The sequence below is a fragment of the Nothoprocta perdicaria genome, unplaced genomic scaffold (genome assembly GCF_003342845.1).
Source record: "Nothoprocta perdicaria isolate Ctin4 unplaced genomic scaffold, notPer1 scaffold_37, whole genome shotgun sequence".
NCBI lineage: Eukaryota > Metazoa > Chordata > Aves > Tinamiformes > Tinamidae > Nothoprocta > Nothoprocta perdicaria.
Window position 1 is genome coordinate 3,149,149 of NW_020455610.1, and position 72,089 is coordinate 3,221,237.

Genomic DNA, 72,089 nt, shown 5'->3' on the forward strand with positions numbered 1-72,089 from the left:
TTAATTAGTTAATTAATCCTCCTGTTGGTATATTTTCCGAAGAAAAAGGTTTATTTCTGTTTTCAATCAAATTTGACCTGATGAGGTGATCTGCCTGATGAGTCTCTTCCAGAGCAAGTGACACACATGAAAGTTTCTTGCTGAAGCATGCAATAGCTGCAAGTGGATACAGCTTCTCAGAGTTTATATTTAAGCTRTATTCTAGGCTACTGAAGAGTCCTGTGATCTGGACTATGCGCGCCCTTGTAGAGGTATAGAGATCAGATTCTCCCTGGAACTATTTTCTTTGTGCCTAACACTCCATTTGGAGAAGGACAATTTCTGTAAGAGACAAGAAGAAACTCAAAATCCTTACATTCATTTTTTTTTSAATGCAAGTCACAGTGTCCTTTCCAGGGTTTTGTCATGACTTGAGCTTTAAGACAAGACATTTAATTTAGATGCTTCAAGGCAAGGTTGAGATGTAACTGGCTCAATAWATCATGGGAGATCAGCCTGTTGCAAAAGTACTGGAAGAAGTGACTCATCCTCTGCTAAGACTGAGATTATCTATCTAGCTCTATTCTCATTGCAGAACACAGAGCTTAGGTCAGTTCTCCAAACATAACTGGTGTCATCTGAGATCCTCTAGAGAATTCAAGATGTGCTGGGTAGTCTACATACAGGAACACCAGGCATGACACAAGTCTATGTGTACTGCTCTTTGGCTCCTGGAGGTGGGAGAGATATTGTAGGTGCTTATGCTTAGGCAGCGGAGTCAGGTCCATGTTTACTGTGGGAATGAACACGCTTTGAGGAGGAATATTGATCAGTGGACTAACATGGCACCTTTTGGTCAGCACGAGCAGCCTCTTGAAATGCTTCATGGATCCAGCAGATTGGTCAGCATATGCCAGAGACGTGGACAAGCTGAGATCTGGCAGAGTGGTTAGCACTGTGGTGACTGGGCCCCAGGTGACTTCCTTAGCAACTGTGATCCTAAAGATGATAGCAAACTTACTGTCACATGAGGTAGGAGAACGGCAAGTGTGATTTTAAGTGCATGATAATGTAGTTGGCCCCATGAGTCCACATTTTCCTCCACAATAGACAGAAAAACACAAGTTCCTAGGAGGTTCCAGAGAAATAGCTCAAATGGATTTTAGTCAGGTAAAAATGGAAAAAAAAAATAATTGGGGTAATAATGATCTCACTACAATCCTTTGTATGGAAATCMTTTGCCCAAGTCCCATGTAAGTTTGAGACTGAGTTTGAGACTCTGCTTGGGGCTCTCTAAAACTTAACGCCTCAGTACTGCTGAGTTGTAGAATTTGGCAGCCTGAAAGCGGCTTACTCAAGAACTTCATTCCACTTAACTGGCTGTAAAGGTCAATCTGATAATTTCACCACAGCTCAAGTCATGCAACCGCTGCTCAGGAATGCAAAGAAGAAAAGRGAACCACTGACTTCTCACTCTGCATCCCTCAAAACTCAGTGGGRTGAGTTCTCAGCGCATGGGCACATCTCCATTCCTAGTCAGGGTGCTCTGCCTGTGGTTGAGTCATGCAGTTCACGACCACTACAAGCAACTGTTCCTGGCTTGTCAATCATCAACCTTGCTCTCTAAGGCAGAAAGACAGCAGCATGAAGCTCAGCACAGGCATTAAGTTCAAATTATCCCACTGGACTTTTTAATTTTACTCATGTCTTAATAGGGATTCTGCTAGAAAGAATTAAAAAATACATCATAACCCTTCTGATAAAAGCCACTATTATACTTGCATCCTTGTTACTTCCCTGACTGCCTTTGATGCCTTTAGGAAAGTAACTGGGAGGGAATTTTGCAAGAAAGTTTCAGGGAACCCTTGAAGCACAGTTCTGTCCACAGCTATACAGAACTTTGCTGATGAATTTGTTTTACAGACTCACTTCAGAGGCCATGAACACAGCATAGTAACCTGGAAGGTAATGGAAAAGAGCACCTGATCTATCCTTGAACCAGAGACTGTTTCCATGGGATCATGCTAGCTGAGGAGTATTTAGCCACTGAATGGGAACAGAGTCTGAGGAAGAAGTTAATTCCAAACCAAAATAGCCTTTCCCTTTCCTGAGATGACTAAATGTAATGAGGACATGAATGAGCAGATTAATAGGTGGTGCTTATGACTGCGTCTGGAAAAATACCAAGTATTGGACAAGAAAGAAAGAACAGGTTAAGCTGCAGACTGTTTTCAAGATTACATGTGCATTTGCAGCAGGAAGACAAGCAGCAGTTGGGACTCTGTACATGTCTGTAATGTCTGCAACACTAGGAGCAGARAGACCTCCCACAACTGTCATTATGCAAGTGCTCTTAGTCTGTGTGACCCACTTGGAAGGCAGAGTCAAAACAAGTAGATCGAAGTGAATTAGGATAGAACATCTTCATAAGAATGTAAAAAAGAAACAGCAGAGCAGTTATGGAAATGTCTGTGAAAGTGAGCACCTTTGGAATCCAGTTTTTGTGGATGTATGTCTCATTTCTATGCAGAAGCTGATTCTAGACCTGGATACTTATGTAGAGGAGAGATTGTTTAGATTCAAGTCTGYCAGGTTCCTGTCTTTTCTGTGACAAGGAGTCAAATATTACTTCCGCACTTTGGTTTTGGTCAATGCTCCAGGTATCAATTAACTTCACAAGGACTTCTATGAGTCAATACTTGGCAATAAATGTAAAGGAAAGAATGCACATGATGAGATAAGATAGCAATGTCCTACTTGTAGAAACCAAGAAGAACAATTTCTGAAAGAAAATTTCCCTTGTTCATTGGCAGATAAACTCATTTAGCRTAAGTTTATCATGGTGGTAGGTTCTTTAGAGTTCGCCTGTTTCCTGTTTCATTTTGGGATTTGTTAATTCAGGCTGCTGAACATATCTCCCCCTGATTGGATTCCTTAGTAATACCTTCCAGGAAGACAATAAGTAACTGCTGCCACTCAATGCCAGGAGATTTCATGTTGTTGAATTATACCTATTGYTCTTTTTGCCTTTTAAGGTGACATCCCTTAAGTCATAGAAAAATCTTGGCTTTTGGTCTAGAACTGAGGAGAATGCCTTGAGAAACCTTGCTCTTGAGGGTAACCACCTAAAGCCTTAGACAACAAGCTTTCTTTTTTTCTTTCATAGAATAACCTAATGGTTAGTACAGTTGCTAAGGAAATGAGAGGCTTATATCATATTATGTCCCTTAGCTGAAATGTCTGTAAACCACAACTTCCCAAGAGAACGTATCAGACAGCAGAGGATGTGAGGGTATTCTTCAAAACTACAGAGAAAAGAAAAATCCTTTTCTTTCTTTGGGATAGTTAAGAATAGTGGAAGAGGATTTAATTTTTAAACATAAGGAGCAAGGTACCCACTTGTATGGCAGGATACTGAAGTCCAAGTCACAGAAGAGCTTCTACATCTTGTGCATTTTCAGCAAGTGCTTCAGTTTATCAGTCAGGATTTTTTGTTTGTTTTTGCTTGTGTGTGTGTTTGTTTGCTGGTTTGTTTTTAATTCTTAGAATATTTTAAACCTACAGAAACAATCTGAATTCACAGTTTATTCTTTGAGTTTTGCACTGATTTGCACTCAAAAGCCTGCAAAGTATTATTTCTCTGGCTTACTTCTTGCAGTGATAGTCTCATGGTTTCTTTTTCTTATGTCTCGGCTGGAAAATGAGGAGAACTCTGGTGGATCTCAGTCCCTATGGGAAGTCAAGCCACAGTCTCAGAGACTGAGCAGAGCTATGCCTCCTGCACATAAAATTCACTGTTATGGGGAAGAGCTCCCTAATGGCACACAACCTTGTAAAACCCTTTGTTTTCAATATGAAGCTATAAACTCTCTCCAAGACTCTTGAGTCCAAGAGAACAAAGAGACTGAGTTAATCCATCAGTAACATTGTCTGTCTTATACTACTTGTAATCATAATGAAGAAAATTGCTGCTTGATAATTAACTAGAGAAAAACCCAACACTGGTGATGTCTTGATGGCCTCTGCTAGGTGTTTCAGGATACTTTTCATAATCCACACAGTCATGAGCAATAGGAGTGTAACGCTGGTTACAATATTGCTTAATTAAAATGCAGTTTTATTTACAAACATTATATGCCCTCATTTCAATGAGCTTTAATTAAATAAAACKTCTAAAAAGTGCTGTGATTTTTTTCTTCTGAAAATATCACCAAAAAAAAGAGTGCTGCTTTTGAGAAGGATTTTTGCCTTCCACAATTCCCAGACCAGAAAAGTAAGTTTTTCTTTGTTAACATAGCAGTTCTTTGCTGCTTAGGAGTAGGTGAATAGTAGTGGAAAGAAGAAATTTTCTGTCTTCACTAAAATACCATTCCCCTTGTTTCCATTCAGTAGAAAAGAACACAAAAATTCCCAAATAGTAAGCTCGTCTCAGGACTTCATTTTCTGAGTGTTGTGTTCTTCATCTGTGTTTTAGGTTGGATTAGTTTTATGAAGAGAGACAGAAAAAGTTATTRCTTCTAGTATTTAGATATATGTAATATACAAAATTTCAGGGAATTTCAGCACCCTGAGGTTTTTCCAGATTCTGCTATTCTCTTGTTAATGTCATTAAGAAATATAAAGATATGGCATTGGGCACTTTATTTCTTAGGGGTGCATTTAAAATAATAAATTTGCACCCATAACAAATTAGTACATATATTGCCACTGCTTGCAGAAGCCTTTGAACTCATTTTGTTCATTGCTGTAGTGATGATATATTGTCTTTTTTGTACAGAGTAAAGAAATGGAATCCTTCCCATGTCTTTTCAGATGCATTTTTACTGTTTACCTGTGGCTGCTCCTTTCAGGAAAGATTCACTGCCAGGCAAGGCCACCAAGAATAATGCCATATTCCTTTTCATTGTGCCAAAGGTTATATTACAAGCAAAGAAAATGTTATAAATTATTCTAAATTTACGGCCAAATATAGCCGTGAATAAGGATATCACTGATTTTAGCAAGTTTCACCATAACTCCTTGTTTATAAGTAAGAGAATTGAGAGAAGTAAGTTCACTGATAAAAATTGTTCTTTTTGAGCTCAGAGAAAAGTCCCCTTTAAGGAGAAAAACGTAGCAGGGCAGAGGCATCTGTCACGTAGATGGGAATGGAACAGTCCTGCACTTCCTTCATTGGACATATTTCCCTGTCATATCACATTAATGAAACAGCTCTGCCCTACAGAGAGGAATAGGATATGGCACACGTATATTTTTGGTAGCTGCATAACCTGCATCTTCTGGGGGCTTTGGAGAAGCCAGGGAGATGCTTCTGCGCTGCACAGGGAGCGGGTGAGTAAACTGTCAACTCGGTGGCTACAGAGCTGGGTGGTTTAGATCCTGAATCTTCCCATCACAAACTGATGGCTGAGAAATGATTTAGTGTAAGTGAAAAACACCCTATAGAATAGCTGTTCTATTAGAATAGAATAGAATAGAATAGAATAGAATAGAATAGAATAGAATAGAATAGAATAGAATAGAAAATACTTTCAAGAATAGCTTCTTGAAAAGCTTGTCTTGAAAAACTTGGTTTTAAAAGCTTGTCGTAAACTATTTTCCTAGATCTAGGTTGCCTCAGAAATTACTAATACATCTATAGCTTAGGGATTACAGTTCTACGCTGTAGCTGTCTGCTTGAAAGGGTTTGACAATTTGTTGTGCAGAACTTGCACTGTATGTTAAACAGAGAGATTTTCTAAGCATTATTTTATTTGATATTAATATTTTTGAACTATTAACTTTTCAATATTACATGCAACAGATAACACTTTAAAAAGGCATTATTTCAAAAACAAAAATGGAAGTATTCGCATCTGATGTTAACATAAGGCTCATTGCAATACAGTGTAGTTCATTGAAAAAAAAGCTGTTGAATATTTGGAATTTCTTCATAAATGACTTTTTATAACTAATATACAGTCAAAATCTAACTCCCCAAATTTAACGTTTTAAATGGGCACTTAAGTAAAATTATAAATTTTGATTCAATATATGGCATTGATAGACATACTTGCTAAAAGAATAATCCTTTTTAAGGTTTTTACGTGAGAAAATGAGATATCAAATTCTCACAGAATTCCAAATACTAATCATTTGTACAATATAATCACAATGTAGTTGCTATTGATACAATTGATTTATTGTCTGCAGCTACCACAGAAGATTCTGATCACCTCTTTATTGTTTTGTACAAAGATCATGTTAAATCATTTTGTGGATGTCTCTTCATTAATTCTCAGTACATTTCTGGAAGAAATTCAAATGTGTATTTAATTAGATGATGAGATGATTATCTATAGTAGTCATCTGATTCAGGTAAATGAAGAGACAAGAGTAGTTTTTTCTTCATAAATGACCTTCAGCTTTACAATTTATTTATGTGCAATTTTACAATTTTATTTATTTCTGCATCTTCAGGAAACTCAAAGGGATTGTTTGTTTTTCCAATATCCATGGGAATGGAAAGGCATTAAATGTTAACTCATTATTCTTGATTGTCATGTTGGTGGATAACTGACAAAGAAGTACAAGAGGCATATGTGTAGAGTGGTAAACAAAAATGAACTGTTAATGAGTGCTAGGGCAGGAATTAATGCTTCTTCTAACTGAATGTGTGCAAGTTTCAAACTAGAATAATTTGTTTTTAAATATGCATTTCAAAATAATTAATGGTGAATTCTTGCTTTGTTCTCTGTTTTATTGTCCAAGTTTCATTATTATTATTTAATTGTTTTGTTTGTGTTCTGTATTGATTGTGTAAAAATTAAATGTAAAAATAGAGATATTTGGAATTTAGAATATGTGCTTAACATGAAGTAAGTACTTAACCAAAATGCTAAAATAYTTTGTGACCTAATTTTGGGAGGAAAGAGAATATTTTTACATTTTTATGTCAGGGTAGACATATATAATGAGTCTAATAACAAGTGAAATATTTGTTTGTCTGTGSTAATCCTACATGACAAAATTCTTGGTCAAAAATTCCTAGTCAAGTGAATCTTACCATTCTGGTCATGCTGGATGTTATAAATCACCAGGTCTCACTGAATCCGGTATTTTAGAAACCCGAAGAAAGGCATTGCTTAGTAATCTGGGCACTATGCCATGAATCAGGAATATCTTTATTTTGTCTTAGCAGACTTGAGTGCTATCTCAAATTAGCTAGTGTGGGAGCTATTATGAATCAAATGGGGGAAGCTGTCGACAGCATAATGTTCCTTTTCATTTTAGAGTGTAGCAGTATGCAAGAGTGGGAATACTATGTCCTATTACGGTCACTATGTTTTACTAAAAGTTCAGATGAATGAATGATGCATGAAAACAATAAGAATGGCAGGAGATTTAGAGAAGTTGGTCTATGATCCATCTATCATCTTTGTAAGGTCATGATGGCCTAAGAAGATCCCTGATGACTCAGAAAAGGCAGATGTTAAAGGCACCATTAAACAGGCAAGGAAGCTTGCAGGGAACTATAGGTCAATCARCTTTCCATCAGTATCTAAGAAGGCTGTGGAGAAAGACCACATAGAAGCTATTTCCAGCTGAATGAAGGTMAATAAAGTGGTTTGGAACAGCCTGCATGGATTAACTAAGGGCAAGGTGTGCTTGACTAGTTACCTTCTGTGATGAGTTTCCTGGCTTTGTGTATGGGATAGATGGAGCAGTGTACATCATCTACCTTAACCTAAGCAAGTCTTTTCACATGGCATTGTGGCATCTCATAGCACACTTYTAACCTAGCCAGCAGATATGGACTGAACGGACTGCAAACTGAGTGAAAAATCTGTCTGGAACACTAGGTTTAAAGCATAGCTTTGAATGACTTGAAGTCTAACTAACAGCTGGTTATGAGTGATATTGAGTGATATTCCTCAGGAGACAATACTCGGCTTAATACTATTTAACAGCTTAAACAACAACCTGGATGATGGGATAGAGTGTAAGTATGTGAATGACATGAAAATGAGAGGGACTGACTCAACAYTGGGGAATTACTAGCTACTTGGATCAACCTTGACATGAGTTTATAGGAACCTCATGATGCCTGGCAAAGACAAATGTAAAGTCTTACATCTGGGGCCTCAGGCAGTAATACAGGCTGCTGAGGTAAAAGTAGTGCAGAAAAGGACCTGGAGGTGCTGGTAGACACTAAATTGAGCATAAGTCAGAAATATGCATGGTTGGCATAAAGACCAAGGCACAACAACATTGTAACAAGACAATGGGTTAAGGGAAGTCTTTATTCCTCTCTACTTGGCACTTTGAAGCACATGCTTGGAGAGTCCAACTTCGAGTGTCCTGGTAGCAAGGAGAGTCCAGCAGAGAATCACTAAGATGATTAAGCAGCTGTTGTAAAGTCTGAGGGAAGAGAATTTTCTTCAGTCTGGAGAAGAGAAAGCGATAAGGGAAGCAAATTGCTGCCTTCAGTGACCAGCAGGAGCCGAAGGAGCCAGGTTATCTGAGACATTCACAGSAAAAGGACAAGAAGGAATGGCCACAAGTTACTAAGGAAAATTCTTCTCAGAAATAAAGAAGAAATATTTCAGAGTGAGAGTGGTTAAGTATATAAACAGGTTGCCAAGAGAGATCATGAAATTTCTATGGTTGGAAATTTTCCTGAGCAACCTAATCTRACTTTGAAGTTAGCTTTGAAGTTAACCTTTCTAGGGATAGATCTGTCAATATGTTCCCTTCTGGAGTAAGGCATCTAAGAAAGGGAATTCAGGAAAATCAGTGTGTGGCAACAGAAAATGAACAATAATAAATGTGTTATCAGCTTTCAGCACTAGGGAATTTATCCACCAGTGCCTAAACTTCAGATATGGACAATTTCCCATCACGGTGGGAACCTGTTTCAGGAGCTGTGTGTCTGCGCATCGTGTAGAGTACAGGTAGAAAGCAAGGTGTTGCATTCTCTTTCTCTACTCATCCGCTCAGTTGTTGCTACACTCAGCAAGGTTATAAAAGATACCATGAGAATTAATGCTGAGCCAGCATTTCTTTGGTGCTTTAAAGATAAAAGGCAATATARAATCCTAATTATCATTACTAATTAGCATCACACCAAACTTGACTCACGGACTGGTTTTTCAAGTCTTGAAAGAGTTGCCAGCAAGCTTCTGAAAAACTTGCAAAACTTTTTACAGAGAGAAGAAGAGAGTTGGAAAATATTTATGTAAAGCCAGTGCAGAACTTTGGGATTATCTACTCTGACTCTAATCAGGGTAAATGCAATGTCAGGAGAATCAGAGGCAGGCCTCTCATTTGYGACTACCAAAAAAATAACCATTAAACAAATGTAGTGTGGGCTTGTACAGTTCTGTGAAATCAAAAAACTTTCTTTCCAAGACCTACACATAGGGAACCTGCTCAATATGTATCATTGATTCCCTGGCTTCTGGCTTCTACCTCTGTTATTATACATGTTTACATTGCTGAGAATTTTCTTCAGCTATAAATATTGAACCGTTGCTTATGGAATACAAGTCATCTAGATATGGTTGTCTCTCTTCCATTATTTTTTTTTAATGCAGATGGGATAGTATTCATTCTACCTTAACTTTAGAGCTGTTTGTATCTGAACTGGGAGTCWTTGCTCCCCTTTTAGTACATCTAGATGTAGATAGTCCAGGATTTGGAATCTGGARATGACCACCAATTCAGATGACCATATGTGAATGTCCACCCCAGCGTGAGATTGAGTCCATTGACTGGACAAATTATGTCTCTRCTGAAGACAATAGAAGCCTTCAATTTTCTCTTATCTGCAGATGACCTACATATTACAGATACTAAAATTTAGGCAAGTTGAATCCCAMCTGGGAATGTTAGTTTTGCTAAGTGTCCCTATTGGCCTAATCAGTTACTATTGCACTGAACAAGCCGAATACACATGAGAAGATTCAATCTCTCCTCAAAAGTATAGTAAAAAGACCTTAATGTGAAATAGAGTTGTCAGTGGTGCCTCTCCTTGTGTAATGACAGAGTGCCAATGCTGTATTACCCTGTCACACACTAGTGTAGACATTGGAGTAACCRAGTTGATGGGTTTAACACCGTCCTTCCCTGAGGGGTTCAAATCTACATCTCCAGAGAGTCAGCTTAAACATCAGAGAGTTTATTTTGAGACCAAGTGTTTTCCATTGTGTTGTTGAAGGGGTGCCRGCTATTGCAACAGAAACTTCCAGTTTTATTGCTCCATAAGTGAATGCCTTCTTCCAGTGAGAACCAAGGAACCATCACGTTGTTTTTATAAGAAATACTATTCCATTCTGTGAGGAGCCTTGATGCCATCATTTATCACTTGGGCAGGTATTTTCAGCAATTGCATTTTCAGTGATGTAACACTGGTAGTCTGTCACTCTGACATATTTCCAAGCACAGGGATGGCCACAGCTGCCTTTTGTGCAGCACCTGAACTTAGCAYGTATTGCCTATGAGTCTGAGGCTGTCATGTACAAGGAAAGAGGGATGCTTAGTTTCTCATCACAGCCAGGTTTGAGCCAAATCATTTAGCTCTTTAAGGCAGTTGCACTTCTATACTGATATTTAAACTCAAAACACATGAGGAACCTGCAGAGTTTAGACAGCTATGCAGAAAATGAGGGAAAAAGGAGAAYCTCTGTTTTAAGTTTTTAAGTTTTTTGTTTGTTTATTTTAGTATATGTATTTTATTTAGACCTCTTCGCAAGATGTTATAATAACCACTAAAGATAACTCATGGCATTTGTCTGAAGGCAAAGCTTTAAACTGGAACTGTTTCTCATTCATAAGCTTGCACCTGTGCTTTCAGGGTAAATATATTCCGCAAGCACTTATTGATTTCTGAGATGCACAGGTCTGTCAGTTAACAAGCAGGCAGGCTTGTTAACTCATAAAAGCTTCCAAGATTTAATATAGTTCTCTAATCCTTGAGAGTGCAAAAGGACCAGCCTTAGCCTATTAATTATCACTGCAAACACATAATATATAAATCAAAAATATGGCATCAATCAGAATGTATTTTTTTAGAAAATTGAGTTATTAGGAAAAAAAATATTTTGGCACTGTTCCTGAAGGAGTATGTGGAAAAATCAGTATTACTGTAACATGTAGTCCACAAAAGAGCCTGCAGTGTTAAAGCTCTACAGGCTTTAGAAGCAACTACTATTAACAGCAAAGAAAGGCTATGGGCAATAAACAATCTTTCTAAATATACAGGTCCCAAAAGTGCAGCTTTTAGACATCTGTCTGAGAAGACTGAAATATAAAAATGCTGTATTAATGACCCTAAACTTCTGCTATGCTGAAAGGGAAGAATTTGGAGCTTCAAAATGAAAACTTGTATCTGGCTTTATGAAACAGTGTATCTGACTTCATGAACATGGTATTAGGTAGCAATAATATTTGGAAATTAGAAGCTCAGAGAAGTATCCAAATTCCTGTCTTTTCTCTGCAGTTTTGGTACTCTGCCCAGAGCTCCACAGAACTCAGTTCTTATGATAGAGATTTATAGTTTGAGTTTGCCCGTGTGTAGAAGGGCATATATCTTATTTTTTTTTTCTAAGCATCATGTAAAAGTCACAATCTGTTTAAAAGGAGAGTTATATGTTCAATTATTTCATTCCAATGTCTTTACAATTTGGGGTAATATCTAAGGCTAACTGGAACAGGAATGTTTAAGTGAAATGGATTTACCTGTATAGCTTCAGGAGTGTATTTTATTGTAAAATACTGAGTGACCCTTGGAAATGATCACCAAAATGAAAACYGAATGTCACAGTAACAGTTCTATTTGCATAGCTGTCATTCATGTTCTTGCATACAAGATGTTCATAGTTTCTTTTGCACTTTTTATTGAAATTTTAAGAGGCTAATCAAAGGAATACATGTATAGCATTTCAGATGAGTCCAGCAAACATTAAATTTACATCGCTTCGGAATGTCCAAATGTTAATCCAGTGCCATTCAGACAAAATCCTGATAAGCTTTTCTGAGAGCTGTCTGCATCTGCAGTATGTTCCAATCCTGGATGCTGTCAGAACTTAAATCAGGATGAAATAACTGTTGAGAAAGCTGATAAATAAACTACTTGCAAACACAAAACAATGATGTGCTGCAAAGAAGAGATGGGTGGCCTGATCTATGTTGTCAGTGGAGCTGTGAAAGCTCTTTATCAAGTGTGTGTTACCATTTAGAGGGAAAAATAACAGTGTAAAAAGACCGTTCATTAGTCACACATTTTGAAATAGAAAGTAGTGCACATCATGAATGGTTGCAGTCATCAGAAATGATCTCTTAGTTCATCTGGAAACGACAAGAGTGACTGACCTCACACTGAAACAAAGCATCTTTGAAGTCACATGGAAGCGAACAACTAAAGATTCAGTCAGATAATACCTATGTTTTTAAACCAGAAGACAAATCAGTTGAGATAAAGTAGCTAAGATGAATTTCCCCTTTAATCTGTTTTTCTCTTTACTGGTTGTAGAGGGAGACTGGATAAATCATTTATATTAGTTAAAGATAGGTGAGATTTGAGATAGGGATGAGGAATATTATCCCTACCATCTTACAAGGTCCTTAGTATACATAYAGTGTATTTTTATAAAGAGAAAACTATGATATCTTATGGGGCATTTAATCTGTTTTTCTTTTTWTTTTCAGTTTTATATTTGTGGAAAAAAATCTTGATTTGATTTTTTTTGATCAAGATAAATATAAATTATTCTATCCTGCATATATGTACTATATAGCTCTATCACCAGGCATATATGTCTTAAAGAATAATCGTCAGAGCTCTCTCTGCTGATATCAATGTCTCAGATCTCAGTGATTCAGTCCAAAACCTCTTGTTTCGGAAGAGTGACCTCAGTGTTCGGATGTAGGATGCTGAGCAGCATGGTGGCAAAAAAATGTTTATTTCAAAGCTACACTACTTGACGTAAAATATTTTTTAGATTTATTATAGTGTTGAAAAAGAAATGTAAGTGGATTTTTGAGTACAGCATACTGGTTGGGACATAGGAAGCTGGATACTAGGATTCCAGTTGCTGAATCATTTATTGCTGCTAAATAAATAGATATGAACTAGTCCTCGCTGTCCATATCTATCTAACAAAGTTCTTATGGATGGGAATAGTGTGTAGTAGGGAACATTTCTATTTTTTTCATATTTTCACATTGAAAGTAGGGGAATGAAGAGAGCGCTTGTTGTGAGCTGAACTCAGACATTTTAAGAAGGTACCATATCTTGAGATGTGTCAGCAGCAGTGTATTTTCTTAGCTTCTATTAATGTGAAGTAGGATAGGCTATCTTGAATAACCAATAACTGCAATTCAAGTATATTTTGACATAGCCCTGAATTATCAGCTGAAGATGTTAAATTCTTAAGTCATTGTAACTTCTGGAGGATTGCATCCTGCATCCTGCAGAAAATATAAGCAAAATTTTCATGCAGCATTACTTTCAAAGAAATTCAGAATCCCAGAATCCCAAAATGGTTGAGGTTGGAAGGGACCTCTAGARATCACCTAGTCCAAACYCCCTGCTCCAGCAGGGACACCCAGAGCACGGGGCACAGGGCGGCATCCAGGCGGGTTGGGAAGATCTCCAGAGAARGAGACTCCACAGCCTCCCTGGGCAGCCTGTKCCAGGGCTCTGGCACCCTCAYGGGAAAGTTCTTCCTCACATGGAGATGGAGCTTCCTGTGTTGCAACTTACACCCATTTCCCCTTGTCCTGTCACTGGCCACCACCGAGAAGAGCCTGGCCCCTTCTTCCCTACATTCCCCCTTCATGAACTTGTGCATGTTAATCAGATCCCCTCTCAGCCTTCTCGTCTCCAGAGAAAAACGTCCAACTCGCTCAGTCTCTCCGATTATGAGAGATGCTCCAGTCCCTTAACCATCTTTTTTGCTCCCCACTGGACCCTCTCTAGAAGCTCCACATYCCTCTTGTACTGAGATAATTATGGTTATTCAAAACACCTTCCTTCACCAAAAATTATCAAGTGGTGTTTTTTGTTGGTCATGCCTTGTACCGAACAAATCAAAACAAGAGAGCTATTAAGTTATTATCATTAAGAGAGTTATGTAATTTAGGAGGTTTCTTTTGCTGTTTTTTTTTTATTAATTTCATTTAGTGTGATATATTCATTAGAATGAAAGAATTCATTCCTTGGGAACACTGTGTGCTAAGGACAATACTCCTTTGGAATAAAGAATGAAGTTCTTCATAAGTCTCTCATAGACCACAAGGTGATAACAGTATGTATGATAACACAAATTAAAATTCTGGGTATTCTATGAGCAGTCTTCACATTCATAATAAAATGTGTTTGGTGATCATTGTGAAATTCAGCAGTATGATATTTGGGGGTTTTAACATCATCAACTCGAATCATCTTCTATCAGAAATATTGAAATTTCAGATAGAAAAAGAGGAAACAAAACTTTCTCAGAATTCCTTCATCAATCACAGTCGATTAAAGGCTGCCAGTTTAATTCCTACGTTTTGATTAAACCAAACAGTATAAATTAAAATGCATTGGTTATAAATAAAATATCTAGCTTAATTCTCATTTAATATATATCCAGATTATATTTTTATATCTCTTCCTGTTCTTCTCCTGCAATTCTATTTAATTTCTTTTTTCATTTCCTTTCCTCGTGTAGTATTTACTTTTTGCATTATTGTTCCTTCCTTGCTTTGTGAGCTTTTTTTTTTTTTTTTTTTCCTTTTTCTTTTTAGTCTATGTTGCTACTGCAAGCTTGTCTCGTTTCCCCATTTGGAATCTATTTTTGGCCATCCATGTATATCTTACCGCCAATCTCTCGATAGTAAATGAATTTCTTAGAGCACATTTTAGTGTCATTTACACTTTCTAATGCCCAGAGTTGTGATTAAAGTCCTGGCCCRATTGTTACTCTGTTCAGTGCCAACTCATAATGACCTGGTTATGGACACAACTAGAAATGCAAGCAATAATGCAGACGGCTAGGATACTGGGGAAGTACAGGATAGCTCTTCTTKCAGAGAATAATCAGCAGCACTAATAGGAAAAGCTGGAAGAAAATAAAAGCAAACTCAAATCAGTAGCTAAAATATACGTTTCTTATTCTGTCTCTGGTATAACAAGAAAAATTAGCATAAAATTGCACTTGCAAGAGAAGAATAACCACAATAGAGAAAAGAAATAGCAGGTATCACATTTAAGTTATTTTGTTACATTTATACAATTTCTAAAAGGATGCTTGAAGACTTGAGTATTTTATGGATTTAATCCACAGCTATAAAATAGCTTTGAAAAATTGTCAGCCTCAAACAATGTTCTACCTGCCTGAAAGAGTTTGCNAAAAAAAAAAAAAAAAAAAAAAAGCTCAATATGGTGTAAAAAAGGAAATCCCACCTTCTTTAAAATTTTGCAGTTGTGTGTGTTTCTACTAAGTACTATTCTTCAACATGCTACTTCTGACTGGATTACAACCTAACAAGTGAGTTTCATTATTTAGCGTATCTGCCTGAGAGTTCACACAGAAATCAGTGTTTCTTTTCTATTGCCTCTCCTTCCATTGGATTTATCTTATTCCTTATTTTTTTTCTAACATTCCAAGTAAGCATTGACATGTCTTGTGCATATATTGGCAAATCCAGTTTAAAAAATGTCAAGTTTTATATATGTACATGTTCCTAYACATTTTACTTTCTTAAACATATTCTGAGTAGAAATAGAATGCAATATTATCATAAATAAGACTTTAGATGTCTGTGTCCTACACCTTAAAAGCCTTGACTTATTTCAAAATTAATACTTTTGTTTTCTCATGGTTTGTAGGAAGTTGATATACAATTGTATTTTTGTTCTCTGTCACTGGTGACAGAAAAGTAAGGTTGTTGCTCAGGAACTTAAAGCTGCAGAAAACTTAAAACTCCCCTCCAAACCTGAACTAGATAAAAATAATTCTGAGTAATTTCAGTACCTGAGAGAATTTAACATCAGTATGTTCATACTTCTACTGCAAAGAGTCAGAATTAAATTTCCMGTTTCTAAATTACGTTATGTACAGTTTTAAAGCCCTTTCACAGGACCTAAAAGAACAGCAGCTAAGATGTTCCCTGGTTTGTTTCAATAATGCCACAGAAAATATTTGGACTTGTGGTATCTAATTATATAATAGAATTTCATCAGATCTGTGTTATAGAATTATAGAATAGAATCACAAAATCGTTATGGTTTGAGAAGACCTTCAAAATCATCGAGTTCAACCAAAAAGCCCTTCAGCACCATGCCTGCTAAACCATGTCCCTAAGTGCCTTATCACATCTTAGGAGAAGACATAAGATAATAAAATATATTACCTTTCTCTTTTATTTTTATTTCCACAGRGAAATACGACAATATGTTGCAATATTTATACCTAGAAGACAGATAAATTTAAATTACAGCAACAAATTACTCCGAAAATGTTTACACAAACTTCTAGGACTTAGTGCTATTTTCAAGGGAATTATGTAAAAGGTGAATATATAAAAGTTACTAGACTAGAAATTACTCTATTTAATTGTTATTATCACTTTCCCCAAAATGCCTAATTTTACTTTTCTCAACATTTCCTAACTTAAAAAGATATTAAGAAGTACTAGATGTACCTGATAGATTTTTGTTGTAGATACTTCTCATGTATGTAACCACAGAAGTTGTGACTGAACAGGCATGTTGCTGTGCATGTACTCAATCTGAGTAGAGACATATGAAAAAAAATTCCTTTTATATATTTTTTTAATTGTCATCATTCTTAAATTTTTATTTTATGTTCTTATTTTGTTCTTCTATCTTTTTCTATCTTTTTATTTTTGTGTCAATAATTCTTGGGGAAAAAAAGTCACAAAAATTTCAGGCTATTTTTGACTAACTGTGAAAAAGAATTATACTCTTGAAGTAGGAGGTTTTGAATTAGTCATTTACCATGARTCATCACAGGATACCAGAACAGAGAAGTTATATTCCATTTGGGATATTGGGTTCATTCAGATCCATATTTATGGAGAAGGCTCAGATACAATTAAGAGAACAAATGTGATTGAGAGTGGGATAGAGCATTGAGATAGGCAAAATCAGTCAAGTTAAGAGGGAAATAGTACTTCTATAAGGAAGAAGGGAGAAGAGAATGTGTAGGAACCATGGAAACATAATGGTGAGAAAAGATCTTAATTTATTTACCCAAGTCCTGGTCTTGATTTGCAAGAATTACATCCAGGATGAATGTGCCAGCTTGTAGATCATCTTAGAAAGCAGATGAACATTTATCCAACTTTGGGAGGCCTTGAGTAATGTACATGTGTACCAAAGGAACATTGAATGGTTAAGAACACAGAGAGCCAAAAGTGATAGAGACTGTGGTGAGAAATGGGTCACTACATAGAACACAAATGTCCTATGGGTCCCATAAGTCCCATAAGTACCATGGGTCATGGGCTCTAACAGGAGCAATCTTAGTTAGGCAAGTATCTACAAAGCTCTGGTWTCAAGAATGAAGCCACTGAAGGCTCAAGTGGAGTTCCCTGCAAACTTTCTAGTAAATGAGAAGATCCAGATAAATATACATAAATTAGATAAAAATACATGGCTGCGGATAACGCCAGCAGGGCGACTTTGGTTTCGTTGACTGTCAGTAAGGAGGACTGCAGAGCAGAGGTTCATTTCTTCCATAAAGGTTTTCCATCTGGTGCTACAGAAGACAGAGGAACATTCCCCACAACACGGAAAAGGAGAGTTTTAGATTTGCAAATGACAGCAGCATAAGATTACAGGTAGGCATTAAAGGCCTAAAACTGGAAAAGTGGAAGTTTATGTTGCTATAATGGTGACACAGAGAGAAAAAAAAGGGGGGGGGGGGGCGTTTTAGATGTGTGATGTATTAAATTAGATTTAGATAAGTAACATAAAGGATGAGTTTGATGTCATGTTATATAATCAAAATAATGACTTAGCTGGTATAATAGAAATTTAATTCATAGGACTAATATTAATATAAGAATGTAGAATTTAATTGTGAGTGAGAGAAAGAAGAGATGTTGCCTTTCACATCAAAAGTGTATAGAAAGGCAGTTAACCTTAAACCATGGGTGTTCATCAAGGCATGATGAACTTACTTGTCTAATAAAAAGAGACCACTGAGAATGTCTTCTGTTGGTCATTAAACCATAAATGACAGWTATGGAGTTTCTATGAGTAAACAACAATTTCTTTACTTAGTTTGTGACATTGATGTCAGCAGTTAGGTTCAGTGAGAAGTCTCAAACTCCTTAGTCATGAGCTTGCCAAGAAATAGAGCAAATGGGGTAGCGTGAGGTGAGGAAGGAACTGATTGAGAAAGTGAAAGTGGATGGAGAAGAGTTAACGTAGAGGAGGAGTTTGATAAACTCTTAGCTCTTAACATGGATAAAAACAGCTAAAATGAATAGATTTAGGGAGAACAGACTTCACTGAACTCAGAAAATTGAGAGTTAAGAACCCATGCAAAGTTAATTGAAAGGAGGAAAGACAAATGCAAACTAACCCAGTGTAAAGGAAGACTAAGTATACTTAGAAAGTATCCTAGATAATGAATTTGACTGGAATATAAACAGTTACATGAAACACCAGAATGAACTACTCAGAAATTAGTAAGGACAAATATAAAATAATAACATGAACTTGTAGGGTCAAAATCATAAAAGTATAAAATGAGAAACGGTTAAGAAACAAAATATTCTGTTGTCAGAGTACTCTTAGTTAGAAAAGGAAGAGAAACTTGCCCTAATTATAAAGAAAGTATAGGGAAAGATCCTGAGAACTCTGAAGTATTTAATGGCTTTTTTTCAGTCTTCACAAAATAATGTAGTTGATTAACACAGCACATATGGAGATAGAGGTAAGACTCCATGTAGTAGCAGAAGAGAAAAGGTGAGARATTCCTGAGACGTTTTCAAATCTGCTCAGCCAAGTAAAATTCACAGTATGAGATTCAGGAAGCTGAATGAGACCATCTCAAAGCCATTAGCATTTATATCTGAGAACTCATGCAGAATGGGTAATGTTCCAAAAGACTGTAAAAGGGCAAAAATAGCATTAATCCTTGAAAACCAGGGAGAAGGAGCTGAACCAGGAAACTGTATGCCATTTAGCCTAAGTTCAGTTCCCATGAAAGCACTCGAACAAATAATCAACCCCGTTGAAAGCAAGGTGAAAAGTAAAGGCCCTCTTGGATTTGTCTGTTACAAATCATGTCAAACCTAATTATTTCTCTTTATGACAGGATAAAGGCTGATGGATAAAGCAGAAACAGCAGATATAATTTATTTTGACCATTGAAAGGCTGCAGGCACCATTTCACATGACAGTTTCATACAAAAGCAAGGGATCTAGATGATACCACTGCAAAGCAGATGCACAACTAGGTGCAAAAATAGAGTTCAAAAAGGGTGATTTCAATGGCTTGCTGTTAAACTCTAGGGATATATCGGGAAGGGTTTCACAAAGGCCTGCCCTAGACTGGATGCTGCTTAGTGCTGTCATTAATGACTTGTATCATAGGACAGAAAGAAGATTTACCCTATTTGCACATAATATCAGTCTGGCATGAGCTATAAGCACTCTGGATGTCAGGATGTGAATTAAAAGTGACCTTGACTGACAAGAGAAGTGACCTGACATATTTGAATTGCRGTGTGAAAAGTGGAAGCTTTTGCACTTTGAAACAATCAGGTGCACAAATACAAGATAGAGAAGGTTGACTTGGGCCTCCTGTGAAGGAGCTGGCAGAGTACTGAGGATTTCAAACCAGGTGTTTCTTAAAACTGTAATGTATCTGTTTGTTATTTTTAAAGCAGTCATGCTTCATGACTTCATGAAGATATCTGAGGCTGGAGAAAGGTATCTTCTTGTGGACAGGCGTTTAGTCAGACAGACTTCCCCTTCTCTTCTCCTTGTTCCTGTTTTCTCTTTTAGCAGYGGATGATCCATCTCTGATTTTATCATTTCATGTGTTCCTTTCAGCTACCTTTTCTCCAAAAACATGAAGAAAAGTCTTTATTTTTGAATGGTCTTTCATCAGCAGTGCCTGTCAGAATTCAACTCCCCATTTATTTCCAACTGAAATTTGCCTTCTTTGCTCGATCCCTAGGCTGCTTAATTTAGAGTACCTTTAAAGTATGAGTGCAAATTTTAGCATGTTCTGCCTCCAAGATATTCCCTTATCAGAGCAGTAGCATAGTGAATTAGGCATGRCTGATCCTATCTTAAGGACACAGGAAAGGATTACACAGTTGCTTGAGGTCAGTTCCAGGCCCTTGTCCTTACAGTTAAGTTTAAAAAAAAAAGGTGTATGTACACGCACTCAAATACATATATACTCGTATATCTGTATGTATATGTATTTATTGCTCARTATATGTATTTCCTCAATTTATAAGCATACAAGTATTAAAATTCATGTATGTGTATACATATATATTATACATAAATTATGCATATGGTGATCAAAAAGGGGAAATTTTTTTTTCTCTAAACCTCTGAAGTGATCAAAAGCTAAAAAAAGAGATATTTAGCAAGGCCATGCAAACAAATGAAATTAAAGAAATCTAGCAATTGAGATCTATGAGACTGTAGAGGTAGTAGACATTCTTAAACTAGAGAGAATATTAGTAAAAACAAAGTGAACTGTAGAAAATATTGAGTCCTTAACAGATAGAGATTTAAGACAAGGACTCCAGCAAGATGTGTGTCCTGGGCACCTATGGAGTTACCCAGCTGTCAATAAGGGAATGAAGGAGTCTTTGTACKTACTATAGAAGAGCTTTCACAAAAGAAGACTGAGGGCCTGTGATCTCAGGTAAGCTGACTTAAATTAAAGTAGTTGATTTTTATCTATTTTTTAAAATTAAAATTCTGTCTTTATGAATGCTGTCATGTATTTAAGTGTGAGGCCTCTGCTACTGTATGTACTCCTTGACTTGATGTTCTAGTGATATTTCTGGATGGAAAATTAAGTCTATTGTGAATCACACTAAAGTCYGAAGGGTCTTAAATATTTAGTATGGATATGATTAGTTCTGTATACAGTGACATAAATAAGAAGGTGTCAAACACACAAATTATTCACATTTTTAAGGTAGGTATGAGGTATTCTCTCTTTCTTAATTAGATCACAAATTGTATTTATATATTTCAACTTGATTATAAATCTTCATTCAAGATACTGTGAAATAGCACTGAACCCTTTTCAGAAATGTTTGCCCTCTTTTAGTACTGGGAGATATAGTAGATTGTGTGGGAGATTCAGACAAACTATCACCTACACCAGTTAGGTGGCCTATACTTCCTTCAGTCTTTAGGAAGGATCTCTGCTGTCATAGCTGATAAAGGTCRGTGCATTGGATGGTGTAAATAACACTATTTCTTGATTTTATATTAAAAATTATTTGATCCGTCTGAGGTTATCAATATGGTTGTATACAGCATTTACATTAGTAACTGTAATTGAATGGCATGCCTGTAATCTGTTCTGTTTCATTAGTTTTCTTTTGTCTTAAATAAAAGCATTTTGTCTTAAATAAAATTTGATTGACAAATCTATCAGTGAACAAGACTTTTGCTTAAATAATGGCTTTGTAAGTGGGATCACAATCACAGCACAGTAATCTCTTAATTCTGCCATCTGCTTTTATGCCTATTTTCTGAGTAAATCATGAATAACATAATGAAGAAATCTCYTCTTTCTCCAAACTTTAACCATCTGGTCCTCTGTTTTCAAGGAAAATTGTTGTGCTAGAATTTTTTAAGTGCACAGAAAAATACTTTCTATGCAGCCTAGAACTACTTGTTAGTTTGGGCCATATAGTGGCTAGATTTTATAAATGCAGTCCGGACACTTCTCTCAATGCAGACAACTCTTTTCTCTTCCTTGGACTGAAAGAAGTGGTTGATTGTGTTATCCATATGAACAGCAGGCTGAATAGCAAAGATTAAGGGGCACATGCTTGTGCTCTTGCCAATGACAACAAATGARTACTTGGCATTTTGCCACCTTTTAGCATTACCAGCCTTTCTTTGATTCTCTCCTCTGCAGTTTTAAAATAAAAATTTTAACTTTTCTTAATAAATAGCAAATTTTGTAGAGTCTTTCAGTAATACCACATAATCAGGGTTTGCGAGTTACAGAAGTTGCATTATTTTCATTCCTTCAAGCAAATGATGTTTCTATGTGCAGATAGCAGTATGCATAAAAATATGCTGATGATTTTGACAGTTATGTCTCTATCAAGACTGTATTCCTTCAAATCCTCTCATGCATTACCAACAGAGTGATATCCGCAAGGGTTTCAAGAGACAGGATGTAGCAGGTGACAGTATTCTTGGCATGAAACGATTTAGATTTCCMTGGTATAATACAAGCTTTGTAAAATTTATTAGGGGAGAGGTACCTTGTTGATACCAAATTAACATTCCCTGATGATCCAAGTATATCATACTGTAAAAAGAGTTGATATTTCTGTTTACTATAAATAAAAATATTTGATTAATTATTGTTTACTTAAATAATTTTGTTGCATAAGAAATGGAAATTGTTATTTTAAATGATTTTATTAAGATATCCTTGATCATTATTGACAAYGGTGAGATTTATCCAAACTATTACTTTGCAGTTAAATTCCAGATGAACTGAGTCATTTTTTCAGTTGCTTATTTGTAAGTATTTGTAAGTTTATCATAACTTGCATATGTGTGTTGGTCAAGGTTAGCCAAGTTACTGCCAAATTTCCAGACTTGATATTAACAAATTTCTGTGATACTAGCACCTCAAATTCCTAAGTTGGCATTTTAGTTTCCTAATTAAATACCTGATACATTTATAATTTAGAAGCAAAAAGTAGWTGTTACCCAAAAATTAGGTTGCACACAAATACTTTTCTGTACTTGTGCAAAGTTTCAATAAAAAACTGGATCATGCTACTGAAATAAAACTAATTTCAGAGCSATGTGGGATCCCCTCATCCAACGAAGAAAGGAAAATGCAGCAAATGGTAACATATTAATGAATGTTGCTTGAGTTCATTTATTTTTAGCAGGAACTTGGTATAATATGCAGTTGAAAGCTGTTCGTATTTAATGGAAATCATTGTATTGGTCCCTATGGAGAAGTAAAAGAAAAAGAATGATTCCCAATGATACCTGATTTCTGCAGTCTGTTAACAATTGTCTTGGAGATTCCTCAAGACATCCTGGAAGCAAATGAATTACAGTCTCAATATTTTTCTCTGGAAAGGGAGTGGAAAGTAGTATTTGTAAGCAATTCCATTTCCTACCTTTGGAGTCCACATAATCTGTTGTGCATTTAGGGAAGAGAGCAAGCCCACAGCCTCATGTAATGAGCTCATTTGTCAGCAGTTACTTCAGTAGTTCAAAAGATGGATAAATAAAGACATGCCATCTCTGCATTCCTCTTGCTTTATTCAAGCTTGCATTTTAGAGGCCGCCTTGCTAAGCATCTTAGATGGAGCTGAGAGAATAATTGTGAGTGTAATGAAAGGTATAATTCTGATTCAACAGAAAGCAAAACACTTTTTTCACATTCAGCGTTTTATTACAAAAATTTTTAACATTATCTAAAGATTCTTATTAACTTTGAATTAATCAAAAATTATAAGAATGCAAGGCATGTGGGCTTCATGTAAAAAAGATGATTCTTTGATGTATCCACCTTGGGGTATTTGACTTCTGGAAACATTCTGAAGACATTTTTTCTTTTTGTTGTAAGCAACAAAACTTGGACTAAGAAGACATTTCTTCATAAACAGGTTGTTTCTCAAAGCTGCCTAAAGCAGCAACAAGCTTCCTGCTCCCAGCGACAAAATACTGAGTGAAGCAAGGGACATGTGAAGCAAGGTATATATGGCAGCTTTTAAAGGTTGGTGTAGGGACCTGAGAGGGCCCAGAACCTCCTGGARCAGCTTTGGACGATGGTAAAGACAAAGAAAGAGGGATGTTCCTAATGGTGTCTCACCAATACTGCACAATACCATCCAATGTAGAACTGYAAAGTCCAGCACAGCACCAGGTATGCTCATAAAACCAACTAAATCTTGCTTGCTCTCAGCACTTATGTAACCATACGTGGAAGTCAACAAACTGCAGTATAGTGTAGGCTGAAGTTTTAAGTAAACTTTTTAGATTCACAACACAAAGCTTTAGTGTTACAGCATAAACTGCAAACAGGCTGAAATGAATTTCACAAGTCATGGATYTGTGTGTTTGCTAAGTGTAGTAAACAGATGACTGTCACAGCTTGTCCATATCCATCTTCGTGAAGGGTGCAACAGTTTAAAAACACATCTGCCTATCACTCAAGGAAATGAATTGTCACCTTAATCTCATCTAGTTTGTCAGAATTTGCCCTGYAGGTTTTTTCCAAAGTCTTCTGGTATTAGCAACAAAATAAATGGCATGTACTAGATATTTTGGGGAAGTAACCAATATGATGCCTATACAACAAAATCACTTTGAAATTATTTGAATTATGCTGCAAAGTGGATGACATACACATAAATATTTTCCGTATTATTTTTATCTTTATCAAAGCTTGCATCCACATTTCTGTTGGAGTTCTGCTTCCTTTCTGTGGCAAAAGTTTGAGGCATGTAAGTGTCCAATTTAAGATATTTTGCTTCTGAGAATGCCAGTAGTTTTGAAACCAGCCTCATATGTTCTACACATAGCTAAAAAAAATACTTGGACTATGAAAACATTTTGAATTGCATAATTAAGGATAGTATAGTTATATTAGTAYGGTTAAATTCTTAAAAAAATGATCTATCATGCAGTTGTGGTTGGTACCATAACTGGCCATGAGTACCTTAATATGTATTTCCTATTTTCAGTGGGTTCCTTCTCATTTTCAGAGAGTAAAAACTTACACAAAAATATAAGAAATATTTTCTTTTCTTTTTCCTGAATTTGGTGCAGGTAATAGGTGAAGCAGATGCAGATGATTTTCTTTAGGAGGGAATGGCATTTGTAGGATTAGTCTATAAGYCAACCAACCAACTATTCATAATTTTTCTACCAAAATATAGGTCATATTATTACATAATTTGTTTACGTGTTGAGCTCAATAGATTATTGTTCTTTCAACAGGGTATAAGTAAATTTTAAAGGTGTTTTAAATATGCAAGTCCTGAGATGTCTTGGGATTTTAATATTCATATTAACTCTCAAAAAGTAAATTATTTCATATACTTAACTAAGATCCATGAATATTTTAAAAGACCAAATTAATGTGTGGAATGTAACCGTGACTGAAATAAGACAGTTTGCAAATCAGTGAAGATAAATGAGAAGGTCTCTGTATTTTCGTCTGACATTGTTTTAAATATAGATGATTTCTTAGGGAGTAGCAAATGCAGCTTTTTGCTTATGTTTTGCTAATTTTACCATATATGTATATTTTTTAAATTATGTGAGCTACTTAGCMTTTATTTTTTTACAGAACAGAATGAACTGATGAATCACAGCAGATGTCTGTGAATCAACATTACCTATCATTGCACAACGGCATACTTTAAGTAAAAATGTGTTCATAAGCACAAAATTTCCCATATAAAATACCATAAATAATACTCCTTACAAAAAGAAAAGAGAAAGAATGATTATTGGCATTACTAATCTAAGAAAAGACAGAGCAATTACGGAGTTTATTTGGGAATTTAAGCATGAAAACTTCAGTTCTTCAAGTTGTTACTCCTACCGTCAATATAAATCCATACTTATCTGTCACAGAAATTGTTAAAAATCTATAAATCTTAGAAGTAGATGAGTCTTGAAGTTCTAATAACATTGCAGTATCAAGACATTCCTCCAGGAAAGTGTCATAAAAATACTATGCTGGAGAGACTTAATTTAGGTTGTAAGAAATAGAAATTTGAGGCAAGGAGTCGCCATTCCAAATATGCCAATGATTGCTGTAGACTGCTTTTTAGTAAATAATGATCCAGATATTTCACATTWTTTTTCCCTAGAGCTGGTAAACACTGACAATCATGGTAGTGCATGTGTGCTACCATGAATGCAAAGAAGGAAAAAATGATCAGCCACGTTAGCAGCAGCTCTTTCACCTCCTCAACAGAAAAGCTGGCATCTGTGGAAAGTTTGGAGTACATCTGGTGGTTCAGTGCCAAAGGTGGCTCTGGCACAGCTCTGTGTTTCCTGCCTTGGTCCTGCCCCAGGGCTCTTCCAGAAAGCCTAGGGATGTAAAATTCACCATGGTGGTCCCTGTGCCTATGGGATGACAACTAGCAAGGTGTGACTCACCAACCAACCCCACCTAGCATCTCCTCAGAGACCCTGTGATGCCCTTTTGGTAGTGAAGCTGTCATCTTCGGTGGGATTTGTCAGTTCCAAAGGTCTAACAAACCATGTCGGGGCTGCTTTTTGAAAGTATGAAACTAAGAGTGTGCATCCAATCTGTCCTCCAGCAGGCACTTCAAAATGAAGCAGACCTCCCAAAAGGTCCTATGTCATATCTATCAACCCCTCTGTGGATGTAGCATATATCATAAAARGGCGAGAATGGCACTAGGTGCCAACGTCTGGGCAGCTGAACTGAGCCTTAAATGACAGCTCCATTTTTCCTCATAGAAAGAGTGTCTTTCAAACTGTATTCTAAAAGCTGTAAATCACATTATGGATATTCCTGCTCCAATGAAAAAAAATAGCCAATAAGCTTTATTTTTTAAAATATTSATAGTTTTCAAGTTAAACAGGTAGGTGCACTCAACAAGCACTGAATTGTGGAAATGAGTTAATCTTGATTGTTAAGACACAACCTATTCTTTAAAAATCACTTATGTGGAATAGCAGCCTAATTACAATTCCTTTTACAAATTCTGACTAACTCTACGGTTTGTTAAACACAGGATGTTAAAAGTTATAATGCAGTCTTTCAAAGCAAGAAAACGTTGTAAAGAAAGTTCTTTAATCCACCTGACCTTGATAGATTAATAGCAAATTGTAATTTCCTCTGTCTTTGTATTTGAAGTCTAATACGAGAAAGCATGAACTGTAGTAAAACTAATCAAATAAATATTGAATACTTGTYTCAGTGTGGTCTAGAAAAATATCTGTAAGTACACTTATCTGATGTCTATATTTTGTTCTGAAATAAATTTAGATAAACACTAGGACAACATAATTACAAGTATAAGCCACAGAATAAATCTTACATTATGAGCACATTTGTGTGCTTGCCTTTTTCTTGTTTTCATTTGCATATTTTATTTTCTGTCACATCATGTTCATGATACACTGTTCTAAAATAAGAAACCTTCTTTGATGGTAATTATCTATCACACATCTTCACCATCAATCAATCTCAARGGAAATTTTTCAAATATTTTTAAATTGAAAATCACTGCATATATCTAAATCTTTTCCTTATTCACTAGACCTTGCTCAAACCATCTAGTTAGAAAAAGTTTTCATTTAGCTTTAGAATGCAGTATATGAAGTAGAAGTTGTCATTTTATGTACCGGGCCTGAAACAGGTTGGGTCTTTCTCTGATGAMCTTGTATCCTTTGACTGTCTACTAACATCAGATTTCTAGATTTCTGGCATGTATTTCTCACTCCCACTAGGAGTTTGCTTCCTTTCTTTGTTACATTTGCTCTTGGAAATTTTCAAAATTTTTCTGTCAATGTTCTTCTCTCTTTGAAAAGAAAAGGTTTTGTACAGTCTAAAGGAATACAACACACTTATTTCAACATGAATTTCAGTGTGAGGATCTGCCATTGCTCACTGCAGTATACTTGGATATACCATTGCAAATTTGTGAGATGTCCCACAGATTTGGTCAGGGCTGAGGACTACCCTTTCTGAGTAGGTCAGCCTGTTCCCTCATCCTAAGGTTGCCTGGGAACCAGAAATGTAGCATTTCCCTCAGCATCCACGTCCTTTGAAGRACACTAATCCCAAAGGATTTTTCTGGAGAAGTTCCAAAATACATAGTGAATCAGACTGGAAAGTAGAGCTGGAAATATTTCTCCCTTCAGAATAGAATAATGAGTAGTGATTTTCTTAGTGCAATAACCTGTTAGGGATACCTTCCATCAAGCCCAGGTGTCCTTGGTCAGTGTCTTCCAGATTCTTCCTGCCACTCTAGGGCAGGCTTTATCCTTCCCCATATCACACCTGAAAACTGCTCAAGAGCAAGAGAAAGGCAAATTAAAAAGAAAATCATGACATCATATGTATAGTCAGAAAAATTATTGGAGATGCAGAATTTGACTTCTGTGCTGTAAGACTGCACAAGTTTAGCTGATCCATGTTGCCATAGATTAGTAAATATGGACCAGGTCTTACACTCTTGACTAGCAACTTCACCCACCAGCTTTTAAAAATAATCTGTAAGCCTGTAGAATTCTGTGAAAGAAAAGATATAAACCTGTATTTTCAGCAGAAAAGTATGCTGATCAGAATTTCAGAGAGGCATTAAGCTTGACTCTAGATATTTTCCTGCAGAGAATATCAGCTGTTTTGAATTCTGTCCTGGGAGCTCTCCTTTCACAGTGTCATGGGGCAAGATAACCAGGCAGATTCCCAGGAGGCCTCCATTCCCAGGAGGCGTGTTACTTACATAACTTTTAGGTATCTAAGTTCTTCCTCTGGATTACTGCTAAACTGATCTCCTCTGACCTTTTTATGTGAATGATTTTATTCAAAATAGAAATTAAGAATCAATCCTGAAGGAACAATACTTGTTTTGTGATTAGATTTCAAGTGTTCTCATATTGTGTTAAGTAGCCGAAACAACAGTAACCTGGATTTTTCTATAAACATGAGTAAGGATTTCATATGAACATACAAACATCTTATACTACAAGGCACCATTTCCTGTGCTTAACAAGGTGCAGTCACGCTGCTGCTACAGGTGTGAGCCATGGGCTAAGTGAAGCATTAAGGAAGGAACACAGAGTGAATCTTATTCTTGCTGAATTCTACTCTGTACTGAAAAAGATTGTGTAAATATCAGAAGTTCTGCCCTTTAGAGTATTCAAAAATATTTGTTTTTTTCCACTTGAGATACTCACTAAGGATTTGAGAATATGACCACCCCATCCTCCAGAACTATGTCTGATGAGCATTCTGCCYATGTTTAAAGAGCTTAATTTAATATTTAATTTACACAGCACTTTACCTATAAAATGTTTATTGCAATGAAGGAAAGGTTTGTTTGARTATCTTACAGAGTTAATAGGAACCATGTTATTGATTTAGCAAATGATGAATTTGTGGCATTCCTGATGAAACGTAATCAGGACAAKAGTATATTATGACCTCATTTTATTAGATCACTTGCAAGCCTTTGTCTGCACGCCTCTCAAAGGAGTCTTACTGCTAAGTACTATAGCACAAGAGTAATCCCAAAGCCTGGAGGATTATACTACAAAGACATTAATAAATATTTAAGTTTCAAGAAAAAAAGTAGTCTGAAGTATCTGAAGTTCTGATTCAGACAAGYATGTTGGCTTTGGAGATCTTACCCTTGAGTCAGAACCATGCAGRTGCACATGGCATACACGCAGGTGCACTGACTTCAATGACTTTTGGAGGAGCAGCACAGGCAAACGCAGCTCTAAGCCTGACATCCAGTTACTCAGCAGAGTGCCTGCAGTTTCTAGGGGCTACACAGAATATACTGCTTCTAATAAGCTCCATTTTTCAAAGTATCTATAGACTTAAAAGGCTGGAAGGTTTTAATAGAGGCAGTAGTTGCTTATCCAGTGATTCTAGATGCAAACCCAAAAATGATCAAAACTGGGCATGTGGTTTTAAAATACCATGTAGAAATGTACTAAATGATGAAGAACAGATTGTACTTTTTTATATATAGTTCTACTTCATTGTGCTCCCCTAAGTTGCATTTTTTCTTCATTTTTTATTTTCTGTACAAACTACCACGGTTTTCCTTTTTCAGTAGTTTTCAGTGATACATATTGTCAGGTTTAAAACATTTTTTGATCAAAATTAAAGAAAGTACTACACTGAACTAGTAAGAATTCTTAGCATATTGCATCATAAGAAAGGTAAAACCCAGATTTATTGGCAGATCAAGTAAATGATTAAAGAGAAGTTCTGGAAAGACTTAGAGTTGCTGTAAAGATAAAGAAATATATATATTATAAAATTAGGAATAATTTGGGACAGTTTGAGGATACTGAGACTTCTGGTAAAACCAATCTGAAACTAATTTTTATTCTGTGAGTCTGAACAGTATTGATTTTTTTWAATAATTTATATAAAATAACAATAAAATGGCAATGCTCCCCCTCAGCTAAACATTAAGTATGTTCAAATAATAGATGATAGATTCAGATGGCATTTCAGATCAAAATATGTCCCCAGTTACAGCTGAGTTGACATTGAGTAATATATTGAACTCAGTGGAGACATTCTAATGACAGCAGGTATAACGTGGCTTCACAGGGTAGTTGCATCAGTCACAGTACAGCAAATGACWTCCTGGGCTGCATATCGAGCACCTGTATCTCTCCTCCAGCATCTCCATCAGTGGGGGAGAGAGGTGAGCAGAACTTTGCCTACGTTGAAAGGAAAGGAGATATAAAATCACATTACAAAATAGAAGCTCAGGGATTCAGCTGATCAAGGTGACAAACTCTCTAGGAGGAAGCTTTTCTGTTTTCTTCTCTACATGTACAATTTTTAAAGCACCTACTGTTCTACTCCATCCTGGTTAATTGGTCTGTGAGGCTGAGGGATCATTTGTGGTCTAGGAAACACAAGCAGGGAGCRGAATCGGGGCATCGTTGTGCTGAGCAGCCAAGGGACAAACCAAAGTGCCAGTCCAGAGACAGCAATTTGCATTTGAAAAAAAAAGAACGAAATGAATTTGCTACATTGAGGTCTTAATCCCTCCATTTCTAATCCTGCAGGTAGTTTAATTCAAGTCAATGGGATCACTTGCTTGAGTAAAACAAGCAGGATTTAGTTCTCGCTCAGTGCTATACACTAATTAAAATGAGGGCCAGGGAGCATGAAAGCAGTGAGACAACAGCCTTCCCTTTGAGGCTTTTGTACGTGCCCGAGAGGAAAAGGGACCCTCAGAATGACAGTTTTCCTGTCAAAGACAGATTGTGCCCGCTGTTCTTTTTACATTTCTGTCCTTCATCAAGGAACAACAACAACAAAAAGCCTCTGTCAGTCTTGTTAGCACAGGGAAATTTGTATCTGTGCATATTCTGACCAGGCTGACAACCCAATGCTAGTGCTGCTATGTCAGAATAGTTATACCATAACTATACCATAAATATCCCATTTGGAGAAAACATGATCATATGATAGGCAGATGCACCACTATTCCTACCAAAAAGCCTTTGCTGCCTTGTATGCTGCTTATGTAGTTCAAGTGTCTTTCTGAAAACTGCCTGCTGCCCTTGTTGAAGAGATACTCAATATCATATTCACACAGAGAACTCCAACAATGTCCACAGAGCACCCAAGCCTCTAGACAGGCTTATCATCGTCACCCACAACCCCTCCTGTCAACACAATTCAGGGACTAATCCTCACCCAACAGGGAATTTGGAGGTGTGTGGCCACCACTATGACCTCCAGGCAATTAYAGGTCAGTCTTGACCTTCTCTCCTCTCTGGGGCTCCCTTTTCTCCAAAACCACCCCTTCCTTTCCGGCCAAGAGCCAAGACTAATTCAAGACTAACTTTTTAGCAGTGCAAGGAAGTTTTGAGGAGAGCAGGAAGGGTCTGGAGGATCCCATGTAGGTTGGAGAGCCTGGGGGAAGGCTTGTGGGAAGTCTGAATGGGGGTGAGAGGTACCAAGAACCAAGGTAGCAACTTAAGAACCAAGTGTTTTGAGATGCGGTGAGAAGGCTGACAACTCCCTTATTGCTCCCCAAAGCTACTGCTCCCTCCCAGACCTGTTTTGGTTTGATTCCTTCCTGTGGAGATTAAGATACACGTTTGCTCACGCCCTTTCACTCTCCTGAATTTCTCAAGCTATGAGCAAAGTCAGGGCCACATCATACAGCTGGAGATGGTCCCCCAACCATTACTCCCTCTCAAGGGGGACAGGAGATTGGGGAGGCAAATGCACAGATTTTAGGTCATTTTAGGTATTTTTCTTTATAGTGCCTGTTACCCTGCAAGGCCAAAATATCTCCAGGGCAAGTTTCACACCTGCTGTCCTCAGGGCTTTCCTCATTGCTAGCTGTTCTCAATGCTCATCTTGGGCACAAGTAAAAGAGAAAATTAAGTCTTTTATTAACCTTTTCCGAGCTGTCCCCACACAGCACACATACATCTCATCATATACAGGTAAAATTGTTTACTCTTTTACAGTGTTTTAGTAACTAGTTTAAATGGAAAAGAATCCATGATTCTGATGATGTCCAAGTTAATTCCTCAGCCCTGAAATCCTAACAAAAGGCAAGGTGAGGGGTGGAGTGGGTCTGTTAAGTTCTCTTTAAAAAGGAAAGGAAATAAAACCAGCCATTTTTGTCTTATCTTTTTGGTAGTAAACAATGGAGGAAGTGTTCTTATAAGCTACATGAGAATATAAAATGAGTACAGTACCATAGCAACAGACAGGGGGTTGTATCAATATTTGAATGGTTTCGAGCATCCTTGCTTGTTGTACAGTGTATTGATGTCTCAGAAGGAAAACCTAGCAAATTAATGTTATAAAAATAAGCCATCAAAGCTGATSATTTTATATTCCCTTATTGTTGCATTTCTTTAGCACTGCAAGAGTGAGTTGTCATTTCTAAGCATCTTTTTAATTGCAGGAGGCAGATCGTCAGAAAAGGAATGCTAAWTTCTGCCACAGTGGGGAGCAAAAATCCTCAGAGGTTTATGATAAGGACTTTTTTGCTTCACTTTCAATTTTCAAATCACTGTACAAATTGAGTTTTTTCACAAATGACTTCTCGGTGTTTACTGCTCAAACTTTGCGAATTGGCAGTATGACTCTAACATGAAATACTTGTTTCATTCAAGCTAATGGCAAAAAAAAAAATCTATAGGTTTTAGTCCCTATCAGTTCAAAATATTGAAGCAGTGATAGGCTGTACTGCATTTTATTTTTCACAGAATTTCTCATGAAAGGTTAGTTATGTCTATTATGCACAAGCCCTTAAATATTGTCTACTGTAACCAAGCAACATGACTAATATTAAAAAAAAAAAAAAAAAAAAAAAGCAGCACCTAACAAGCATCCTAGTCCATCCTAGATTTGCAGAAAAATTCACATTTAAAGTATGGACTTCGAAAGGACACTGCTACCAAGTGCAATCCCTCCAGGGCACCGTGGGATGAACCCACTGAGCCCACCATACCAGGTAAGGGTGGTGTTTCTGTGTGTTAAGGGTGGTATTTATGTGTATGYGTGTGCACAGGCAGAATTAGGTTCCTATGACTGGGGAATATTAAGGCCCAGCATGTCAAGAACTACCTGAGCTAACTGATAAGAAAAATGGGCACCTTCAAAAAGACAGGAGCTTAGCTCCAAGCCTTCTGATTTATTTTCATTAAATTAGTATCCAGAGCAATGAATCAAAGCGGAGACCAAGCTTCATTCTTGTGCTGTCTGCTAAGATGTGTCACATTTTATTTTTTTTACTCTGGATGGAGAAGATCCAGGAAGGAAAACTGAGCATCTCCTCCGATTCCCAGGATAGCCAAAAGTCTAAGAAATGGAAGGGGTTTGAGGAAGATGGTGAATTAATCTGAAAACACCTAGCATARCTTCATTACTCTTCAGCTATCTTTCAAGAAACAGGAATGAGTTTGGAGATGTTTTTTGTAATTCCCAGGGAAGCAGTAAATGCTTCATGGGGATGAATGCAGACAGGAGGGAAACTCCTGTCCTTGCAGGGTGAGCTGCCCATAGACCTGGTTTAACAATGAGACCTTACTCCTTTCCACCATAATTGAAGGAAGCAAATATATTCCCATTCCTTTCCTTGAATAACATATTTGGTTTTCCCTTCTGCTTGGTGAAAACTGCTCCTCTGAGCACATGGTGCTAGTTAGGGCTTAGCATCGTTTTCATGAGAGCTTCTGTTGAAAGAGAATATCTGGTTTTGGAAAACACCCCTTTTTGAGGCTGAATCCAGGTCTCTAAGGTCCTAACTTTAGTCTCTTTGAATATGTTCACTTTTTTTAAAGTTTGGATTGCTGACTCTGTGGGTTTATAGTGGCCGTGGGGTCTGATGGCATTGACAGCCTGAAATCCATGCTGGTCAGGGTTAAATCTCTCTCTTGCAAAATAATCTTGCCTAAAGTGATCCAAGATACCAGCAGGGAGACTTAGGTCCCCAGTYGGGATCTGCTGCTTTGCAATGTGGCTTCAATCTTTTTAAATGAAGGGACCAAAGTACTTTGGAAATTGCAGCACTTCCCCCAGCAGAGGCTTTGCAGTTCTGACAGTTTTTAACTATTTTTGAACTATTTTAATTTTTGATTAAATCCTTTGATTTGATTGTAAATAGGATATATTGATTTTCCTCAAGACATAGTACAAACTTGCTAGTATACGCCTATAGAGGATCAAATAGAGTTTCAAAGGTAAATTAAAAACAGAAAAATATAACCAAAGGATTTTCTGATATGCATGGATATCTTAATTTCTCTTCAAGCTGGGTCTAAGTCCTTTAATGAACAGGATGATAAATAAGGCAATATTCAATCTCTTAGTTCTATTCTCTCTTTCCTTTGTCTTTTTCTCCTGATTTGCATTAGTGCAAGAAAAGATTCAGGCCTTTTGGTTTTAAGGAAGAATTTTTGTTATTGGAACTCTTGACATTGAAAATTGCTTGCATCAAAGGACAGACAACGGCTTCTCTGACCTAGCCTAACCCGGTACCAGAGGATGTTGTGTCACTATGAAGTGTTATTTGCACTGTAATGTTAAACCTTTTGGAAAAATGGTCATTTGTTGTTGTTRTGGTTRTTGTTTTTCACCCTCTCTCCAAGCGCATAGGTAGGATCTTCTTTATATTACAGTGACAGTTTCATAGTGCCTTTCTACTGTGCAATGGCAAAGGAGTACGGTCTGTAGTCCTTTTCATTCAAAAATGTCCTTGGTGTTTCTTCTCAGATACTTTGAAGTCAAGAAGTCATGCAGCAGATGCTGATCTGAAAACTAGGAGGTATATAAAGATTTAAGTGCCTATTATATGCTGTACTTTTAGTCCAATCTCTATGATAGATGACTGCAGCTGTGCAAATTAAAAACAATTTTCTAAAAAGCTTATAATTTTCAATACATCTTTGTTCCCAATAGACTTATTTATTTTCAAAACAATATATCCTTCTTGATTAAAATCAATAAATATTTTATTATACATTTTACATATTAATAACTTGTTGCCGTTGACGACTACAGAAGGAGTAAATACAAACAACCTGGGTATTCCTTCCTTATTTCCTAGCTGGTACTGTGAGATGGGTGAAGCATTTTGAGGACTAACTTAGCATCACAATTTTTTTCTCTGCTGAACTAGGATATTATTGGCTGTGTTCATGCCTGCTTCAGTAGACACCTCTTGGTGATCAGGCCAGATGGGTTTTGTTATGTTCTAATTTATCTTTACATGAGAATTCTGGGACAAGAGGGGTTTGATGATTGGCTACATCACCTCTTTATCAATCATTACTTATCTATCTATCAATCGATATAATTTGCCATCGTATCTATTCCTTAAGAGTATTTTAAAAAACAAATTCTGGAAAAGTCTTATTTTTCTGTCGCAGGTTTGCTATAATCAGGAACTATGTGTCCAAAAGTTGTCAGAGGATTAGAGAACATAGAATATAAGGAAGGATTGACCTAGCTGTAATGGTATGATCTAGAAAGAGAAAATCAAAAGGAAAATGCCTTCGGMTGGTAAACAGTAGTTTCTAAAATGGCAGAGTTTTTCTATTCTCTTTGTCTCCTGTGCCTAAGATAAGTAGTGGGTTTAAATAATAAGAAGAAAGACTAAAGTGAGATCCAGGAAAAAACTTTCTCATGGTAGGGAGAGTCAAGGTCTGAGTTAGGAAGCCTATAAAATTTCCATTACTGGAGGTACTTAGAAAAATGTTATGAAACAATTTGCTGGGACAGACATTCACGGAAAAAAGGGCAAGGAAAAAGGTAGTAGAGAGGAGCAGGGGTCAGCCTGGGAGTTTGAAATTATCTAAGAGAGATTGGGGAGAATTTTATGTCTGCAATTAAGAATTCAAATAGTGTTTGCTGTATAGTGTTTGCTATTCTTGATGCAGAGAAATGCTGCTGCTTCTCATATCACTATTCTTTGGGGGGGACTTTTTTTTTTTTTTTGGAAACTCATCCATTGTTTTAAGCAGTCACATGCAAAAAAGTCATATATAAAGGAGTAAGAATTAATATTTTTCCTGGACTACAGCTGAACTGTCCATGTTATCTTGCTACTTTATATAAGGAAAGATTTCTAGATCATTGTACATTTTGATGTTTGAATTTTTCTTTTGTTTTTTTTTCCCTAAAACTATTATAATACTTATAGTGACACAATGAGACCCTATAGCTGAAAAGAGAGAATCCTAGGAATGATATTTTATAAAGCTCAAAATTCATAAATATTCGCATGTGCAAAAATCTTTCTAGCACTTGCACTTGCTGCTTTCCTGTTTTAGATCCTTAGGGTACTGTCTAACCTGTATGCAGTAATGAAAGTCTACTTTATCCCTCAATCCATTTTACAAAAATTTAGACAAAAGTTGCACGCCAGATATGAGCAGACAAAAAACATTTATTTTTATAAAGAAAATACAGTATCTGTGGCAGTTAGAGATCAACAGAAGAGCTTTGGAAAGATGACTAAATTACCTAAAAAATCACATGCTGTGAAAAGGGCTGATGATTTTGAAGGGAATAGTCAGAATAAGAAGCCAGTGACCTCTTAAAATAAAAAGATTTAGTTCTGATTCTATTGAAACTATGTGAAAGGTATCATGATTTTTGTGTAGGTTACGAAGAAGTCTTAGGTTTCAGTCTGTTACTTTGCAGATAAAAGTCATACTTCCATATACAAATAGTCAAAAGTTTTGAGAAATTCAATCTGTTTCATATTATTTTGGTGGTGTCTCAAGACATTCTTCCAAGTGCAGACTGATTTTCTCTCTCTTTTTTTTATACTCATCCCCCAATACTCTCATGTTTTATTTGCTGAATGAAGAGATGATGTCGTTGCGATGCTTAATCACTTGTAGTCAAGGATACCAGTATCAGAGTGGAGAGGGATGAGTTAAATTTAGCAGATGTGTAACAGACAAGCATGTACATAAGCACTCCTCATTACGTATTTCTCAGTGCCACTCATTTCACAGTGTGCTCCACGGCTATTGGCAAGAAAATATATCATGTGCCAAAGAATGAGTAACAGAGATTTGTGTGAATTGTGAGTGCCAGGGAAGGACTAATTATAGCCCGTGAAAGCCCAAACAATGGGGTAAAGAACAACAGAAACATTCTCTCAAACCAAAGATGGATTAATGAGTCTGGAGAGGGCTGAAAACAAAGTAAATATTAATATTCACTGAAATTCCTGCATGGCCAACAACACGTGGACAAAGGACTGGCCTAGATCTCTGGAAAGGAGAGTCTGGCCGTGATGTGAGGCTGGATGAAGGGAACTTGACCTGCGCAAAAGGGATTCCAGTGTTTTAAGCTAAGCTGGAAGCAGGGAAGGAGCAGCTTTTGCCTAACTAAAAAAAAATCTGAAATGTTCTTYCAACATACAGAATAAGGCAGCAGATGGAGTTGCTAGGAGACAGAAGGCAAAGAACAAGAAGAGTTTGAATGTGCTCTAGCGTCTCTGCACAATAGGAAAGAGGGCCAGAGCTGCAGACTTCGCCATCTTTACAAGTGATGAAATTTAGTCTTTGTGCTAAGCAGGAAATGATAGATTGGAACAATTTTCCTTAAAGCTCTGTGAGAAAGATATGGAATAATCCATTCTGTTCTGTGGGTGATCCTGTAATTATCACCTCGTAGGGTAATTCAGCTGTGGAGGGACCTCACGGAGTCTCTAATCTAACCTCCTGCCCAAGGCAAGGGGAGCCCCAAGCCAGACAAGGTGACTGAGGGTGTAGCCTGGCTGGGTCTTGAAAATCTCCGAGGAGAGAGAGTCCAAAGTCTCTTTGGGCAACATCTGCACAGCTTAGCTTGCTTCTTGAAGAGGAAGGACTTTTCTTATGCCCAGCCTGAGTCTGTCTGGTTTTGAATGATGGCTTTTTTTCTCTTGTTCTCCCTCTGTGTACTGCTGTAATGAGCCTGGCTTGGCCTCCTGTCTGACCTTCCTTTAGGTACTGAGGTGGCTGTGAGGTCCCTTGCTGTCCTCCCTCCTCCAGACTGAACCAGCTCCAACCTCTCAGCATCTCCTCACGGGGCAAGTGCTCTAACCCTGACCATTCTCATGGCCTCCCAAAACACACCCCAGGTCATKGAAGTCTTTCCAGTACTGGGGACTTCATAATGGATGTAGTACTGTAAATGTGATTTAAAGAGGGATAAATCCTTACATCATGTTCCTCAGTCTGCTCATTCCGCTTCTCTTTCTACAGCCCCGGATGCTGTTGTCYGTCTTTGCTGCTAGGGCACTACTGGCTTGTGCAAAGCTCCCRTATATAAGACCGTGTCCAGTTTTGGTCGCCCTTTGCCTATTTTTATAGTTGGCTAACTGATATAAGAGAAAGAAGATGGCGCAAGGATGAAAAGGCTTGCAGGATGAGATGTGAAACAACACCAAAACCTGTTTGGGAAATTCTCTTGGGAAAGATAAAATGAATGAAACCCCAAATTTCAGTAGGCTTTGACTGAAGAAAACTTGGAAGAAAAAAGTAATACATTACTGAATCAAATTTTTCAAAGGCTTTACAGACTGCAAAACTAGAAGACCATTGAATTTCAAGATATTCAGATATACCTGAATATATCTGAATTCAGATATATCTGAAGAAGCTAGAAAGTCAGTGAATGATTGATAAATCAGAGACTTAACCAGTTCTATGAGCAGAGAAGAGATCCAATAAAAAGAGAGAAACTCCTCTAAGTAGTTTTTCTAATAGAGCACAAGACAGTTGGGAAAAAAATGTTCATTAAATCTGAGATTTGAGACTATAATTTAAAACTATAAAAGATTATAGACTGTTGTTCAGAGTTTTGAGGGAGAAGTAAGGACATACTCAAAATCTCTAAATAAACTCCAAATTCAATTCTATTAAATTCCAGTTAAAAAAGAAACAAGAAGGGATTATAAATTCAGGTTAAATAAAACAATCCAAAAGAGCAATCTAGTTCTCTAATAAATTCTGAAACAATTATTTTAAATAAGAAATAAAGATCTAAGGCATTTTGAATATAAAATAATTCCAATTGATGCTGTATTAGCCTACAATATTAATGGAAGTAGTATACAGAAAAAAATGTTATACAGTTAAAGAAAGCAAAAGTACAATATTGTGCAGCCTGAGTTTGTATTACACTAATGATTGGAGAAATCTTTGCTGGGAGAAATTGGTGGGTGAAAGGAAAAATATGATCTAATTCATGTCTGAGTTTTAACAAACTATTGCAATAATCATCCTGCTATTGCTTTAAATATTTATGCCAAATAGGTTTGACTATAATTTCTGTCACAACAGACAATTTCTGTCTGTTTGACTATAATTTCTGGCTGCAAAATATTCCATAAAACTACAAGATTATTTTTTCACTCTTGTTGGTTTTTTTTTTTTTTTTTGAAATATGTTGAATTTAGGAAGTATCTGATAGGTTTCTGTAGAGTTCAGTGTTATCATCTAATCATAAATGTTAATGACCTAAAAACAAGTCCTTGAACAAGGGATGTCTGGTATGTTTGTGTTGTTGTCAGGTAGGATGTTGCAAACATTACAGAGCTGAAATGAAGAAGATTGAAATTAATTCAGGAATAAGAGTATACAAAAACAATGAAAATATTTTTAGATCCTGAAAAAATGCAGGTAATACCAGGGTTGAAGAAAACCACAAAGCTCACAGAGAATGGAAAGGAGTTGGAAACCCACAGCTGAGTGGGGTGGAGTTTACATCTTCAAAGAAGAAGACATAGGCTGTGCAATACAGGAATCTGCTCTCTGTATCATGCCCTGGAGCAATGCTGCTTAACCAAACCTGATCTGCAGCATTCAGCACAGAGCACTGCAGAGCAGCAAAAAGCAAACAAACAAACAACACAAAAAGGAACAAAACTAGTCTCTTGCTGATACTAGTCCTGAAATTGTAAGAGTGAGGGRGAAATAAGCTTCAGCTCTCGGCATGGCCAGACTTCTCTCAGTTGGACGCACTGGGCAAGTGATGACTGCAACTGCGCCGGTGCCATCGTCTGCACCGGGGATCATCTCCTGTTCCTCAAGCCAGAGAGCTGCATCCTGTGGCTCACACCTCTCTCCAGCCTCATCCCAGCTCCTGGTGTTTGCAATGATCTGTGGTGCAGCAGCTACCCCTTTGCATTTGCTCCCAAGTGTCTCTAGAGCTGCCATATTCATGCCCTTTGTCCCAAGGTATGTTTGCACAAGGAGCTATGCAGCATGACAGCTCCCCGCCTTGCAGGATGGTGCCTGGAGGCTGGGCCAGGTGGAGGTAGCAAGAGCTGGCTCCTTTCCACCYGTAATGCCGGTTGGAATGGGCTCTGAGTTGAGCTCAGCCCTGTATCAGAGCCAGGTTTTGGCTGGGCGGACTCTGAGTTGTTCCACCCTGCTGGGGCTGCAGCATGTGCACCTGGTGGGCAGCTGACCCAAATTTGTGTTTACCTCGTGCCTTCACTCACTCGTAACCACCTGGCCTGCCTTCAAGGTGAAAATACACATAGTTAGTCTAGGAAAGCAAGAGGCCATGGTATTTCTTGTGATGCTGGAAGCCACCTTTCTGCCAATTTTCAGGTATCCTGGTATAAAGGAGCATAAATATTTACAATGTACTCTCATAGGCTTATGTAATGTAAATATGCAAATCCAAAACTGGTAGGCAAATATTTTAAAAAGATCCAGTGCCAGAACGCATGCCTATTTAAAATCAAAATGAAAAATAAGCAGCTATTATTATGCCTCACCTTATTATCCAGTGGCATTATATCTATTGTTTAAAAAAGGCACAGGATATCAGCGATGTGTTTCAATTAAATAAAGAGAAAAATAAGCTGTGTAATAGCGCTTTGCAGCGTTGGCATTCATGGTGGCAGGGACAAGCTTGCCAAGCTTGCCACCATAGCATTCACTGAGTGAGATGTGAGGGACTGAATAAGCCCTGTCCCTTCTTCACACCTTGAGGGAGCAGAGGGTAGAGGATGGAGTCAAAATATCCCTTTGTGCTCGGGCGTTTGAGAGCTGCTCTTGCCTGTGTCACCATCTCTGCGTAGTCCCCTGAGCTGTAGTAGGTTTTACACTCTTTTCCAAAGATTAATATTGGTCCTGCATTGAACAAGTGATTAAAGCAAAACAGACTATTGATTAGGAAATGCCACCGGGCCAAATATTTTACCTGATCTTGCATAACAAATGGTCCGTGACTGGTTTTTTTTTTTTGGTGCTTCTTTTTGAAAAGTCCAGTTTTTCTCTCTACAAAATCACAGATCTTAGCAATGCTGCCACGAAGTTAAAAAACAAAGAAATRCCAACAAGCCCTTGGCATCACCGTGGTCTCATTCATATTGCCGTACATATCAGCAACCTCATGAATTCACATGATTACAGTTCTGAAATTCTCACTAGCACCACTATAGATGTCTGGTGTTTTACTTATGTTTCTTTTCATTCTGGACTTGAAAAATGAATTGCTATTCAGAAATGTCATATAGTTTGCAGACTTGGGGCATCTAATTGGTCAGAGTCCATGCCTTTGAACATCTTGTTGCAATTAGTTTTTATAAGATGAAGTCTTGCATATTGTCTTTTTAATTTTACAAATTTCTAGTGAAAATGTAGCTCTCTGGCTATATCTGTAGTACAGCAATAACTTTTGGCATCCTCACTTCAAAATCAATGTATTTTATCATTATTTTGGGAGTTGCAGGTAATATGTAAAGAGTGTCATGATAATTCTTGTAACAGAAAAGAACACTGATAAACTATTATGAAACTCCTCTTTTTACCCACATGAATTTAAAGAACACTGACAAATGAGGTTAACAGCATGTTCATAACCTTGCTTGCAATCATTCACATTTTAATTTCATATATAACTCTAAAACTTTTTATACTTTTTATACTTATTTCATCCTTAATCTTTCAGTTCAAGAATATAAAAATGATGAAGAAATTCATCCATTTAAAAAATCACATTGTAGCTTGCATGCAGAAGAAAGGTTCACTGACTTATATTGTATTTTAAATAAGAAATAAAACAAAACAAAATATACAGTCCTTCAAACAGCTTGAAATGTTTGTTTATTAACCATCAAAAGAAAATTCTGCAAATGGGGTGATATAATTCAGTAGAGAATTAAGTCTAATAAAAACTAAGATGATCTGATAAAAACTAAGGTGAATRTTTATCCCTTTTCCCTTTAGCCTCCTAAAAGCATCCAAATTAGGAATCTAGTGCTGTCACCAACCTAAGTAGTCACTGGTGGGAGGCAAGATAGAATATCCTGTGCTACCCCATCGCTCATAGASGAAACCTGGTGGAGTGGTACCTGGTGGTTCCACCTGCTGGAACGTGGTGGTTCTCTTCTGCACCCCTATCAGCTGGGAATTGAGGTGGTGGACAGCGGTATGTGCTGGGTTTGTCGATGGTCCTGGAGCGGAGATGTGGGTGGCTGGGCATCCAGTGAAGCCTGGGAGCTGTAGTGCATTCCCAGGTGCATCTCCAAAGAGTATTTCAGATCTGAGATACTCCTTAGAGCTGAGTCTCTAGGTCAACCACAAGAGGACCTGGAGACACATCAGTTAAATGCCCAGAGAGAGGTAGGRTGAATTCAGAGCACCCATATCTGAGGACAACAAAGGAAATGAATTTCAGACYCACTGCTCTATGTTGATCTAAACAGTAAAAACTTGATGTGTGAGATCCAGAAAAGTCATCACTCTGAGCATGGGGGTGTCTGTCTAACAGCAGTGGAAAAGWCTGAACTCCTCGCTTGTGGGCTGTTTGCTGCCAGGACTAAATTCCTACTCCTACTTATGATCYACCACTATGATGCATCTCATACAAGATGAGAGGCTTACGGACTTTCATTCAAAGTGGATGCACCCCTTCATTTAAAGAATGAAGTCATACAATGGAGACATTCCCCCTGTTTTCTGTCATTTCAACATGTGTCTGAGCACTGGGAAACCAAGCTGCAGATCTCTCCTCTGCTAAGGTCAAACCCACCTTCTTCGCCTCTCTCATTCTCTCTCATTCTCTCTCATTCACAGCCTTTGGGGAAGTTAGGCAAAGAAAATAGTTGGAGTGACACTTGGGGTAGTTGTGGAAAGTAAACTAATAAAGGACTTTAAAACCAAACAAGAAGGTGCCTGGCGAGTCTAGATGCTTTCTAGGTTAGGAGCAGTAAAACTGCAGATTTGGTATTTCAGTTTTGGATACAGAGTCACAGGCTCTGTCAAACCTCTGCTTTGCTTATTCCACCCCCAACTCCTTTTAGGCCGAGAGAGAACTGATTGCTCCTGAAGCACCTCGACACAGCCTATACGGGCACCCTTGGTGCATCTGTAGCACCTGGTCCTGTGCAGCCTGCACTCATTCGCACCTTGTCTCCTCRTGATATGAAATCATGAGCTGACTCAGACTTGTCAGCATTAGATTTGCTCTGCGGGGTGACAGAGAGCTTCCCTGCAGAGCTGAGCTCAAGAGCAGGGCTGTCAGCAATATAGCAGGTGGGGTGTTGAGTTACCCTGGTAATTCAGGACATCGATTTTCTCTTTGCTGACCACACTAAACCCATGCTCAAGATAGGTCTGTCAGATTGAATATTTATTGTTCCTCTTTTAGGAAACAGAATTTGCTTAGGGGCGCCTACATTCCCCAAATATACCTATTATCTCTGCTCCGAGATGTGGCTGGGAGTTGTTGTATGGGTGTGGTGTTTTAATCAAGACACGACGCCGAGGAAGCCATTCCATCCAGCAGTATGAAATGCTTTAAGACCTTTTATCTTTCCTTAGAATCTATCATGTAATTTAGCAGYGCGAACACCATTGCAGAACAGGTTGGTGCAAGAAATGAAGAAACTTCAGTGAAACTTCAGATGAAATCAGCATTCAATTTAGTTCACTTTATTTATAAAGGAAAATGTCCTCATCATTTTTGGCATAAAGTCATGCAAAATCTTTCTGTTTGTCTGGGGATTGAATTATCATCTAGAAGAAATAGCTGTTAATATGTGTTAGTAACCAAGTGTGGAAAAAAAAGAAGTTTATCTTCTCTTGATAAAATGAGAGAAATATTGAAATCYAGCATTTCATCTATATTAATGCATTCCTAAAAATATGGGCAGTCTATATCCCATTTTTCTGCCTTAGTTGTGGTAAGAATGGCTAGAGGGAGGGTATTTAATATTGAATCTGAATATATATTTTTTTTAATTTACAAGTGTAATGAAAACAATCTTTATTTGTTTTAAATAATTTCTGAGGGAAATATTCAAATGTGTAATGATATAAAACTCCACCGTTTTCTGGAAGAAAAAAGATTTAATAAAAYTGGGGAGTCCGTCTACTCTGCTTTTCATTTGTCTTCTTTCTGTAGCTTCAGGGTTGGTGAAATTTTTTCAGCAAATTCAAATGATGAAAGAGGGTTTATTTTTGCCACTAAGCTTGCTTCTTGGCTTTGTTTACACACAGCAAAACAATTTTACCAGTTTTTAAAATCATCTTCAGCTTTATAAAAACTGGTCTCACTATTCTTTTTGAACAAAACAAGTATGTAGTGATAAAGAAGTGGTTTGCACCTGTGATATATATTTGTCTTAAATATATGGGACTAATTTGCACATTCCACAGCAGTCTGCCTTCCTATATTTGTCTAAATGCTGCAGTAGATTTTAATTTTCTCCTTACTGTTGAGCTTGATTATCCCTTGAACCATAACACCAGGCTGTCTAACAAGTCGGCAACTTTGGGGGAGCTTGCTCTGCTCTTTGAATTTATAACAAATGCCCATGACTTGGCAAGCACCAATCTGGCATGATGCAATACATCTCTTGAAGCTGTGGAAAAGAGTTGACCATAAAAATAAAGCATTAGGAAAAAAAAAAATCTTGAGCCTTCAAAATCTTGAACACATCTGCAGATGTTGTGGGTTAGAAAAATCCTGAGAATTTAAATGCATAAAATGTGCTGGGGGCCTCTGTTTCCCGTCTCCTCTGCTACAGTCAGAGCAGTCCATCCACTTACTCTACCTTCTTTGCTCCCTCCTTAAATTAACATTGGGACTTACAACGCACAGGSTGTAAAATGAGTTTTCACCTCCTTAAACATGCCCAGATCTCGTGTTAGGAGTGTCAGGAACATTACCCCACGCCTAGCCATAAATGTGACAGCGTTTTCCCTCCCAAATCGTGCTGTAGGCCTGCTCCTAATGCACCAGGGCAGTCTCTAATGCAGCACTTCCAGCACGGCCAGGGACCCTGCCCTGCTCCTCTGGCCGCTCACAGGGCTGCTCTTGTTCATGGCATGGAAATCTGCAGGACAAGATTGTTAAATCTGAGCTACTTTTTGGGAAAAAGTCCCTTGCTCTAGACCTAYACCAAGGATCTTTTTGGGAGTTTGCTGCATGGCCTGGGCAAGGCCATGTCTTTAGGCCTCCTCAGAGTTTTATCAGGCTCTGTATTTCAGTTTACCAATGCAGACATGAAATTGATTTTTTTTGGGTTTTTTTAAGAATATTTGTTGATATCCTGGATCCRTGATTTCCTCTGGAGCTGGTGGAGGCATCTCCAAGTGGGATTCTTCCTCTTACCCAACAGCTTAGGGAAACAGGTTTTAGTGTCCTCAGCAGGGGAAGTTTTCTCACAGGTAGGTCCATTTGCCAAAGATTGATTTCTGCTGACACCTATTAGCAAAATCTTATCTCTTTGCAGGAGGCAAGCGGTATTATTTCCTGCATTTCAGAAGGAGCAGGTTAACAGGCTGCTTTCCCAATGCAATGCCGAGAGCTGAGGTAGCAATTTACTTCAGCCCCTCAGTAACCAATTTAATCCTATGAACTGACAGCTGAATCACCAAGCCGAAGTGTAAAAAAATAGATCTTTTTACTGAATTAAGGCATAGTTTGCATAACAGCAAACCTCTAAGATTTTGACATCTAATTTTATCCTGGTCTTTAAGTGTTTGCTGCTTGGTGAGAAGGGCAGAGTCATGCTCTCATGTCTCGTGATGGGGCACGTTAGTCACTGAGTCCTGGTGTGGGAGAAACAAGTAAGATGTTTCTAGTTCACCCTGAAAACTGCAGATTGTAAAAATGACTGTAGTTCATTTAAATCATTCCAGGCCTTTCAGATTTGAGGCACCAGAATAAATACACTTTTGGAGATGCTGTTCTGGAAGTGTTTATCTCTTTATGGAAATGCTCCTTAGGTTTATCTGCTACCAGTTTCTTCACTCCCTCTGATGTTGTTTTTATGCCAAATTGATACTTGGCCATGTTGTCTATTGGGACCTAACACTGGCACGTCAGGTGAAAAGGAAAAAAAGCCAGTTGGAGTTTCCCTGTGGTTACACAGACACATAGCGGTCTGTCCTTTCACTGACCTTACCAGAACTGTTATATTCACTTGCATCACTACTGATAATATCAGTCACAGAATTATGCAGCTTTTTAAAATTTATTTTATGTCTTCTGTTCTATCATGAAAGGAAAACACCCATGAAAATTGCCATAAAACAATGTTGATGTTTTAATTTTCTGGAACCAAGCTTCCTTCTTCTCCTTCTGTCCATCCATCCATTCATACTGGCTTTTTTTCAGGAAATGGACTGAGGGAGAGCAGTAGAATATGTGCAGTAAGGCCCAGAGCTGGGACGCAGATTTGTCAGTGAGTGCCTATACAACTGGTTTTAAGTAAATCACCTTGCTGTCTTCTGTTTCTAAAGCGGGGACTTTTACTTGAGTATATAAACTTTTTCTCTAACAGTCTCTTTATAAAAACTTCTATGATGATCTCTGGTGAAATTCCTTCAAATGGTGTTTATAAGTTCTTAAGGAATGAGAGGATGGGATTAATTCCTCCTTCAATTTATTTTGAGTTTTAGCCTTTTGACTGGCAGAAATGCAATGTTCATTACCTTGGAGAGAGATGAATGCATCTGCAAATCTGTTAGAGTTAAGTAACAGAGTACTGCTTGCACAAGCTGTAATTTAAAGGTTGAAAAATCTTGCCTCATCCCTGAAATATAAAACCACAGATGCTCAGTTTTCCAGCACTGTGTTTTACAGAGCTCTGGGCCAACTCTTAAGTAAATCCTTGCACAGTTCTGTTCAGTTGTTTCAAAGGGAAATTATCTAATTCAATCCATTTATTTCAATAGGAATTGTTCTGAATACAGTCAAATTTAAAACTAAGGATGTGTCTTTCCTGTTTTTTTCAGATTACAGAAATAGCAATGGAAAATTAATATTTTTCAATATGAATTTCCCTTTTATGTATATCTATGTTACTTTGCTCTTACATATTGTTATATTACCCTAGGTCACTGACTGTAATAGTCACTGGGTTTGTACTACGGACATGATTCTTTACAGGCTGAGATCTCTCCAATTAATGTGTTTTTTTTTTCTTCTTTCTGAAATTTCCTTTAAATCCCATTAGAGGGAGAGGCCCAACCATGAACATGTCATTTCTTGTGAGAAGATCTGGATCTGACTACACTTGGAGTTCAGATCCTATGTAGGCTAAATAACCCTGGTTTCACTTAACTACAGTATTTGTTGCAAAATTTGTTGCAAAAATACACGTATACCAAGCAATGTCTGAGTTTCAACGAAATGCAATATGCTTAGTATGAGCAGGTATAGCTCAGAGAATAGCCCTGTATAACTATCACCTTGGGTCCTAGGTGGAAAAGGACTGTGTTAACACAGCAATGGCCCAGACTAGGTCCTCCCTCCGAGGAAGGGCTGGTGCTGCACAGATGCCGCTAAACCGCTTTTCATCTAAAAACAATTTCAGCTGAAATATCTTTACCCAGCGGTGTGATTCATATATACACATATCTAGCCATACTTGGGCAGAGGCAAATTAGGTTCTCCTCTCATAAAGCTAATTTACATCAGGATGCTGGTGCTGCCCTACATTTATCCCAGTCTCCAGTGCCCCACACTGGAGATATTGCAAATGTAAGTTTGGCCGTAGGCTCCAGGTCGACTGGAGCAGTCTGAACARTTCTCTTGGTGAATTGGGTGAATACAGGTGGGTTCATGCTCACATCTTTGTGTCTTATCAAATGAACATAGGCCAGACAAAACCTTTAGTCCTAGGAGACAGGGCCCAGTCTTTGGAGGGGGTAAGAGGCAGATATATCACATCCACTCAAGTGTACCAAGCTCTCCATGGTTTGGAAGGACCCTGGGTCAAACACTGATTTCTCCATGGTTTGGTCATTTTTGTTCTCTTTTCACTACTGAGGGTAAATGATTTTTCCTTTAGGCAGCTAAGCAAAGCAGGTGGTTGGCAATTTCTTGCAGATCAAATTCAAGTAACTTTTATTTGGTAGCAAAAGCTTGGCCTCTGCCTGCTGAAATTTAGCTTGCATGGAAGTCAACACCCCACATGTTGCAGTTTGCCATGAACTCCGAATTCTGTGTATGGCACTACGCTTTTGCCATGGATGGTAGGATTCAGGATAGGACAACATGACATCAAAAGGTCACTTCAGTCTCTAATGGCTGTGACTCTGGGAATGACTAGTGCCATTGCACTGCTACAAACACAGTGGAACACCAGTGTGATGAGCTCTAGCTGCCTCTTACTTATGCATAGATATCTCTGAGATCTGGAAGAAAGGACGATGGAACCGTATTAATAAGTGAATTAATTTTCATTTTGCTCTTTTCTGGGGATGAGGTTGCACAGCCAATTCATAGAACCATGTCATGTCTTGTACGAAAACACAACTTGGAAAAATACATATTATTTCTGACACAAGTTAAACTGTTATTTCTTGATAATACTTTACAGGGAGGAAGACTTTGACCAATAGGAATCATTATTTTTGCTTTACAAGAAGTATTTGAAGATTATCATTAAGGAGTGGCTCTTTTCCACACAAAAAATAAGAGACCAAGTTTACTTTCAGGAGCATGTATTTGAATTATCTGTTCTCTGGAATGAAAAGGTTTAAGCTTGGGCTGGGCGGTTGGGTTTGATTTGGGAAAACAGCATGACCAAATCATTCTAATATGTTAGCACAGCCAAAATGGTTGTGTCATGAGCAACTCAAGAGCTGCAAAGAAAAGGGAGCACAGATTTCTACTATGGTAAAAAAAAAAAAAAATTAAACAACAAAAATGCATGGAGCATGTCAGTCTGGGAGGCTGTTGTGTATAATTTCTTTGTAGTATTGATACAAACCTTTTCTTTCTTCAGTCAGCTTCATGAGGAAGTAAAAAATTTATAAAAGCCTTCCCCACCCTTTCGTACTCCTAGAAAAGCATACACTGAATTTTAAAAGTGWATGTATTCTCTAGGCTGTGTCTCTATTAAACTGGCTATTTTAACACTCAGCTGTACTCATTTTCTGTCTGTAAAGCTGTTCATAGACCAGCATTGCCCCATACGTGTTATTCTATCTTTCTGTGTTGTTCTGTACTTCTGTGTTTGCTTAGAGGGATTCACTCCACATGTTGCATCCTTGGGAAATGTTTGTAGAAGATTTCCTYTGCCAGTCAACACCCAGACCATGCTGCTGTTCACTGCCCAGGGAAAGGGTGGCATCTCCACCTGCCTGTAAACAACAGTCGTGGCTTCCTGCCCGATCTGAACAACTGTCTGCTTTACTGCCATCTACCAGCTGTACTATTTAAAATTCACCATTCCCACCTTGACTCCGGATGTCTGTCTCCTCTTGTTCCTTAACGAATGCCCATCACACAGCGGGCACTAATGTGTTTTATAGCCTGTGCTGACTACAGCACTTATAGCCATCGTTAGATGAATAGCCTTTGGCTACATCTATACTACTAGAAAGAGAGGGCAAGGGACCAATCCCCGATCCCGTGGTCAAGTGTCACACACTGTCTTGTGTCCATATGACCTGTGCCTTGTCCATCCTCTCACAGGTTTGTCTGGGAAGGTCCAGAGAACAGTCCTGGGGTCATCAAAATCTAGGCAACCTGTGGGAACCCTGTGCAAGCGCTCATACCTTAGCCCTATTTCTTTGGCACTGTGGAGTATCCTTGGAGGCCAGTTCAGGTAATAGAACAAAAAGAAAAGTAATAATACATAAGAGAAGCACCAGATCCAAATAACCAAWGGAAAAGCAAATCCTTTCTTTAATCTCAAGTAGAGAGATACAACTAACTTTATAAAATAATTTTTCAGCCATTTATTGAGAAGCAAAATAGCATAGACAGGTAGAACGAGTGATCTGGTACTGAAATAATTTATTTGAGACATTCTCACTCAGATAGCTTGTTTAGAGGGCATGAGTATTTTTAAGCATGTAGATTTTTTTTTCACTATCTATTCCTCAGTTCTGCAGATGAACTGTCCCATGGTCAAAACAATACTCTATTTTCTATGAGGGTAAAAMCCTGCTTTTTTAACCAACATTTTTCTTTGTTTGTTTCTAAATTTCTATGCAACTTGAAATTCGATGATGTTGTTTATTAAATGCAACAATGAATAACCTGAGGTACTCTGTTCCTAGAGCAGTAGTATCTCAGCATGCAGCAAGTACTGTTACTACAGTGTTTACTTTAAACAAAAATAGCACAATCACAAATAGCTTCTTCATAGCCTTTCTATTAGTGCTTAATTCCACCATGTCATCAAGATGCATAAATAAGGAAAATATTTTTAATCCAGAACAAACCACTGAAATAGAGTTAGGCACCTAGTTCTTTTTCAGGAACACAAGGTCTGAAGCACATCATTGTATGTGCTGTATCAGTAGCCTTTGCATGATTTATTAATGCTTCCCTAAAAGACTCTGATGTAACTGTCCACCCTCTGCCTTTTTCTATAAGGAGAAAAAGCAAATTGCAAGCGCTGTCCTCATCAGCTGGCTCCCGTCCAACCATTCCAACCAGCACCAGGGAAATGAATTTAAAAGGCCAAGAACTGGGCGTTCACTTCTTCCACATGTCAGCAGAGCAGGCAGAGAAATCAAGCCAATCAGTCAACCCCCTGCAGCCCTTTTCCCTGTCGGAGTGGGAGGAGAGGGTGAGATCACCGACTCCGCGCAGGCAACGGGCCCTGTTGATTTCTTTGTCTGCTAGCCTGTGTGAGCCCCAGCCCCACGAGTGAGCGCGGAAACGTCGGGAAGCGTCTCCCCATCCGCGGGGAACGAGCCCAGCGATGCGCTCCTGCTGCTGCCCACCCTCCGTAAACGTGACGTCTTCTCACCTGTGGAAAGAAGCAAGTTTGTTAATGAGAGCGATGCATAGCTTTAATTCGGGAGGTGAGGGGTTTGAGCAATGCTCCTGAGAAAACTGGGAGTAATTACACGATATTCCCTTCTGTTTCAGGCCAGCTTTGTTCACAGCAGATGTTTTGAGCTCCTCTTGCTACCCCTAAATCTGGCACTTGCCCTTTTCGGCTCGCAGTGGCTTTGGATGTGTCCCCACAGTTCTGCAGAGCTGGAGCAGGCCAGTTTAATGCTGAGCTGCTTTGAAAGAGTTCCACTTGCTCAAGTCAAAGTTTCCATCTTTTTATCCAGGTATTAAAGGACCACATTCCATTGGACCATATTTTGTTGTAGGGCTACCTGAGTTGGTCTATTCTTTCCTAAAAATCTTTAGTGGAAAACAAAAGCAGTCTATGTCAATGTATAGATACACACACACACACACACACACATATGTATATATACACGGAAAAAAACCCACTTCTCTAAAATTTAAGTTTAGGCTTCTCTAGAGTCATAGAGGTTACAGCAGAGTAGGTTAACATCATGTACTGAAAGCATTCCTAAGATACAAGTCAAACACTTCTGTACAGTGCATGTAGGAAGGCAAGAACTTTTTTTCATAAGCAAAATAGATTTAGTTTTAAAACAAGTATAAGCAGATGTGCCTTATCAATCAAATCCCACTTGTTTTACAGTGTAGATCTATAAAATGAAAAAAAAAAAAGTCTGTGCCTACTCGTAACTGAATGTGTTGTGATTTCCTCAGTGCTCTGTATTTTGAGGAAACATCAGTTAGTAAGGATGGTTCAGTAGCCTACTTCATTCCAGCTTTGCAAAAWAGTACTTTTAAGCAGCACCAGTTGGAAATTACAGCAGTAATTGTCTTGTTTTTTATTTTTAAATATACTGTGGTTATTCTGAATCGAGATTAAAATGCTGCTTAATGGCTGCTTGCTTCTTTTTTCAGCAGCAATTATTTTGGGTGCATGATAATACTTGTTAGTGACTGTGTATGCTCTAAACTTCCCACTCCTTGATATGTTCTTGAAATTCTACCGTTTTGCAAGAGGTGCAGAGTCAAAGGTCCTGGTGGAGTGATGGAGGCCTGGAATTATAAAATTAATATTAACCTTAACATTAATGTTAACATTAAGATGTCCTGAATTGCTGCCCAGGAGTCACGGTCTTGCAGGCAGTGGACATTCTGCAGAATTACCTTAATAGTTAACTGACATTAGAGAGGCACCCCTGCAAGGGTACTGTCTTATTGAAATGCTGTTACTTGCATTGCATGTGAAAAAATGTTACCAAAGTATTCACCAGAATTTTGTGATCAGCTGTGTTAAAAACTCTAAGGTATTTTTTGGTATGAACTATTTTGATAGAAAATTACTCTGTCAGTGTAATTGGTGTTTTCTGGGCTCTTCACTGAGCGTTGGAGGAAGTAATTATTTTTTTGCTTGTGCAACATCATTACAATCTATGCTATCCAAGACTTCTATATATACTATTATAGTGATATTATTCAGTCTATTGAAATAATCCCAAAGAGATTTGGTGCAGAGACTGAATTAAGCACAATGAACCRTTACAGGGGGGACTCATGCATGCATCTATGTATGTAGAGTTGCTAATGAGCTATTTTCAATACTTTTATATATGAAGATGAGGTCCAGCCTCCAAAAACTAAGCAAACAGTAGGTATGGATAAGTTATGGATAAACTATTTTTGGCTTTAGATAAGGCCTTTACTTCCAAAAGTGTCCTGCAGGCAGCAGCACTACATCTAAGATGTTTTTGTTTTAATGAAGGGCAATCAAACTTTTTGACAATGAAAGGAGAGATTAGTTTATAGATGTCTGCTCAAGGATGAGAGAGCAAATAAATTTTACAGTATGAAAGGATGATGGAAAATGATCCGAGGCCCATTTTAGGATTGTCCCAGGGCCTGTCAATTCGATCATCTGCTTTGAATAATGAGAAAATTTTGCTATGCCTTGCATACACATTCTTCAAAAACAACTGCATTTACATATATATCATTTCTACAAAGATTCAGTTTTCTATTATCTGTAGGAAAGCAGAATCTATACCTCACTGTTTGATAAATTACAGTATAAGCTTTGCCTGAAAAAAAAATCCTCATAAAAAAAATCCAAAATATTAAAAAAAAAAAATCCAAAGGCAGTCTAATGGCCTCTGTTCTACAAGATGTCAGACTAATGACCAAAGTGTTTCCTTTCCAGATTTTAATTTATGATTCTACAGACTCATTAGCGAATGAGCAAGTGATATAAGTAACCACTCATGGTAAAATCCTGACATCGTGGAAGACAGACTTCTCATTTCTTTAAATCCATTATCTTAGTTTCTCCTTAAGTTTCCTTAATAGGCATTCTGCAAAACATGTTTATTTCCATTTGGTTTACTGGGGAGAACAGGTTTAGGTTTTGCCTGACAAAGCACATGGCTATATAAGTCTTTTTCTGTCTTGGCTCAGCTTATTTCCATATGAGTAAGGAACTTGGAAATATGAGATTCCTCATGTTCTGTTTGTCTATTGAATACATTCCTCTAACATTTTACATAYAAAATTCCAGTTTTATGCCAGCAAGTAGTAGTGTCATGTGAGTGGATGCAGAATCCTGCTGGGCATCTGCTTAAAATACTGTTTGTTTACAGGAGAGGTTTTACAGCACCAAGACTGTTGTAATGTGTGATAATAACCTGGGAAAGCAAATTGCTATCCCTGCAATATGTAACACAGAGAACGCAGCTGAATGGCTGTCACTTCAATGCAGCTATTAAAAAAGAAAAGTTAGGGCATAAAAAATTCAGATTGCACTATTAGCTGGAATTTATCTTCACCAAAACAAACTTTATTAAAAAGCAGCCTTTTTAAAGGGATGATAGAAACAAGGCAGGGAAATTTGTGAAAAGCTTCTTTTTCGGTGGGGGARGGGGAGTTGTAAGGAATATTTTTTCTGTTTGGAAGAAATGATGGAAGAAGAGAGTAAAGAAGGAGCCAGACGAGTAAGATGGACAGGAAGAAATGAGGCTCCACGGGAAGCCTCCTCTAAAGCACTGCAGTGTCTCGGGATGACATCATCCGTTGAGACTGATGGGGTTTTACTCCTGGCATTCGTGTAGCCAGATGATGTATCTCTTGATGCCTATCAAGGCATCTCTGGATACCTATCACTCAGATGTGACCTTGCAGGCAAAGAAACGACTGTAATTGAAAGTGCCTTTAAAAACAAGAAAAAAAAAGGCAAGAAAACTAAAACAAACAAAGTCACATGGTCACATGCCCAGTGGATTTAGCGTGAAGGAAAGTCTTTTTGTTTATTGCATCTAAAGTTCATCCAAGTCAGATTTCTGCATCTGATTGCCTTGTTTACAGATCAGGAGGAAAGCTGGGCATGCCTGGATCTATCCCATATGTTGACTCACAATTATCTTCAAGCCAAAACCACTCCTAGTAACACTTTCAGTCACTGACAGCAACTGCCAACCACCAATAATAAGTAACAGCAGAGACACACTTTCAGTCCACTCTAACCTGAAACTTGAGTCTGTGTGGAAGAGGATTTGAGCTACAGGAAATAAGAAATAAGAATTGCAGGAACATCAGGATCCTCTCTTCAACAGTATCCATCACTGGCTTTATAAGCTGTGAAAGKGCTTGCATCTGGAAAACTCTCCCTAGCTCTCTGTGCTAAAATTGGTAAGTCTGTGTTACAGCAATAGGCTAGTCTGGGGAACATTGAAATGCTGTTTAATTTCAGAAGGAAAAAAAATGACTTTCAGTGTTTTCCATATATCCTCTGCTTAATTTTAAAGTAGTGTTTCTTCTTTTCCTCCTGCTCTATGTAAGCCGAGCTCTGGTTGTCAAGAAAACTTCTTTCCTCTACTTACCATGGCTTTAATACATGGCTTATTTAAGTTGGCCTCATTAAACTCAATAAAAATAAACTTTTTATTGTGTTGCAATGAGCTTTTCATTCTATTTGTTCTACTTGTGCCGCCTCCTCTGAAAGATAACTTGAAGTATAAGGACTGAGATGACCATTCTGAAAGGACTAACTAACTGTCCAGGCACTGTGTTCTACAGAATCTTATTTTAGTTAATTTTAAAGAAGCTTTGAGGCAAAATATAATATCTCACTGGTAGGATTAACTGAGGAGTACCTGTACTGACTTCTTCAAAACTCTTAGACAGTATTAGTTTTTATTTTATAATTAGATTTACATCAAAGAACCCTTCATCAAAAATGGAGTTGGTAGATATGAGGCATCTCCTTGACTTCTGCTGTTTGAGGATAGTTTCGTGTTGCTCCAGGGTTTAGAAAACACATTCAAAAGCATTTAGTCTTTGAACATTGATTTGAAAAACCTAGTAGGCAGAGGGCTATACTCACTTGTTTTGGGAACAATAAGTTCAGTTATTCACCAGGCTTCAATAGGTTTCGAGTTCAGCTACGATTTTGACTTGCATTCCACCAGTATGAACACTTACTCTGGCATCTCAGCCAATTGCTTAAGTCACCTCAGGCAATCAAAATATGCCTTAAATCGTTTGTAAACCTGGCCTGCAGTGGTAAGAGCTGCCTTCTGCATGCTGTTTCTGGGTTAAGAGGTGGGCAAAGAGGCAGAACTTGGGTAAACTCGCAGAATGAAACAGAGCTAGCTATTGCCAACCAACTGGGCATTCATTAAAAAAGGAAGGATAATTTGGAAGAAGTGAAAATGTTGCTGGAAACCTTTGGACTTGTTATGTTTTCATTATGGATACAAACAAGACACCAACCTCAAAATAATCAGTTTATCAAGAGCCATAAATAGAGAGGCCCCTTCCTGCAAGTTACGTGCCCCTTGCCAGCTTCTTAACCCAGGCATTTTAAACTCTACAAATGGGCTCTCTCGGCCAATATTTTCGAGGTCTTGTAAATCTTGTCTGTATCCTTTGTATCAAACAACCATCATACACTAAGGGTGGTCATTTATTGGAAATAAGAGACTGCCCAAGTGACCAGTCCGTGCATGTTTGTTCATAGAATCACAGAACAGTTGAGGCTGGAAGGGACCTCTAGAGATCATCTAGTCCAACCCCCCTGTTCAAGCATGGACACCTTGTTGTGCATCATGGTTATGTTTTGTGGATTTCCATGAACTGCTGCATCATTCCTGGGTATTTTTATAAGCTTTTACTATAGCCCAAATTTGCATATGGATTTTCTTGAACCCAAGTTTTCCACAAGGAACAAAATATCAGAAAGATATAGTCAAAGCTAAATATCATTCCAGTTCCATTTCTCGAGCTGAGTAATTTGAAAATGCTAATAAAGAGGTTCATAGAGCTGTGTTACAGGAAGGGCTAGAATTAAGGTGTCTTCTTTCTAGCTGTGCTTTTCTTGTTACATATCACGAAGTCAAAGCAAAGCATTAATAATTGATGACAATCCAATAGAAACAGATGAAATCAGCATAGTCTAAGTATACAGGCAGTCTCAAGTTATACAAAATTGCAAAAACAATAGAGAAAAAAATCCTACATGTCCAATTCAGGTGCTAATTTCCATTGTAATGCTTGAATAATAATCAATAGAAATACATAGGGGCACTCTAAATACATGTATCCTCATATTTAAAGCAAAAGAGCAAGGAAAGATGATCAAATATRCAAATGTGAGAAGTCTAGAAAGCTTAATTTCCCTTCTGCTTGTGAGCAAGAAATAATAATGCTAGAGGTCCCCAATGGTACGAGGAAGGCTTAGGCTGCCGTTTCTCCCGTCTGGGATTTCTGTGATGTGTGTAGGAGAAAGCTCTTCCATTTGCTTTGCTGAAGGTTTGGGCATAACAAATATCATTTTCGTCGCTCTATTTCCCCCTAGTGCTCAAACTGCAAACTGCACTAAATTGTAAATATATTCCAGAAATGGTTTTTGCAAATCGATATTGGTCTCAGTTTTGCTGGAATCCACCTTGCAGGGAAACAAAAGGATATAGTAAAATTAAGTATTTATTTTACGGGAAAATATTTGCAGCAGCTCTTAGACTGCAGCCCATCCACTATTTACTTTGGTATCTCACAGGTGACTTTGCAGTGAAGGTGAAGTCATGAAGGGGTTACTGAAACGACTGGAGGCTGCTAGGTACACTTGGTTGGATAGTCATTCCTCACATATATATACATATATCAAGCTATAAAATATCTTTTTCRATTTATAGCAACCATAATATTTTAGTACAAGCAACTGGAGGCTTCAAAAGTTCCATTGTGCTGCAGGGGGGGAAAAATATATGTTTTTTGCTAAATGAGGAAAAATAATTATTTCAGCAGGATGACTGTTGTGTAACTAGAAGACTTATAGTTTATGGGTAGTATGCTGTGTTGTGAAAAGTGCCAGGAGTCTTATGGACAGGTACAACACATGGATAGACATGTAAGGGATATTTTAAGTCACTTTTAGGTTCTAAGACAAAACAAATTGGGTCTCAGTCTTATACTCAGTAAAGGGTTTAACAGACTGGTTCTGATTAACTCAAACAGCAAGATTTTTTGAAAACTCCTGTATTTGCAAAGTCTAGACAGAGCAACTCGTTTACTCACTTGTTTTTATGAATACAGCGAAATACCTAAACGACTTCTAGCTAGCATTTGGCATTAACAGCTACTACCTGAAAAAATCYGGAGAGCTGTTTCTACAGCTTCTGATGTGTTGTGGGAGCTAAACCTTCTGCCTTCAAAATTTGAAATTTGGAGGTTTCCTTTAGGGGAAAAAAAAAAAAAAAGCTTCCATGCCTGTTTTATGCCTGTTTTTCCCTTGCATTCAATTTGCACATACGAAACGGAAATGGGTTRTTGCCCAGGGTAAAAAAGTGTGTTACCTCTAACCTCCAGTTACCTGGTGCTTTAAGTCTTCTGCTTCCCATATATCATCTCCTGGTCTACTAGATGTGGGCAGCACAGTTGTGCTCACACCTTCTTCTCCACCTCTGCTCTGCCTCCACCTTAAGGAAAGCATCTGCAACAACTCTGTTTTGTGACATTTCCAGCACTGGCTGCTGGATTAGGCATCTCCTGATAACACCAAGTGCACTGAACCCTTTGCAGGTGGGGGAATATGAGCAGTATCTCTGCATGCTCCTCATCCACCTTAGGTGTAAGGCAGGCACCAAAGTGCTTGCTTCCTCCAAACCACACAGGTATGTACACAGAGGTATACGTTTATGTGGCTGGAGAAGTCTGAATTAAATATATCTATGGAGGTTACAATATTCTAGGGACAGACAAGAGATGGGCAGAGATTTTCAGCACTACCACTTTCGATTTACATTTCATTTTATGAGACAGCCTTTCAGAATATTTCAGAATATTTAAGGTTGGAAGGGACCTCTACAGATCATCTAGTCCAACCTTCCTGCTCAAGCAGGCACACCTACAGCATGTGGCACAGGGTGGCATCCAGGCGGGTTTTGAAGACCTCCAGAGTAGGAGACTCCACAACCTCCCTGGGCAGCCTGTTCCACTGCTCTGTCACCCTAACAGTAAAGAAGTTGCTCCTCACCTGGAGACGGAACTTCTTATGCTTCAGCTTGTGGCCATTACCCCTCGTCCTATCGCTGGCCACCAGTGAGAACAGCCTGTCCTGCATTCTCCCTTCCTCCCTGCATTCTCCCTTCCTGAACTTATACATATTAATCATATCCCCTCTGAGCCRTCTCTTCTCCAGAGAAAAAAGGCCCAGCTCACTCAGCYGCTCTTCATACGAGAGATGTTCCATTCCCTTAATCATTCCCTTTTTTTCTAGATTTGACACGTGATGTCCTAATATCATAGATATGTCTGGAAAGGCCCTTTCTACTGAAATCTGTTTCTGTTTTGATCTACAGACTGCTCATAGTCACAGTAACAGAACAATTTGTTTAGCTTTTTGAAAGATCCCATGCACAAGACTGTGCAAGTCAACAGTTGTTTATGAGAACTTGCTACAAAATGGCTTAAAACTAGACCAGTTTTTACTATTCAAATGTTTTGCTTGCAGAGCAAAATCAAATAGTGTTTATAGAAAAATTCTACTTATTTGGGAAATAATCTTAACTGAATTATGCTTTTAGTGCAGTTTACAYTGGGGGAAAAGGGAACAGCTGTGCTTTAGGATATTCTCTGCAGTTATTACCTGAATGTTCTGGCTTGGAGGGATTGCTTTCTGCATCGGAGCGTGGRTTTGCTTTGAGTCCTATGGTAAAATCATCTGGCAGGACACACAATCCAACTGCAGGGAAGGGGCAGCTCAGTGCTGCAGAAAGGAGCCTCGGAGGCAGGTAGGGTCTTTAGGTGGAATACACGGGGAAATCCCACCTGTCCTATCCTGGGACAGCTGCATTTCTTTTGGGTCATGTTATCGTGASGAGCTGTCTAATTTTCCAGAGTGACCTCTCTGGATGAAGTCAGTCTCAGTCTTTACATTGCATTTGGCAGAGCGGGACTGAGTGACTAGGACTAGTGACCCTCCAAGGGAAAGAAGAAGAAGCAAAGCACTACCAGTATTTATATCCAATTATAATATAGGGCAGGGAGAATAAATGCTTTTTGAAAGTATGGGAAGCCTTAAAAATGCCGGATGTAATTAAAAGCAATGTGCTCACCTCTAAGCCATCATTTATAATAAAATGGGGACTATTTCTTGCCCCATCATTCTTCAGGGAGATACTTCTGGCAAAAAAAAAAACAAAAAAAAAAACAGTTTTCTTTGGAGGATTGTATTTATGCAAATACTTCAAAACTAAATTAAATTGGCAACCCCAATGCAACCTCTTTAGCCAAGTGTCAATTGTGTGCCCTGTGATCTTTGGGCTAATGAGCATATGGATGAGAATATTCATGTCTTATGGAAGATGCTGTAGAAAATTAAATCAATTAGTGGAGTTAAAATTGAGGAGGAAGCTGACTTTGAATTTTGTAACATTTTTATGAGAATGTCATATTTTGAATCACTCCTGTCTACTGTGAAGGATGGTAGAAAGAAAAGCACCTTTGATCAACTTTCTGGTTTTAAAACTTCCCCTTCTAGAGGAACAGACATACAGATCAGACCACACGCCRTCCCAGCCAGTAATTTGTTTCTGACAGAGCTCAGAGTCAGATGCCTCGAGGAGGGTGCAAGGATCTGCAGCCAGAAACTGGGGCACTGCCCTCCGTGTAGCACCAAGATAATAAAGCTATTCACATACAGCAAACAGCCTGCTGAAGACTCRTCTCGTGACACCAGAAATAATGAATAAACGCTTCCCAGATGCTTCTGTCTATTGTACTGAGTGATGCTGAGCTTYGTCAGCTTTCTAGTCTGGTCCTTGCTTAATTTGAAGCCTCAGTGTACCAACATGTAAGAGCTGCCGAGATGGGGGGCACTGCCCTGGGCTGGGAGACAGCTGAAGGGAGCTGATCAGAACCCGTAGGAACTGGTATTGGAATGAGCCTCAGCACATGTACTGAAATCTCTACTCCCTGTCAGGGGTAAGCCTTGGTCAGGAGAAACTCCTTGGTCCTGTTATTTCAGAACTTTGTCTGTCCTTAGTCTTCAGTCCCGAGTTTCACTTTGGATCTACAGGGAGAATTTATCAGGGTCTCAGCAAGGAAATCGGAGCAGTCGAGGGAAGGTCAGATGGGGCAGGAATATGCAAGGCGTCTGCAAGGAGCGTGCCACTTTGTCTGGCATCCAAAGCTCTGAGTCAGGTCTCTGCATCCTAAAACGATGCCTGGAGCCAGGGAATCCTGAATATGGAGTTGCCTGAAATTGCCCTTCTCTTTGTAGAGACACTGAAGCCTCATGAATGCAAACATATTTTTGCAGGGGAAGTCTCACATGTGAACTCAGTTTGTCTGGAACCAGAATCAGACTGATGTCCACTGTCTTTGATTCAAAGCACTGATTAAGGATCACTTTCTAAACACAAATTAAAGAGAAAGTAAACTAAAGGACACTCCATCACACTGTGTGCAGAGACCTGCATGAGCAACCCATGGGAGCTGGGACTCCCGTTTGCATCACACAGTGTCACAACCACAGAGAAAACTTGTCATCTGGAACATAAATTTTGTACATGACCCTAATTAAGCTCAGCAAACCGATATTTAATTTTCACAAACATAAAGTTTACTGTGGAAAGAAAGTGTACAAAATAAAGTTTAAAGTTTCCCTTGTTAATATACATGACATACGTGATGACTTCCTCTACTAGCTGGTCATAGTACATTTGCCTGAATGCATAATATGTACCTTGCTGAATGTATCAAAGGTGTTATGTATTTACCTATAATAGTATTGTTGCTTTGGAAGTACCACGTCTAGACTTCAGACTAACTTAGATGTTTACAACAGACCAACAGTTGTAACCCTTACTCAGACAAAACTGAACCTATTTAAATATGATTTGATGCAGGGGGAGATAAGAGGTGTTTCCATTTAATTTTTCTGCTCATTTTGTTCATCCCCTTCGCTTCTCACACACATATTTATTTGTTTCGAAAAGCCTCTTGCACATTAATTTCAGCTTTTTGGTTTGTGCTATCCCTTCTGCCCGTGAACATCTTTATAGCYACCTCTGTTGCAAGCAAGGAATGAAACTAAATCACTACATTGCACTAATTACAATAAATTAATTRTAAGGCAGAAATGGAGATAGCTGACATTTCATTGACTTTATAATAATAGAGTTGTTAATGTTTGTGTGATTACCTCCTTCCTGCTTGTTCATTACTACACTAGGAGTTCAAGAAGGCCCTTAATCTCTATCATAGTTGCCAGACACAGGATGAGGCAAGGATGGGAGGGAAAAAAGGAAGGAAAGAGGATAGTACTGTCCTGAAAAGAGAAAATGTATGTAATTACACAGAGATTACAGACCGAGTGTGGGTTGCTTTGCAAGGCTATTAATTTTGGCTTGGTGTCCCTACGGGGAAATTACAATTTATACAGTGCACAAACAGCTAAGGGAGAAAAGAATTTGTCACTCCTCATAAGAGGCAGGAAGGCCATGCTTCAGTTTTAGAATTGCTTTTATTATTTGTTTAAATTTTGTCTGTACACCCCTGACAGACCATAAATGATTTGCTGCAAGAGTTGGCAAGACCTTCTCACTGAAATCCTGGGGGACTGGTCTCCTGCATTAAAAACTCTGTTAGGGCATGGGAAAATTCTATGGAGAAGGGCTATGACTAGTCCAGGAATTACATGYCTGAATTTACAGTGTAAAAAACAACTGGGAGGTGTGAACTGTTGTTTCAATGACTGCTGAATTTGGATGCTGGTTTTCAGTGCTGGTCTCCTGAGTGGTGTAAACCCGCTTAGTACTACACTCCCGTGTATGGGTGGTCTTGCCCTACCTCATTTCTCTCCTTTTTTCCCCTTTGTTTCAGTCCTTTTGACCATGAGACCTGTCGTGAATTGATCCAGCTTTACTGATCCAGTAGTGCAGGCTAAGGGAGAGCGTGGCTGAGGGCAGGACAGGGAAGGCAGAACTGCTCACTGCTCCTTTCAGTGGTAATGTGGTTTTAGATCGGTTTAAACTGATAATGAAACCGCACCCTTGCTGTTAGCCACAAAACGTATTGTCAACACCCGTTTAGTGGGTCACCGCACAGGACACTTAGATGAGTGACAGAGATACTGATGAACATCTGCGTGGCATTTTTGAAGGAGAGCCACGGTGGAGACACCTTTGACTGCTCAGGAGACCCACTGTACCAAAACTTGAGAAAAAATGTCCCAAGAGGTTATATTGGAACCTGGCCTTCTGCATGAACTTCCAAGGATTGCTCATCTGTGGCAGTCTTCAAATCTCTCAACTCATCTCTTTCAGATGAACAACCATCCTCACTTGGCCTGTATGTTTGACTGGGTTGGCTCCTTCTGAGGATAGCTCAGCTGTTAATCTCTTCACTTTATAGGTCATGTGGAAGGAACAGCTAACATACCACACATTGTTCCTCACATAATTCTCACACAACGTCACTGCTCATCCTCTTTCTTCTTCATTTGATTGCGTTTTTTTTTTTTTTTTTTTTGAGATTGTAAAATATCTAGGAAAAGAACAATTCTTTTACCATTACTTTAAAACAGTAGAAGACATATGTTTATATACAAAACTCCAGGTCCTGAAGACCTCCATGAGCATGACTGCAGGATTTGTATTGTCAGTATTTGAGAACAACCTGATCTTCCTCCTTCTAGATCTGCTTGCTAAGGTTTTCTTTTTGACGTCCTCTTCATTCCTTTTTTATTTTATCTCCTCTTCAGTTACTTTGCTACATATTTCTAAACTCCAGACTCTATCTGTTCTGCTTCTTTCAAACAGTAGCACTCTCAAGTCATATACCCCCTGTGCTCTTACCATGAAGCACGTTTTGGTCTGATTTTTTTGTGAATGTCCTGGTGCCTGTGCTTACTTCTTATCTTTGGAAGGCAGAATTTAAAAAATATATTTTCTCAAATCATTTAATACTGAATATTTTGCTGTGTAACATTTATATTACACAGTCAGATACAACTATAAGTACTGTATTATAATGTTTTTGGAAAGACCCCAAATTTAGCATATTTACCAGAGGGGTGAGAGGAAAGGTGATTTTATACTGTTCTCTAGAAAGTGAGGTTTAATTCTTCTGAATGAAGACACTAGTGTTATTTATGATACAGGCAACCTCTGCTTGCTGCTCTGCTAATTCTCTTCTATGCAAGTCAAGGAGAATCAAATTCTTATTTGAAATTGATATTCCAGTCTCTGCTTGTGAAAGTCATTTAAGAAAAATTGCACTCATTTCCAATGGAAATTACCCTTAGTTCCAGTTGAGATCTCTGTGCAGAAGTAGAGGATACCCTGTAGTCGTCCAAGGCTCAAAGTCAATGTATATATAGAAAAACCTTAAAATGATGCCTATCTCCAGGCAAAACTTCAGAAAAACTAGAAAATCCAGATACATAATCAAGTGTTTTTTGCCAGGTTTCCTGGGAACATACAACCCAGGCCTCAGCTTAGGGCATTGCAAACCCTCAAGTGATGGCTTTAGGATCACTAGTCAATAACTTCTGCACGCCTCCGAGTGGAGCAGTAGTTTGACTCAAGAGCTTTTTTTGTCCTCACCACAGCTATTTTTACAGGCAACCACAAGGCTTTACTGACTTGATTCGATGGCAAGTCAGTTCTGCTCTCCAAGGAGTGCAAGGAACTGCAGTTTGGGCAGTTTCAGTTCCTGCCTGATGACAAACCAAAAAGAGAGAGATCAGCGTGACACACACTGCTACCCTGGATTTTGTGGTATCACTTAAACATAGAGGTGGGGTGAAGCTCAACTCTTTTCTTTAACTGCAGAAACTGAAAATGTTATGTGGAAGGAAGGAGGAAGTACACCAAATCTACTGTGTCTCAAACCTGACAGTGTCTCTTTAAAATGCACTTAAACCTGTTTAACACACCCCTACCTTTCACCACTCCCTGGGAACACGCACCTCTTATAGCAACTTGTAGATCAAGAAAAACCAAACCCAGCAGTTCACTCTCCTGTATGTGGTGGCTATTTTAACACACACCCAACTCGGCCGTATAATTAAACTACAGTATACTTTGCTGACTCGGAGCTTGCTGATTCCATCTAAAACGGTAAAACTGCTGCAAGTGTAAAGGCCTCAGATCCTCTGAAGCAGAATTATACATTCCAAAATGAAAATTAATAAAAAGGCAAAGGCACCTTTGCCTGGCACCAGCAGCCAGGCTTAGGTCTCCCCTACTCCCCTTTTTCTCTTCTTGACACAGGAGCTGGCTTAGGGAGGGCTGTATTCTAGAGACCACATCTCACCCTGAGATCTTCTAGAGTAAAACTATACTTCTAAAACTATACTTCTCCTTAAAGAGCATCTTTGCTGCATCCCAAGTGTTGTTTAACTAAGTCTTGATTTCAGCAAGGCTTCTCCAGCATGTGTGTGTTGTGTTCCCCAGAGGGCTGCCACCCACCYACCCGCAGGAGCAGAGCATGTCATCAAGCTGTACTTCCTGACTGCATTTTCCTCTCTAGCTTCCTTAGGGAGCTCTTAAAGCTTCTGGTCTTCTGTAAACCATGTGAGAGTAGCTAGACTACTGACAGCTTTAATGAACTGCAACATTATAAATAACCTTAAGTTCCACTCTGAAATATGCATGGAAAATTTTCCCTGACCTCAGCTGCTGGCACCTGACATCCCTAGCTTTGGTTAGATGTCTAAATCTGGCAAATTTCAGGTATTTCACCTCAACCACAGATAATTGTAAATGCTGGGTGTTATCCAAAGAAATTATCCAAGATTACTTAGCTGTATTATACGTGCTAATTATAAATACTTTGCTGTTATATATTTTGAAAGTACTGCTTTAATATTGACTGATTAACCACATCACTAATTGTTTTAAGCAGTCTACTTTTCCTTCAATCCAGCACATTTTTTTCTGTCTATGATTTTGAATATATAATTAAACCATCTTCATTACTTTTAGGGCCAGACAATTCTGTGTCTAAAAAAAGACACTAATAATTAGAAAATAAATGCTATTCTCACAAATGATTTTGCCTGAAAACTGACCATTTTGATTAGAAAATGCTGCTGCAGTGCCTTAAAGGGTTTGTAGTTTATGGCCTCTCACCTTGTCATTTCTTGTCGCCTTGTCAATGGGATAGATTAYAGTTTCCTTGCTGTACTTTCTGTGTAAATGGCCACAATGTAGCGAGGAAGGAATTTCCTACCAAGCATCACAAGACATATAATTAGGTTGACAGAGAGAGAAATTTTACTGTACTTCTGCTACCATAAAAGCTGTTGTACTTATAAGTTTRCAGAATGAGTATTGTAGCTTGAATTTTGGTCAGAAAAAGAAAAAAAAAAATAAGGAGGATTCAAAAAAGAAGGTTTAGTTTGCCTTCTGCAAGAGAAAAACAAATTATTTGAAATCCTGTCATTACATGGGATTCATCCAACCTGCCTTGTTGTTTATGACACGGATGCCTATATCTGACTTGTCATCTTCAGCTTCCTTTCAAGACAGTGGAGAGAAATAGTCACTTTTAGAGCCCAATGCTCTGACCTACTTTAGTCACCTGCATTAGGGTGAGATGAATTACATTAGGGGAATCTTGGATGACAAATACAGAAGCAAGTGCCTGACTTTTGATGTAGGCTTCCTTTTTTTATTAAATAATGCCCTTGATGGAAAGTTTTTCCCTACTCTGAAAAAACAAGTGGTTGAATATAGCTGTCATCCATTTGSCTTCTCCTTTCATTGACTAGAATTTGGGTTATGAACTTAGACTTTAACCAGCACTTGATTTTCTCAGGTTAATAGACTGTATAAATATCCAGAGCATCCCACACTTGAAGTTACTTGTTTCTTCATGGTATGCAGCAGTAGTACTATGGCTAGGCCTGCAACTTCAGGAGCTCACCTGGGACTCCATGATTAAATCCAGATAATTATAACTCTGAAATGATTTTTTTTCCTTTTTAATATCACCCTAATTTCTTCCAAATCATCCTCTCTTAAAAGTCCAGGCTAAAAGCATTGAAGAGATTTTGTTTTTGCCGCACTTAAAAAAGAGCAGAAATACTTAAAAAAAAAATCTAGCCCAATTCTTAATCTACTGATCATTAGAACTCATTTAAAACAGTGTTTCCATCAGCTCTCTTTTCAAAGTAATTAGAGTTTTGAAAGCAGTTATTCAGAGAAAGAGAATTTATTTAGAATAAAAGAGAAGAGGAAATTGACTTTTAAAATATATTACCTTCTTCATAATTTCATCAGGCCATTGGCCTTTTTATATCATAGAACAACCATTTTGTAAAAGGAGGAAGGCAGTTGAGTTGTTTTTTCACATTTTCATTCCACTCAACCCTACTTGCAGATGTACTAATTTAGGAACATTGTTGTCACTGTTTGTGATTGAAATCCGCACCTGWAATTTAATTTTGTGCTTAAAAATGATATTAATGCGTCTAATTCTGTGGAGAAGGATGGATGATGAGACAGCAAAATTCTTCCCTGGAGAAACTGGAAGGGGAACATAGAGGGAAGATGCCATTCCTGTGCTATAGTTTCTATTTTAATCCAGCAGAAGACCTACATTTCAACTTGTATCATAAACCTGCCTTGTTATTTTATCTGTTTTTTGAATGAATGAACAATTTTATTTGACYGCAGAAGTATATGCAAGAAAGGAAAGAGTCTTAAGCATTCACCATGCAACCAAGGAAGAAATCAGCTCCAAGAAACTGAAATGTCTATGCYGAATGATTCTTGATCAGCCCCTATACTAAGACTGTCTTGTGTTCTAAAGCAAGTGTTTTACACAGCCTTATTTTATTATTAAYTGTTTATATTAACATCAAAGAATTGGGAAACCTATTTCACAGCAGATATAATTTTAAAATAAATACACATAAATTTTACATTTTTTGCATATAAGGCCATAACAGGTGGTCATCCCAAAGGTCCATTTAGCCTTGTATTCTGTCTTCAAAATTGTCTAGAAGTTGGTGCTTAGGGAAAAGCAGAAGAAAAGAAACACATATATGTTGTTTTCCCTAAGTGCCCTCACAGTATAACTGTGCGTGTGTTAGTGCCTTTCTCAGCTAAATGTGTTTTTCATATATTTAGTGGATCCATCAGTGGATTTTTTTTCCCCATGAAACTGTCTTGTTTTATATTTGTTTTATATTTGTATACTTTTTTTTTTTATTTGTATACAGACAAAGGCATAATTACGCATATATGTATGTGTGTGTATATATGTACACAGGTTTTTGTATATATATGCATACACACACGGGCATGCACCCACATGTATATAAACCAACAGTTGCAGTTTAGAAACTATTGTAAATAAGCATCCTACTGTATGTAAGGAGGACTAACATACATACATACTGTGTAAAGAAATAACTATTTTTTGTTTCTTTCTAGCTCCATTTTGGGAGCAGAATGACTCTTAGTCTGGGGGGATAGTTGAAATTCATCCTCTCCACAGCTCATGATTTTTAGACCTCCTCTTCTATCTCCCCTCACTCATATGTACCTTCACCACACTAGAAGGATCATAGTTGATGCATTTGTTCTTTTTGTGGAAGTAATTCTGTCTTTGATGACTCTCTTTTTTCTTCTCTGACCCTTTAAAGTTCATTTATATACTTTCTGATTCCCATTTTTTGGCCTTTGACTTATTTCTGTGATTACTGTTTTTCTGTCTTCTTTGATGTAGATGGCACACAGGCTCAGAGTCTGTTACATCTAGATGACAAGTTAATGTCACATCAGTTAGTGTTAGCTGGTAACACAAATGTGAAACATACCTATGACATGAAGATTTCATTAAAAACTTGGAATATTGGTTCACTGCTTGATACATTTTGCACATAAGGCCMTAACAGCCCTTATGTGCAAAGGCCTGTGCAAAGGCCTTATGTGCAAAGGCCTTGGTCATCCCAAAGGTCCATTTAGCCTTGTATTCTGTCTTCAAAAATGTCYAGAAGTGAATTTCCATATGTGTTTTCAAATGACAGATATTTCTAATTTCCCAATTGATGACATTGATCCAGARAGTAAAAGAAAGAATTGGTATAATAGAAAGACTTCTTAGGCCTAACAGTTAATCCCTGCACAATAGCAGAACAAGGAGAGAAACCAGCATATCAGATAAGCCTAATTTAAATCTCTTCACATGCTTATCATCTGATTTTCAGTATAGGCTCCATACAAACTGTGGGCTGTGTGCTTAAACTATTTGTGACCAATTCCTGGAACAAAATYGGGAACAGGTAACAAGGACCAGCTTCCTTTGCTTTAAAATCTTTTAACAAAATGGCTTTCCTGGAAACTGGTGCTGTGGCTTCTTTCCCAGAGTTCTCAGTGAAAACAGGGGCAGCAGGTACTTATCAAATCATGGCTACTCTTAAATGAAAAGAACAGATCTAATCATAATTCCCACACTCCCACTATTATTGGTCTCGGTCTGTTTTTCATTTTTCTAGCCACTCACCTCAATGGTCCTTCGTAATTCAGATGACGATAACACATTAACAAATAAACTGTTTATCAAAAACATAAGCTGCAAAACTGGTTACAGCCACTCAGCTGGTACCACGCAGATGTCATTTGACTTTGCCAGATTTTCAGCATAATTTTCCTTAGCTGACTGATACTATCAGCAACCYTTTGTATTATTTTAGATATGGTAATAATGGTGCAAGGTTAAAATAGACAAGTTTAGTGTAGTACGGACTAGACTTTCAAGGATTTCTGCAAGATGCACCATTCATTTGCAGAGGTATTTAAACTGTGGGAAAAGCAGGTCCATTTCCATCAGAGATAGTAATTCTCCATGAAATGTACCAGCACCTGCTAGGATTAGCATATTTTCTCTCCCACTCAGTTTTAGAGGGGAGAACACAAGGGCCTGCTCTGCCCATTCTGTGGTGACTAGAAGTAGTAAAAAGGTCAAGATGCTTTGCATACTATTTATAGCAAWTTTCTTCTTTCTTCTTTAGCCTATGAACTTTGCCGCAGCTGGAAGAGGTGTGGGCTGCTAAATATGTCTTCGTTGTCCCAAAGGATTTCTTAAGGTTAAAACTGCGTCTGAGAAGGCTCTGACGGTACTCTAGCTATCAGTACTCTGGAAAGCCTGATTAAACAGCCAGTCTGCACACCTCACCCCTAGAAAGGTCTTCCCCAGAAAGGCAACCTGTGAAAGGTCTTCCCCAGAAAGGCAACCTAGCTGCAGTGAAGGAGAGCCAGATGGCAAAGACTAATCCATAGAACACAGCGCTATCCCTGGTGTATTTTGGTGTTTCCAGTCAACTTATGATTTATGGAAATATGGAACTCATTTAAACAGTAACATAAAAATTTTAAGCGGCTTTATGCCACTTGGTGTCTGCAAATGGTTGTTGATATTACAAAATGACTCCCCTCTCCATCTATTTCAACCACCTATGTGATAAACTTCTGCAAAATATAAAAATAAAGGAAAGAACTCTTTACTTTATGTCTAAATATTCCTTTAAAAAGTAATGGAACTAGTATCTGTAGACCTTAATAAAAAAAAACTATGAGTATTTAAATCATAGCAGGCTGTAATTACTATGGTAACTGTTTTCTCTTACCGATAACCAAGTTATAACTTGGTATAAGGTATAACTTGGTGGGTAAGCTAGTTTGCTGAGAAAAGTGGGCTCCTGTCAGCAGGAGGGATTTTAATTTGCATTTAGATTAACTGTAATCTAAGAGATTTTTTCAGTTTGCARGCTGTCGCTTTCTCTTTCTGTGCTTTGAAAGGGTTAGGCATGTCCTAGCTGAGCCTAGAAGGAGGGTTAGACTCTTTGAGCACCAAGGGATGAACAGAGCTGTTAGAACGGAGTCTAAATGCTGTTTAGCATTGCCAGTAGTTAGGCTTTGCAAAATTGCATGGGACTTTGCATATTGAAACCTTACATCTTACTTTGATTTAGGATATCCCTGAAGAAAGGGAGTTTCCATCTCACATGAGATCCATAGGTTTTTTTTTGGTTTTTTTTTTGTATTCCCTATTCTCTGCAGAAGCAGGACTACCAGAATAAAGAGAGAAGTTACAGAGATAGATGTCTAATGAGAGAACAATCTACCTACAGAGGGAAAAAAAAAATTATACACCTTTTTTCCTCTTTTCTCCTCTGCTGTACCTGTAAGTGCTCCTGGGATTCACACAGATGTTTCTAGCCTGGTTCTGAGTCATGTATACCTCCTGATAAGGGTGTACCCAGGAGCAATGTGCTCCCTCCATTAATAAACTATTTTCATTTGTGGAGGGGGAAGAGTGACTTTGTATACAGAGGTACTAAAAATCCTAGTGCAAAACCTTCAGTTTCTGAAGAGGTGGAGTGGGAATTAAGGGAAGAATGGTGCTAGAGCTAGTCACCTTCAAGAGGAAGGTATTATCCAAAGCGTGAGCACCACTTTCTCTTCTAGGTAAATAGGTTTATATTTGCTATGTTGAGGTTTTTTCCCCTAAGTCRCTGCTTTCCTTTTGCTTTATGTATTAGAACTGCTGCCTACATGTGTAGGTGATCCTAAACTAAGCTTTAGCAAGTTGACAGTACAGCTGTGGAACCCACCTCYCAGATGAAGGTCATTATATTAAGCTGTGCTGTGCTTACTTGCTAACCCACTCCAGTTGACTAGCATCCCTTATAGAGACATCTATCCATATGAGAGTATTTAATTTTGGTATATTTTGACAATGGTTACATTTAATATTTTTCACTTTGGGAAAAACATGTTCAATGGGTAGGTAGGGCTGCACTAGTTAACTAAATAGGGGCAGGGCCTGGGCTTGAGCAATACCACATATTTGTCCRTGCTAGTATTTGTTAACATAATCCTTGACATAATTTTGTTCTTG